Source organism: Lactuca virosa, chromosome 3 (assembly GCF_052849685.1).
Source record: "Lactuca virosa cultivar CGN04683 chromosome 3, Lactuca_virosa_CGN04683_v6, whole genome shotgun sequence".
Taxonomy (NCBI): domain Eukaryota; kingdom Viridiplantae; phylum Streptophyta; class Magnoliopsida; order Asterales; family Asteraceae; genus Lactuca; species Lactuca virosa.
Genome location: NC_136428.1, coordinates 231,272,887 through 231,344,975, shown reverse-complemented (window position 1 = coordinate 231,344,975; position 72,089 = coordinate 231,272,887). Strand labels below are relative to the sequence as shown.

Genomic DNA, 72,089 nt, shown 5'->3' with positions numbered 1-72,089 from the left:
GTATGATGAATATTATAAAGTAACTAAATGCTTTTATTAAATTCCCAATCTTAGTTACTTTAGGAAAATGTGAATAAGGTGCTAATCCATGAAATTACACTTTACACTTTGTTTAAGTCGTTGGTGGAGCGTGTGTGGTTAACCGGCACACTAACTTGGACTTAACAAGGTAGGTAAAGGGTGACTTAAGGTTTACCATAGCATCGGTGGAGCGTGTGTGGTTTACCGGCACATCGATTGAGTGATAAACCTTGAGGGTACCAAGTGATTTACATGGTTACTTCACACCTTGTTTTGTGATCCTCGGTATCCCAGTCACAAAACTTGGAGGGCACACTCGAGATTGAAACATGCCTTTGAAAAGTTCATTGAATCTCAAAAGAATCTAGGAATTTCTAAGAACCAATTAAAAACCTAATATTTATATTTCGTTTTTCATGGTGGAAATTGGTGAATCGTCATCCACCTACCTTTCAAATATGTTATAGCTTGGATTACGGCATACCTCTTCTAAGTTATAATATATTGTGATTGGATCCTAGCCTTAATATTACATTTGGGTGTTTTATTAAGGACTCTCTTAATATCTAAACTAATATTGTTCTCTTGTTGGATATGGTTCGTTCCATGATGAGTCGAGCTTCGCTACCAATCTCATTTTGGGGGTATGCCTTAGAGACTGCCGCCCATATCCTTAATCTAGTTCCCACAAAGAAAGTTGCCAAAACTCCTCATGAGATGTGGACTGGTAAAGTACCCAAACTAGACCACATTAAGATTTGGGGTTGCGAGGCTTTCGTGAGACGCGAGACTCATGATAAGCTCGAACCTCAAAGTGAGAGGTGTATTTTCATCGGCTACCCACAGAAATCCTTTGGTTACCTCTTCTACAGACCTAGTGAGAATGTGGTCTTTGTAGCTAGGAGGGCTTTCTTTCGAGAGAGAGAGTTCATAAGCCAAGGAGACAGTGGGAGGCAAGTTGACCTTGAAGAAATTCAAGAGTCAAGTGGTGAAGGAACTTCAAACCCTAGCACTCAACTTGAGGAGGAAACTCCTGTTGAGCCAATTGACAAGTCTGTACCTCTGAGGCGTTCCACAAGGGTTAGGAATGCACCTGAGCATTACTATGGATTCCATATTACTGCGGAAGGTGATACACTTATCAGTGATGAGACACTGATAGGTCTGGATGAACCTAACAGTTACGCGGAAGCCATGGCAGGCCCTGAGTCAGCCAAGTGGAAAGAGGCAATGGACAGCGAGATACAGTCCATGTATGACAATCAAGTTTGGAACTTGGTTGAGAATGTACCAGGTCGTAAGACTATAGGGTGCAAATGGATCTTCAAGAAGAAGACCGACATGAATGGTAATGTACACACTTATAAGGCACGACTGGTTGCAAAGGGTTTCTCACAAACTCCGGGAGTTGATTATGATGAGACCTTTTCTCCAGTGGCCAAGATTAAGTCTATTAGGGTTCTGTTAGCCATAGCTGCATTTCATGACTATGAAATATGGCAAATGGATGTCAAAACCGCTTTCCTTAATGGAAAGTTGGTTGAGGATGTTTACATGAGTCAGCCAGAGGGTTTTGTCAATACAGAGTACCCTAATAAAGTGTGTAAGCTTGAGAAATCCATTTATGGGTTAAAGCAAGCACCTCGCAGATGGAATCTTTGCTTTGATGAGAAAGTCAAAGAATTTGGCTTTTCTAGGAGTGAAGATGAATCTTGTGTATATGTCAAGGCTAGTGGGAGTATAGTTAGCTTTTTGGTATTGTATGTGGATGACATACCACTCATAGGAAATGACATCCCAACTCTACAGGAAGTTAAGTCCTGGCTTGGGAAGTGTTTCTCTATGAAGGACCTAGGAGAAGCTGCCTATATTCTAGGGATAAGGATCTTGAGAGACCAGAGTAAAAGACTAATTGGACTTAGTCAGAGTACTTACTTGGATGAGGTGTTGAAGAGATTCGGCATGCAGGACTCCAAGAAAGGAGAGTTACCCATCCAGAGTAACGCCAGATTGAGTAAGACACAAAGCCCTAGTACTGAGGCTGAGATAGCATAAATGAGTTGAATACCTTATGCTTCGGTTGTAGGATCGATCATGTATGCTATGACGTGTACTCGACCTGATGTAGCCTTTTCTTTGAGCATGGTTAGCAGGTATCAGGGGAACCCTGGCAAGGCACACTGGACTGCGGTAAAGAATATCCTCAAGTACCTACGGAGGACTAAGGACTGGGTCCTTACCCTCGGTGGGAGTGAAGACTTGAGAGTTGTAGGGTATAGTGATGCTAGCTTTCAGACTGATAGGGATAATTTCCGCTCTCAGTCAGGCTGGGTCTTTACCTTAAATGGAGAAGCAATTTCTTGGAAGAGTTCCAAGCAAGAGACAGTGGCTGATTCAACTTGCGAATCAGAGTATATAGCAGCTAGCGAGGCAGCAAAGGAGGCGATATGGCTGAAGAACTTCATTGGAGACCTTGGAGTTGTACCAGCTATTAAAGAGCCAATGGAAATTTTCTGTGATAGTGAAAGTGCAGTTGCCTTAGCCAAGGAATCAAGGGATCACGGGAGATCCAGACACATCGACAGAAAATACCATTTCATCAGACATCGAATAGAAGAAGGACTCCTCGTGGCAAAGAGGGTATCATCGGATGAGAATCCAGCAGATCCCCTTACGAAGGGACTGACTCGGGTTAAGCATCTCCAGCATGCTCGGAGCATAGGGCTGAAGGATGATATTAGATTTAGTAGTTAGATAACCTTGAAATTTGTAAAGTGTAATTGACATTAGATGATGAATAAAAGGTGTTTTATTTATGAGTAAAGTGTTGCTATCTCTTGTCGATCGTTTACTATATTTCTTTTGCATGTTTTGACTTCCAGAATAATTATGTTTGGTATATCATATTATTCGAACCTCCACAGTCGGTCATATGTCGGAAGTAGGTATGAATCAAGACTGTCATGATTGGTTGCAGAGGTCTAAGTTGTTGGACATGGCTACAACACTCATGAGTGCTCATAAGTTCTGAGCATTGGACTCAACCCACGCTCATTGGAATCACTTCATGGAATTTATCTCGAGTGATCGTGAGACGGTAATATCATATAAGTCTTCAAACCTAGAGATATGATTTGTTACTTATGAGTTGGTTATGCATTGATTGTACGTTAACGCATTGGTAACTCGATGTTATAAAACGTGCTTTTGTGTATAATTCAATGAGTGGTAGAACAAACATATGAGTCGAAGTTTATCTGTTCCTTCTTGGATTAGAAGCTGATATCTGGGCCCCTCGATGATTTTTTTTGACCTATGTACCGGGCCCGGTCAGAACTAAGTTGATGTGTTCAATTAACTTCTTTGTCAAACAAATCGGAAATCGGGAAACAAACTGTTGGACAATAAGTAAGACATTGTTCCATGTATTTGTCCGGCTGATATCTAGAACAGAGGATTATATGATCACTTATCTTAAATGGCGTATCATCATCTTCTCAGTTCCGAGAGACCTTGAAAGAGCTACGATTGCCGATTGGTTCCTGAAGTATTGCAGTTATAGTTATTAGACTTATCCAAGTGGGAGACTGTTGGATAAGGTGTCTAAGTCCATAACTATTTCTGGTATGTACTTGACTCGACCCGGCATGGTCCATTTGGGTTGCATGGCACCATGCAATTGGATAAACTAAAATGAGAGAAATAACACTTATGGTTTATTAATATATTATAAGTTCTAATATATTAATAATATTATTTAATTAGTTTGATCAAGAATTAATTTAGAATTAATTAAGTGATCAAAAGATAACTAATTAAATATATGGGTAGATTATGTAAATCTTCCATATCTTATATAGTGGGCTAAGAGGCTCCATGGATTATCAAGTTGGGTTCCACCCATAGGATGCTCCATGGGAGTTACAAACCCATGGGTTATGGAAATGAAGAGTCATGACACATTAGGGTTTACATGGTGTAACCCTAGATGTGTCAACACTATATAAGAAACCCATTCTCCACCAAAATTGGCTACACTAAGAAACAAGAGGGCTAGAGCCGATTTTGCAAGTGTAAGATTCTCTCAAAGTTTACTCTTTTGCATTTGGTGTTGTGTGAAGCATTTGAGGCATCACACTTGGGGTGCTAGGCTCACAATGTTTCAAGGATCATAATCAACAACAAGGTAAGTTATTCCATCTTTCATTCAAGTTAAAAATGTTCCCCATGTATGCTAGATAGGAATATAACCTTGGAATTCAACTTTGCATGATTATTAGACAAACATAGATCCAAGGTTATTAGGGTTGCATGTACACTTAGGAAGTGTTAGAATGCTCAAAACCCATCACTAAGTTCATATGTTTCTATCGCCTTGACCGTCAAATTCACGAAACCTTCATCATTCTTAACAACAGTCCGACCCAGACTTCAAAATCGTCTACCTCGTATTCTAAACCCTGAAGTACTCGTGTGAAGAGTACTTTGCCCTCCGAAACCTTGCCGTCGTATGCTCAGCAGACCTTCCCTAAATACCACTCGTTCAGCAGATCAAGTTCAAGCACAGAGGCTAAGGACGAATACAACCCACCTATCACTAATAAGTGTATACGCGAGGGTGGTATATAATTATGATTATGCAGATTTAGTATGTGTGTTTCCGCCCTATCTCCTCTTCCTTGTTTGGTTGTGGACCTGGGGCAGAGTCGCACATCCGACCGTCTTACTAATCTTAATTATATACGACTTGTATACACGAAGTAATGATAGATGGACCAGGTATGAATCCTATCATGGACATTAGGCCAAAGTTGCCCAGGTCTACGAGTGGGTATTCTGCCAATCAGAGGAGCATAACCCCAGTAGTACTGCTAAGAAAGCTAATTTCGGGACGAAATTCCATCTAACGGGGGGATGATGTGACAACCCGAAAATTTTTGCCTTGTAATGTCCGGCCATTCAATTCAACCGTGTGTCAGACTTGTTTCTGCTATCATTTAGCCTTGTCTAGAGTCTATTTAAGGGTTCAAAGCTCAGTACATTCAAGCATTGGGTATAGGATTGAGTTGCATAATTTCTTCGCGTTGAAGTCGAGTCGAACACTCCATCAGAGGGAGTGTACGGCTGTACACATGAGTGTACGGTCGTACACATGTGTGTATGGTCGTACACCCATGTTGGCCGTACACCCCCTCCATAAGTGTGATATCCTTTCAATTCTATGCATTTCTCACATTCCCAAGGCTAGAAAATCGATTTCTCTCTCAAATATCATCGAGTTCTTCATCCCCGATCTTCAAAAACGTAAGTGATTCTTCCATCTAGTTGTTGTTATTCTTCTTAATCATGTATCACCCTTTGATTTCATCCATGAAAATCATCTTTTGGGTAGATATTCAAGATCTTCATCTTTCACCAAGAACACCAAGAACACACACTTGTTCTTGGTGGCTGTGAACACCCTTTTGAGCCTCCAAAGTGTAAGTATCCTTTCCCTATGCTTAGTACATGTTAGATACTCATGTTAAACATCCTAGAATCGACATTTAACTGGAAACAAAGGAGTGTACGGCCGTACACCCATGTGTGGTCGTACACCCCTCAAAACACCCCAAAAGGGCCTCCAAAGTGAGAATCTAGTTCCTATCCTTGTTGAGCAATAGTCCCACAAGCTTCCCTATCATTCAAAGACCCTTTTGTGAACATTTTACCATGAGTGTACGGCCGTACACTCCATGGCCGTACACCCATGGCGGTACACTCCTCATTGTGGCTGTACACACCCCTTAGATGAATCACATGTGATTTTAACACTTGGTCCAAGTGTTCCCTAGTCCCTAAGGGTGTTTCCTTGCATGTTAGTTGCTTTTAAACACTAAATCCTTCCAATATATGCCATATATGCCATTTAGGACTCGTTTGTGTCTCGGCACTTCATTCGTGGAACTTCTCATCCTTACGCGCACATTCGATTGAATCACCCACATAAGGTGAGTTCATACCCCTATAATCAATCTTTTAACTGTTTTAAATGCTTTTAAGGGGGGGGGGGGGGGGGAATACAAGTTGAACACAATGATAATTGTGTAAATGTTTTGCTATAAACATCATTTTAAAGGATTTCTTATGTATTTATAAGTGATCAAAACATTTCAAAAACTCTTTTAAAGTTATGTTACTTTATAGTTCACAAAACTCCGTTTTTAAAGTACAATCATAACTTAGTAGATAAAATGAGTCTTTTCTTCAAGTCAGTAATAGTTCAAGTAAACATACTAGTAAACTATAATAGGTATAGTTTAGAGGTTCAGTTCACACTAGACACTAGAACAGCGAGAACATACTATAAAGAGAAACAGGGAGGTAGATACAATACACGATAACATAAGAGAACATACTATAAAGAGAAACAGGGAGGAAGATACAATACATGATAACAGAAAGAACATACTATATACTATAACAGAAGAACAAATCATGATTTACAAAATATACCAATGATCACTAACTCATTGTTCTAAACAAAAGGTGATAATAAATTGGGTATACAAGACTACTATAACTTTAATTTGAGATTACTTCACGGCTTAGCAATTTGTTTGTTGAAGACGCGTTTTGTAACCAGAATCTCTTGCAGGGAGAGCGTATAGTATGGGTACAACCACATCACATTCTGACCTTAATAAAACATACTTGTTTTAAGGTAACCAGTACTTCAGAATGTCAATTTAAAGGACAACTGTGTACTTACATTTTCCCATTACTTTCATATTGTGACAGTTCCACTTGAAAGTGAATGAAAACTATTTTCGAGTTAAGATAGTTATAAACTAAGGAAAACTTACAACTTTTCAAGCGACAAACAGAACGGTCGAGTCTAGTACATTCAGTAGAAAGGGGCCTATAATGCTAACTTTATGATTCCTTAGTTTATACATCAGGAATATATATTAATCGGATCCGACAGGTAGTAGGATGTGTGCTTTCCGCTTCATTTCCTGTTCCTTGTTTGGTTGTGGGCTTAGAGAAGATTCACCCAGCCTACTATCTATTCGATCTTAGCTATATATATGTTCCGTATACACAAGTAATCATAAGGGGTACCAGGTATGGGTCAGGTCATAGGACACTAATTCAATGCACCATTTTCTAGTACAAAACATACTTTTCAAATAGAACAATTGGTATACAAAACTAGAAACTTACCAGTAAAGGGTTTAATCCATTTTATTAAACCAGTAAAGGGTTTAATCCATTTTATTAAACCAGTATAACTTAAAGGACCTTAGGTGGTTAATTCTAGAATACCTTAGTTTATATATCAGGGTTATATATAATTAATACCCGATAGGTAGTTGGATGTGTGCTTTCCGCCTCATTTCCTGTTCCTTGTTTGGTTGTGGGCTTAGGGCAGATTCACACAATTAACTATCTGTTCGATATTAGATTATATATAGCTAGTATAAACTAAGTGATTATAGAAGGAACTATTGTGGTTACCATTTTTACTAAAAGAAATAAGGGTTTTCTTAAAGAATCTTTTCATCAAATATAAAGGAACTATTACAGTTAACTCCGTGAGTACCAAGTGAAAGGATTGTAGAGTCATTTCCAGGAACTATTTACACCAGGGTTATATACAACGAAGATCTAACAAACAATGGGATGTGTTCTTTCCGCCTCATTTCCTGTTTCTTTTTTGGTTCTGGGCGTAGGGTAGATACACACAACCGATTGTTTGTTTACTCTGGATTTTATATAACTTGTATCCATTTAGTACTCATAGAAAGGATTGTAGAGTCATTTTTACTTATCTATCATCAAAGTAGGAAATATAGGATTTCCTGGAGGAACAGGCGAACTTTTCTAAAAGAACTTACAACTTACTACAACTTTCTTACAACTTACTTACATCACTAAAATCTTATGAACTCGCCAGCTTAAATGTTGATCTACTCTTTCAAAATAACTTGTATTGTCAGGAGACCAGTAGACAGGTACGCGCACTGGGATTCAGAAGATGGAGCAGTATAGCTTCATGTCTTGTTTTGTTATTTACTTTATAGTCTATGTTATGTGAACCACATTGTGACAACCGTCAAAATTGAGTCAAGTCAAAGTCAAACAAAGTCAACAAGTCAAAACCAATCGACTCAATTAACCCTTGTATATTAGGGTTTACACTATGTAATTACTGTACAATGCAATATCTTAATGAGAGAAACATCATTTGGAAAGTTCGTGTGTTGAATTTCCTAAGTAAACATTGAACCAAAACAATAAAACATTATTGCACACTCATCGGGAGTGTGTACGACACTAAAACACGGTTTAACGGGGTTTACGAACCTTGCGTTGTGAAGCCGGACACTCAAATTAATCACAAACGAAACCTCTCTAAATCGTTTTCACTCTATCTCTTTCTATTTGAAATCTCTCCCAAATCTCTCTCAAAAGTTACTTTAACTTTTTGTAATCATTCGGGCCATCCCGACCCTTAACCGGGTCAAAACCCACTTGAAACGGGGTAAAAACGGGTAAAATAACCTTAAGGAACCAAAACCCTCCTATTAGAAGCGAAAACTCTCATGAGAAGCCTCTCAGGACCGAAGCCTCTCAGGACCGAAGCCTCTCATGAGAAGCCTCTCAGGACCGAAGCCTCTCATGAGAAGCCTCTCAGGACCGAAGCCTCTGAGGACCGAAGCCTCTCATGAGAAGCCTCTCAGGACCGAAGCCTCTCATTAGAAGCCTCTCAGGACAGAAGCCTCGCATGAGAAGCCTCCATTATTAAACTCCATTCTACTCAAATCATTGATATCTTACACAAATTCCATCTTATTCGGTGTTAGATTCTCGAATCATCAAGACATCTTCTTAGTGTTCTTGGGTTGAACACTTCCTCTATCTCACTTTCATCTACTGAAATCACATAAGGTGAGTTCATACCCCTACATTTACATGTTTTTCTTAAGTTTTAAGGGGGGAATACAAGTAAAATCATCAAGAACACAATTAAACTTTTTCTATCAGATTACATCAGAAAAGATGAACTTCGATCACAGACTGTTTTGGTCAACTTAAATATTTTAGTTTTCAAAACTGTTCCAGTTGCAAGTAGTTCAAACTCTTAGCTTTAAAATGGCTACTTGCACATCTCCATATGATTTTTCTACAATTTATGGTGATTTTTACAAAACTGCCTGTCATTTCAGAGGCAAACCCGGACCAGTCTGTGATTATGAACATTTTCACCTCTGTTAGAGATCACTAAAAATCATGATAAAATTTACGAACAAACTAGACTCATATTCCAAACTCTCAGAATTTGCGGATTTGGATTTAGAGCTTTGATGATTTTTCTATAAATTTTCTAAGAACAGTAACAGAAACTGTATTCAACGAAAAGTTGTTGTCAATTTCATTTCACCTTGTAACATGTTGAGCAAGGTGTATATCTTTATGTGATTATATGTTATTGCAATATATGACATTTTATCTTAATATTTAGACACACATCAGTTTACAAATGGATTTGGACATATAAAATATAAAGAATAACAAGTGATTATAATCAAAGTACAACCGATACATTCAAACATTTAATAAACTATTTTGAATATAGTTTGCATACATTACTATGTACTACCCTTGGTTGATAAACTATAATAGGTATAGTTTATGATACATTACATAACACATACATTTAAAAAGGGTACATTTATACAAAGGATATTTTCATTAAGCAAGGTACGGCCATACGGTACCAAGTTTTCATAACACGTAATTCCGTTAATGACTTTGTGAGACATTTAGTTCAAATTACCATTAAGTCCTGTATTGTAACCAGAGTCTCCTTGAGGGAGAGCGTGATAGTTGTGTATAGATCTATATTGGGTTTGACAAACCCACACCTAAACTGCATGCAACAGTTAGACCGATAGGTCTGGGGTGACAAATGTCATAACATTTCTGACGCCTGAAGAACGTCGTTTTAGGCAACCTTGGTCATAGTATGGTTATAATAAACTCACATAAAGTATTAATAAACATTGGAATTTACGGGAACTTCATTAAAGTTTAACGAGTTTATGTCGATTTAAACTTGCATTGTTTTACTATAAATATGACAAATTACTTGTACATTTCGGTCTTTGGGTTTTAAGACTACATTTACACATTAAGGAAAATATTGGAGTTTCTAACACAAATACTACTTTTACAAACGAAAGGCTTTTAATAATACCAAACAAAAGCTTATGAACTCACCAACCTTTGTGTTGACACTTTTTCAAACAACTTGTATTCTCAGGAAATCATTAAACATGTAACCAAGTGCTTTTGAGGATGGGGCGCTAAGGCGTCTACTATTTCATATTTTGTCAACATATTGTAATTGATTCGTAAACATGTAATTCATACAATGATGTCACTTTTTCAATTATATATATGTTGGTTGTGTTTGCTTCAATTACTATTACAATTGTTGTTATGATACTATACATGAAGTCCTCCACCCCCGGACGTTTCCGCCATCCTTGGTTTGGGGGTGTGACAGATTGGTATCAGAGCACAGTTTATAGTGAATTAAGTATATCAAACCACATAAGATATACAAACTATAAACACAATTGGGTCTAATAGTCTCTGATTTGTGCATTTTTCAAATAAATATACTCTTAGAAAATAAATGATTTTCTTGATTAAAGTATACATACATACATTACATGCTCGCATGGTATCATAACTAGCGAAAACATAAAGCAAAAGAAGAAGAGTTGAACATTTTGAGTATGCCTTAGTATATGTGGATTAAATCTGGGAAGGATATAGCCTGATCAACTATATCTGTCCGGGAATTGACTTGCATATACCGGGGGATGGTCAGGATGGGCAACAAATCTAACAAACCTAATAACACACTACAAAGGATACTTTAAGAACTCAAAACTAAACATTTACAAATACTATAGGAGTATTTTGTGTTACTATAATAAATTATCTGATAATTAAATAGGTCTTTATTTATAGATCAATAGCTGCTAAGTGGATGCGCGAAGGTCATATGTAACTAAGATACTATAGACTTAGAATTTATGTATCTTTGTTTCACTTCCTGTCCTTGTTTGGTTGTGGTCTTGGAGTTAGGGTCATCTATTCGAAGGACTATTATATCTTAATCACATATGACTGGTATGCACTTTGCAACTAATTAAGTAACCGATAAAGATCATTCTAAAATATAATATATTAATTATGTCCCGACTAAATTAGTATATGTGAAACTTTTACAAACAGTCATATACTTGGAAACAAGGAAACTCAAATAAAATATTTTATACTTTCATTTTACCTCATAACCCAATGTATTGGGTCAATTAAAAGTATAAAATCGTATGTATCGTAAACATACCGGAAAACAACGTAATAATATACTTTATGTATAAAAGATTTCTCTTCCTATAAATATACTTTTACTAAAAGTACATTGGTTTACGACTTATGACAGAACCATGCCGCCAAGGAGAAGACCAAGACCTTCCGGCAACACAGCAACACCTCCTCCGCCGCTGCCTCCACAGTTTGATCCTGCGATGTTCCAGGCTGCAGTAACAGCAGCCGTAGCGGCCGCAATATCGCAGATAGGGACAAACGGAGCTGGTGGTTCTGGATCGGGTGCTACAAACTCTAACCACGGAGACAGTACGTGGCGTACAAGAGAGTGTTCCTACAAAGACTTCACCAATGGCAAACCCGACAACTTCAATGGGAGCGGGGGAGTCATCACTTTAATGCAATGGTTTGAAAAGACTGAAGTAGTCTTTCAAGTGTGCTCTTGCCCCGAAGCGAGCAAAGTTAAGTTCGTAGCCTTCACTTTCACCGGCCGGGCCCTTACTTGGTGGAACTGTCGGATTAATTCACTTACTCTCGAAGTGGCTAGCTCCATATCCTGGGCAGAACTAAAAACCTTGATGGTGAAGGAGTACTGCCCGAGAGGTGAAATTCAAAAGCTGGAACAAGAATTTTGGAACCTCAGGATGACGGGCTCCGACCTTGAAACCTACACCACCCGATTCAATGAATTGGCTCTCCTCTGCCCAACAATGGTTACTCCGGAGGAGAAAAAGGTGGAGCGATACCTTTGGGGACTGTCTCCCCAAGTGCAAAGTAGTGTCCTGGCTTCAAGGCCAACTACTTTTGACAGTGCCAGGGAGCTGGCACAACAACTTGTTGACCACCGAGCCGGTCATAATACTACAACCACCACCACTGATCAATCAAAAGGGGGAAACAACAAAAGGAAGTTCTGGAACCAAAAGAAGAGCCAACCAGCACAGGACCCCGCTAAGAAGCAACAAAATGTTGTTGTCCATGCTGCCACTAATGCTGCCACTACTGCACCACCGAAGCCATATGCTGGAACCCTACCCAAGTGCAACAAGTGCAACTTTCACCACAATGGTGCTTGTAGGGAGATGCACTGTAACAACTGCGACAGGAAGGGGCACACTGCTCGTTTCTGTAAAGCGCCGGCTCGACCAATCAACCAAGTCGCCAGTACGGGGGCAACCCGAACCTGCTACAACTGTGGAGACGCAGGTCACTTCAAAAGAAACTGCCCCAAAGCATAAGCCCCTAATGCTGGTGGAGTAGGAAGAATCCTGGCAATATGACATGGGGAAGCAGTTGAGGATCCCGCGGTGGTTACCGGTACGTTTCTCCTCAATAACTCTTATGCATGCGTACTATTCGATAGTGGAGCGGAAAGGAGTTTCGTGAGCCACCAATATAAACAATTACTTGAACAAAATCCCCAATCACTAAAGGATACTTATGTAGTAGAAATGGCAAATGGGAAAGTAGAACGCACTAGCGATATATACTCAGAGTGTATTCTTACTCTAGACAACCATACATTTAAAATTGACATGATGCCGGTCACCATAAAAAGCTTCGACGTAATCATCGGGATGGATTGGTTAGTTCCTCACCGTGCCGACATTCTATGTTACGAAAGGGCCGTTCGCCTCAATCTACCAAATAACGAAACCCTTCTCATCTATGGTGACAAACCTAGTGCGAATTTACAAATCATCTCATGCATCAAAGCCCAAAAGTATCTCCGGAAGGAGTACCACGCCTTCTTGGCCCACGTAGTAGACAAGAAACAAGACGTGAAAGACATCAAAGACATCCCCGAAGTGTGTAACTTCCCGGATGTGTTCCCAGAAGATCTTCCTGGTGTACCACTCGCACGACAAGTCGATTTCAGAATTGACTTAATACCCGGAGCTACCCCCGTAGCCAGAGCTCCATACCGCCTCGCACCAACAGAAATGCAAGAGTTGTCCAGTCAGTTGAACGAGATTTTGAGCAAAGGGTTCATCAGACCAAGCTTCTCACCTTGGGGAGCACCAGTCCTTTTTGTAAAGAAGAAGGACGGATCCTTTCGCATGTGCATCGACTATCGGGAACTAAACAAACTCACCATCAAGAACCGATATCCTCTACCCCGAATCGACGACCTTTTCGACCAACTCCAAGGAGAAAATTTCTTCTCAAAGATCGACCTAAGGTCAGGTTACCATCAGCTACGAGTTCAAGAAGAAGATATTCCCAAAACTGCATTCAGAACTCGCTATGGGCACTACGAGTTTGTGGTGATGTCCTTCGGTTTAACAAACGCACCTGCGGTATTCATGGACCTAATGAATAGAGTGTGTCGACCCTACCTAGACAAGTTTGTAATCGTATTCATCGACGATATCTTGATCTACTCGCGAAGCGAAGAAGAGCATCGCATACATCTACGCCAAGTGCTAGAGACACTAAGAGCGGAGAAGCTTTATGCTAAGTTCTCTAAGTGTGAATTCTGGATTAGAGAAGTGGATTTCCTTGGCCATGTGGTAAGTGAGAAAGGCATACATGTGGATCCCTCCAAGATCAAGGCAATCGAGAATTGGTCAGCACCCAAGACGCCAACCGAAATTCGACAATTCCTTGGGCTTGCTGGCTACTACCGAAGATTTATACAAAACTTCTCCAAGATTGCAAAACCACTCACCACCTTGACGCAGAAAGGTGTGATATTCAAGTGGGAAAATAAACAAGAAACTGCTTTCCAAACGTTAAAACAAGCCCTATGCAGCGCACCAATCTTGTCTCTCCCAGAGGGAACCGAGGACTTCGTAGTGTACTGTGATGCTTTGAATCAAGGCCTCGGATGTGTGCTCATGCAGAGAGGGAAGGTTATCGCGTATGCATCAAGACAGCTTAAGACGCACGAGGTTAATTATACTACGCACGACCTGGAATTAGGAGCAGTGGTATTCGCTTTGAAGATCTGGAGACACTACCTCTACGGCACGAAATGCACTATCTTCACTGATCATAAAAGTCTTCAGCATATCCTCAATCAGAAAGAGCTCAACATGCGACAGAGGAGATGGGTAGAGTTGCTGAATGACTACGAGTGCGAAATTCGTTATCATCCGGGCAAGCCCAATGTAGTGGCTGATGCTCTAAGCAGGAAGGAGTACTCGGGCCGCCGAGTAAAATCCTTAACAATGACGATCCATTCCCACACGACCATACAAATCAAGGAAGCTCAACTAGAAGCTTTGAAACCAGAAAAGGTGGCAGGAGAGACATTAAGAGGAATGGATAAAAACTTAGAAGTCAAGGATGATGGAGTACGTTATCTCATGAATCGAATCTGGACACCGAAGTTCGGTGGACTCCGAGACGTCATCATGAATGAAGCACACAAGACTCGATATTCCATCCATCCCGGGTCAGATAAGATGTATCTGGACCTCAAGAAATTATACTGGTGGCCGAACATGAAAGCTGAGATTGCTACCTATGTGAGCAAGTGTCTGACTTGCGCCAAGGTCAAAATTGAATACCAGAAACCATCCGGGCTATTACAACAGCCGGATATACCTGAGTGGAAGTGGGAACGAATAACCATGGACTTCATAACCAAGCTGCCTAAGACATCGGGCGGGCTTGACACCATATGGGTAATCGTAGACAGATTGACCAAATCAGCACACTTCCTACCGATAAAAGAAACCGACAAGATGGAGAAGCTGACTAGAACGTACATCAGAGAGATTGTACGACTCCATGGTGTGCCGATATCCATTATCTCTGATAGAGATAGTAGATTTACCTCACGGTTTTGGCAGTCTCTACAAAAATCATTGGGAACTAGGCTTGACATGAGTACGGCCTACCACCCACAAACCGACGGACAGAGCGAACGAACCATTCAAACGTTGGAAGACATGTTAAGAGCTTGTGTGATAGACTTCGGTAAAGCATGGGATACCCATCTACCGCTTATCGAATTCTCCTACAATAACAGCTATCATACTAGCATCAAAGTCGCTCCATTCGAAGCTCTTTACGGTCGCAAATGCAGATCACCCCTGTGTTGGGCTGAGGTGGGGGATACACAGCTAGCTAGAGGGCAAGTCTCTAATAGCACCCTCACTGGCCCTGAAATCATAAGGGAAACCACAGAAAATATCGTTCAAATTCGAGAAAGACTGAAAGCGTCTCGTGATCGGCAAAAGAGTTACGCAGACAAACGACGCAAACCCTTGGAATTCCAGGTGGGTGATCGTGTACTACTAAAAGTTTCCCCTTGGAAAGGAATGATACGATTCGGCAAACGCGGGAAACTAAATCCAAGGTACATCGGGCCATTCGAAATCCTTGCTAGGATTGGGCCAGTAGCATACAAACTTCGATTACCTCAGGAACTCGACAAAGTACATCCCACATTTCACGTGTCGAACCTAAAGAAGTGTTTGTCTGATGAGACACTCGTAATACCACTCGACGAAATCGAAGTTAACGAAAATCTCCACTTCGTGGAGGAACTAGTCGAAATCATGGATCGGGAAGTCAAACGAACGAAACAAAGTCGTATTCCCATCGTGAAGGTCTGTTGGAACGCTAAACGAGGGCCTGAGTTCACCTGGGAACGCGAAGATCAAATGAAACAAAAATACCCACATCTTTTCCCAAACTCTTGATGTCCCAGTCAAATGCAAATTTCGGGACGAAATTCCTTCTAACGGGGGGATGATGTGACAACCGTCAAAATTGAGTCAAGTCAAAGTCAAACAAAGTCAACAAGTCAAAACCAATCGACTCAATTAACCCTTGTATATTAGGGTTTACACTATGTAATTACTGTACAATGCAATATCTTAATGAGAGAAACATCATTTGGAAAGTTCGTGTGTTGAATTTCCTAAGTAAACATTGAACCAAAACAATAAAACATTATTGCACACTCATCGGGAGTGTGTACGACACTAAAACACGGTTTAACGGGGTTTACGAACCTTGCGTTGTGAAGCCGGACACTCAAATTAATCACAAACGAAACCTCTCTAAATCGTTTTCACTCTATCTCTTTCTATTTGAAATCTCTCCCAAATCTCTCTCAAAAGTTACTTTAACTTTTTGTAATCATCCGGGCCATCCCGACCCTTAACCGGGTCAAAACCCACTTGAAACGGGGTAAAAACGGGTAAAATAACCTTAAGGAACCAAAACCCTCCTATTAGAAGCGAAAACTCTCATGAGAAGCCTCTCAGGACCGAAGCCTCTCAGGACCGAAGCCTCTCATGAGAAGCCTCTCAGGACCGAAGCCTCTCATGAGAAGCCTCTTAGGACCGAAGCCTCTCATGAGAAGCCTCTCAGGACCGAAGCCTCTCATTAGAAGCCTCTCAGGACAGAAGCCTCGCATGAGAAGCCTCTCAGACAGCCCATGCGAGAGGTCTCGCAGACGGCCCCATTTTACCGGTTTTTCGACTACGACTTCGTTTTAACTCCGTTTTTCATTATTTTAACGTGGGATTTTCACCCAAAACTTTATTTTATAAACTAAGGCCCCAAAATATATAAATCTCCAGGGTTTTTATAAAAATATATTAAAAGAATTAGTGGTTGAACTAATTATTGAGGGAATATTTGCTTTTCCTTAATTTATGGCAAAAGCAAACCACCACCACCTCACTCTATGATTAGCCACTCTTTCCACTACTCCTTGTCACCTTAGTGGACCTTTACACCCAATCTCCAGCTCTTCCCACGTTCTAAGAGCTGGAGGATTGATCCTCTCTCCTCATTCTCCATAAAGTTCTTTCATTCTACACTTAGCAACCAAAGGACACTCTCCAAAATTCTCTCATATTTTCTCTCAACTTCAAGAACTTCAAGGCTTTCTTCAGGGATTTCTTTCTTCAATTAGTAAGTATCTTCATCATTCATATAATTATTAAACTCCATTCTACTCAAATCATTGATATCTTACACAAATTCCATCTTATTCGGTGTTAGATTCTCGAATCATCAAGACATCTTCTTAGTGTTCTTGGGTTGAACACTTCCTCTATCTCACTTTCATCTACTGAAATCACATAAGGTGAGTTCATACCCCTACATTTACATGTTTTTCTTAAGTTTTAAGGGGGGAATACAAGTAAAATCATCAAGAACACAATTAAACTTTTTCTATCAGATTACATCAGAAAAGATGAACTTCGATCACAGACTGTTTTGGTCAACTTAAATATTTTAGTTTTCAAAACTGTTCCAGTTGCAAGTAGTTCAAACTCTTAGCTTTAAAATGGCTACTTGCACATCTCCATATGATTTTTCTACAATTTATGATGATTTTTACAAAACTGCCTGTCATTTCAGAGGCAAACCCGGACCAGTCTGTGATTATGAACATTTTCACCTCTGTTAGAGATCACTAAAAATCATGATAAAATTTACGAACAAACTAGACTCATATTCCAAACTCTCAGAATTTGCGGATTTGGATTTAGAGCTTTGATGATTTTTCTATAAATTTTCTAAGAATAGTAACAGAAACTGTATTCAACGAAAAGTTACTGTCAATTTCATTTCACCTTGTAACATGTTGAGCAAGGTGTATATCTTTATGTGATTATATGTTATTGCAATATATGACATTTTATCTTAATATTTAGACACACATCAGTTTACAAATGGATTTGGACATATAAAATATAAAGAATAACAAGTGATTATAATCAAAGTACAACCGATACATTCAAACATTTAATAAACTATTTTGAATATAGTTTGCATACATTACTACGTACTACCCTTGGTTGATAAACTATAATAGGTATAGTTTATGATACATTACATAACACATACATTTAAAAAGGGTACATTTATACAAAGGATATTTTCATTAAGCAAGGTACGGCCATACGGTACCAAGTTTTCATAACACGTAATTCCGTTAATGACTTTGTGAGACATTTACTTCAAATTACCATTAAGTCCTGTATTGTAACCAGAGTCTCCTTGAGGGAGAGCGTGATAGTTGTGTATAGATCTATATTGGGTTTGACAAACCCACACCTAAACTGCATGCAACAGTTAGACCGATAGGTCTGGGGTGACAAATGTCATAACATTTCCGACGCCTGAAGAACGTCGTTTTAGGCAACCTTGGTCATAGTATGGTTATAATAAACTCACATAAAGTATTAATAAACATTGGAATTTACGGGAACTTCATTAAAATTTAACGAGTTTATGTCGATTTAAACTTGCATTGTTTTACTATAAATATGACAAATTACTTGTACATTTCGGTCTTTGGGTTTTAAGACTACATTTACACATTAAGGAAAATATTGGATTTTCTAACACAAATACTACTTTTACAAACGAAAGGCTTTTAATAATACCAAACAAAAGCTTATGAACTCACCAACCTTTGTGTTGACACTTTTTCAAACAACTTGTATTCTCAGGAAATCATTAAACAGGTAACCAAGTGCTTTTGAGGATGGGGCGCTAAGGCGTCTACTATTTCATATTTTGTCAACATATTGTAATTGATTCGTAAACATGTAATTCATACAATGATGTCACTTTTTCAATTATATATATGTTGGTTGTGTTTGCTTCAATTACTATTACAATTATTGTTATGATACTATACATGAAGTCCTCCACCCCCGGACGTTTCCGCCATCCTTGGTTTGGGGGTCTGACACACATACTTTGTAAACACTTTCTTTCTAATGAAATGGTTGTTTGTTACTTTGATTACTATGATGCATGTCTTGTGATACTAAACATGTCGTCCTCCACCCCCGAACGTTTCCGCCGTTCCGGTTTTGAGGTGTGACACCAAACCCTAATTATTTAGGGTTTGAACACTATATATTCATCTTCATGGCTCAAGAACCCTTACCCTCCTCAGCCTCCATCTAGAAAATCGCTCCTTAGCCAACCCTAATCATCTCAAGTGCATTTTTGAGCTTTTGTGTATATTTTGGTGTCCTTGAAGGAATAAGTTATTAGAGAAGATCATCCTTGAAGAGTGGAATGCCTTGGATCCAGGATCCTACCATTTTTTGACACCCTTCGGAGGTATGAAGCTCCGAACTTGATGTTGATTTCATTTAGATCTTGTTAGCCTTAGATTTGTGGTTATTTGGTCCCATGAGCTTGGTATTAAGAGTATGAAGTACTATAATCCTTTTGAGCTGTCCTTTCAGACATTTGGGAGTATCTTGAAGCATAAAAATGTGATCTTGGATGTAATATTTGTTGGATTAATGTCGAAGTCCATAACTATATTTGGTATGTACTTGACCCGACCCGGCATGGTCCATTTGGGTTGCACTTCACCGGCACAATTTATATGGATAGTCTTTTGAGAATAGTATATTTATGATTTATATTAATATATTATAAGTTCTAATATATTAATATGGACTCATATTATTTAATTAGTATTGATCAAGAATTAATTTAGAATTAATTAAGTGATCAAAAAGAACTAATTAAATATGGACTCTTATATATATGGAATGGGCCAAGTTCATTTAGGTTGGGCTAAGCTTTCATGGATGGTCCATGGAGCTTTTAACCCATGGATCCTATGTAAATGAAAGGTCATGGGTATTAGGGTTTACATGGATGTAACCCTAATCCTCCATAATATATAAAGGGGTCCTTGGCTCACAAAATTGGCACAAGTGTGTGAAAATAAGAGTGGGCCGATTTTAGTGTGCATACATATTCTCTCAAGTTCTTCCAAGGTGTTTTGGTGATTTGTGATTCCGTTTGAGGATTCCACACTATTGGGGCTAAGCTCTTAAAGCTTGAAGACATCAAGCTACATCAAAAGGTATGTCATCTAACTAGAACTTTGTAGTATAGGTGCTTCATAATATGCTAGTTAGGATGAAACCTTGGAATAGTTAATATTTGCATGTATAATAGAGAAAACATAGATCCAAGGTTTATAGGGTTGCATGTACACCATAGGAGTGTTAGAATGCTCAAAACCCAACAGTGGTATCAGAGCCAGGTTGTTTTCTGTTATATTGATGCAAATGTTTTATTTTCAAGTTGGAAAAAAAAGAAAAAAAAAACATGACGTTTGTCAAATTTTAAGATAATTACTTGTTTTGTGAAAAACGAATTATTTGTAAAATTTGAATCATTTGTTATATGAGTTGAATTAGGTCAAATTTAGTAAAAGATAAAATGATATGATTATTTTATTAGTTTTAAAAGTTTGATCTAAATGTTTTAAGGAGTTACAAATTTTGTCATAAAATTTTGGAGCTCAAAAGTTTTTTTAAAGTTGTGATCTTAAGGGTTTTTGAAACTTCCATAAGTTATGGATATGAAAGTTTTTTTAAAAAAAAAAATTTTGATTCAAAGTTTTTATGGAGTTACAAAATTTGGTGTTAATGTTTTAAAGAATTCCATAACTTGTTCTTAAGTTATGGAACATGGAAAATTTCATCATAAAACACCATTAATTCCATAAGTTATGGAATCCAAAGGTTTTCAAGAATTACAAAACTTGCCCTCAAGTTTTGGAATTTGAGAAAAGTTTTTTATGAAAAAAAGAATTGAATTCTAAAACTCTTGGGTTCATAACTTAAACAATTTATTAAATGGTTTTAATTTTGAGTTTAATAATTGGAATTATGATGTTTTGTTGAATAGTTCAAATTAACTCTTATGGACTTTATTAATAGTTAATTAAAGCGTTTAATTAAAAGAGTATTATTAAATCCATAAATATATGGTTTGAGTTTAATTAAATTAAAAGTCTAGTTTAATTAATAGATTAAACCATCAAGTATTTTAAATGTCTAAAATACACCCTTATACTATTATAATATTAAAAGTTTAATATATTATATGTATAAGAGCAAGTCGTCTTACCATTAGTAGGCCTCATTCACGAAGCCGGTCTATAAGGGGGGTATAAGGTTGTTGCCTATAAAATGGCAGCTTAATGGGTGTCCACTTTCACCCACCGCTTCCTTCACTGGTGGAGGGTCGTTAGCCGAACAGGTAGGACAAGGACTATAATTCTCCCTTCATTAAAAGTATTAATGATAAATACTAAGTAACTAAACCTTTTATTAATTCCCAATCTTAGTTACTTAGGAAAATGTGAATAAGGTGCTAATCCATGAAATTACACTTTGAACTTTGTTTAAACCGTTAGTGGAGCGTGTGTGGTTAACCGACACACTAACCTGGATTTAACAAAGTAGGCAAAGGGTAACTTAATATTTATCATAGTATCGGTGGAGCTCGTGTGGTTAACCGACACATCGATTGAGGGGTAAATATTAAGGGTACCAAGTATATTTGCATGGTTACTTCACACCTTGTTTTGTGATCCTCGGCATCCCAGTCACAAAACCTGAAAGGCACACTCGAGATTGAACATGCCATTGAAAAGTTCAATGAATCTCAAAAGATCTAGGAGTTTCAAATCCAAGTAAAAAACCTAATTAAATTATTTCATTTTTCATGGTGGAAATTGGTAAATCGTCATTTACCTACCTTCAACTATTTTATAACTCGGATTACGGCATCCCTCTTCCAGTTATAAATAGGTTGTTGGATCCCAGCCTTAATATTTCATATTGGGTGTTATATTAAGGACTTTAGATCAACTATCTTGAATATCTCCCAAAAGATGTCGAGTTCAGACATCTATGATCTTCCCAAATCTCTTGGAACTTTACTTCCTCCACCTCCTCCAATTATTCTCCCTAACCCACAAGTTCAAGGTCACTCAAGCCCTAATGGCAAGCAAGGTCTATGTGTGATCACATCTTAGAGATGAAGTCACATATTGACAAGCCGGGAGAGTTGGGTTTCAAAGTCTTGAGAAAGTTGGATGTTCAATCACTTTCTAAGTCACATAGTGAGTTCCTTTGGGACTACTATGATACAGACTATGACATGAACCTTAATGATCATATCTATTTGCTTGGTGCTGCTGAATCAGCAATGATTTGGAACGATAGTGAAGAAAATTTGATTAGAATATCAACTTCCCAAAAACTTTATGGACAGTGACAATGGTGACACTGGAAATCCAGAAAAAGCATTCTATTCCCAATGGAAAGGGATTGGCCATAGTCAACCCGGTTGACCAAATGGTAAAGAGAAAGGCTAAGTCTGAGATAGTCCCATTACCAAAGGGTCCATATGTTTATTTTGCCAAAGGAAGGGGCGTTGATTGCAAAGCTGCCAAATTTACCTAAGGATGTTAAAGTCAATAAGTTTGACTCTACATCAGGTAGAGCCCATTATCTAACTCTGTTAAGTTCTATTCTGAGATCCTCATTACATGATGTGACTGGGTCACATGTTGATGTTTTAAGAATCAAAGAATAGAGAGAAATCTTAAAGGAAGTATATGTTGATTCTGATCGCGAATAAAAATATGGAAAAATAAAAATATTGTAGCAAAAGACTGGTCTAGAATCATGTCTTTATGTGAGACATCATGAATCGTGTACCATTTGCTTTGGGTACAGGATCGATTGCATGTGCTATAATATTTGTCATTTCTAAATTTTTCCAAATGCCCAGAGGCATTAAGAAGGGAAAAGGTCTAGAATTAGATATGACTAAAATGATTAAGCAATTGTCGAGGACAATCTGAGGTTTACCAAAGATTGGTTGCTCAGGGACAGTTGGAAGTATAGTGCTAATTTTGGAAGGACCATATTGACATATTCTGAAAAGAGGCATCTCTTATTCAGAAGTGATAGTCAAAATGAGAATATGGAGTTGTCTCCATAGGTGGAAGTTATCTGTGTAAGATTAGAAAACTTAATGCAAGAAGCATGTCCAAAGCAATGTACTTTGAATATGAGACTTAGTTTCCATGGAGTTGATCTCCATTGGAATACCTTATAATGATTGTTAACAAGTCTTTGTGACTTTGTACATATTCATTACAGGAGGGTCAGTGCATATAAGTTTAAAATCTAAGCAGATTTCGATAAATGATAGGAATTTGAAATTCTCACATTTTTCGATAAGGATTTGGGAGTGTGAAATTAGAATCATTGAAATTATGTTCAATTGGTTTATTTCACAAAGTAAGGATCATAGAGTGCATACTTGGTGTATGGCAAAGCTATTGTTTAAGAAAAACATAGTGTACATGCTTGGAGCATGGGACAACTTGTGTTTTTAATTCAAGTATAAAGTTGATAAAACCGAAACAATGAATAATGAGTAATCAGTATGGTGATAAATAAAAGTGTTTATTTATATTCATAGGGTTTGATACCATATTTGATTCATTTATTCTTGTGTTTCACTTTTCATGTTTTGACTTCCAGAATAACTAAGTCGCTCTTCCTGAATGATGAAGTTATTCAAACCATCCACAGTCGGTCATATGTTGGAAGTAGATATGAATCAAGACTGTCATGGGTTGGTTTGTAGAGGTCCAAGTTGGTGGACAAAGTGGTGCTACAACACTCATGAGTGCTCATAAGTTCTGAGTATTGGATTCAACCCGCGCTCATTTGAATCACTTCATGGATTTTATCACGAGTGATCATGAGATGATAATATCTTATATTCTTCAAACCTAGAGATATTAGTTGTTACTATGAGTTGGTTATACATTGATTGCACGAAAACGCATTTGGTAACTCGATGTTATAAAACGTGCCTTTGTGTATGATTCAACAAGTAGTAGAACAAGCCATATGAGTCGAAGTTTATCCATTCCTTTTACCTTCGGGATAAAAGCGATATATGTGGGCCCCTCAATGATTTAGCGATGACACATGTGAGTGCTTGGCCAAGCCAGGACTGATTTGATTTGTTCAATCAGTCAGTCATCATAAATCAAAAATCGGGAAACAACAAATGGACAGAGTGAATGATTATAATCCATGTCTCAGTCCATATGATATCTAGAATGGTGGAATATATGATCCCTTATCTAATGGACAAGTCATTGACAAGGTCAGAGTTCGACAGCGGCTTTAAGAGCTACGATTGCCAGTTAGGTTTTGAAGTCATACTCAATAATAGTTTTAGACTTATCCAAGTGGGAGACTGTTGGATTAATGTCTAAGTCCATAACTATATTTGGTATGTACTTGACCCGACCCGGCATGGTCCATTTGGGTTGCACTTCACCGGCACAATTTATATGGATAGTCTTTTGAGAATAGTATATTTATGATTTATATTAATATATTATAAGTTCTAATATATTAATATGGAATCATATTATTTAATTAGTATTGATCAAGAATTAATTTAGAATTAATTAAGTGATCAAAAAGAACTAATTAAATATGGACTCTTATATATATGGAATGGGCCAAGTTCATTTAGGTTGGGCTAAGCTTTCATGGATGGTCCATGGAGCTTTTAACCCATGGATCCTATGTAAATGAAAGGTCATGGGTATTAGGGTTTACATGGATGTAACCCTAATCCTCCATAATATATAAAGGGGTCCTTGGCTCACAAAATTGGTACAAGTATGTGAAAATAAGAGTTGGCCGATTTTAGTGTGCATACATATTCTCTCAAGTTCTTCCAAGGTGTTTTGGTGATTTGTGATTCCATTTGAGGCTTCCACACTATTGGGGCTAAGCTCTTAAAGCTTGAAGACATCAAGCTACATCAAAAGGTATGTCATCTAACTAGAACTTTGTAGTATAGGTGCTTCATAATATGCTAGTTAGGATGAAACCTTGGAATAGTTAATATTTGCATGTATAATAGAGAAAACATAGATCCAAGGTTTATAGGGTTGCATGTACACCATAGGAGTGTTAGAATGCTCAAAACCCAACAATATTTAGCCCATGCATGTGTTAGAGGGTCTTATTGGGTTAAGAACATACGGTTTTGGACATTAAGCATTTTATAGCCAAGCAAAGTCATAAAGTTGGAAACTTTATGACTTAGGACATCATTTTGGGCTTGGATCTGAGTTTTGGGCAGGAGGGATTAAAGGAATAAGCTCTTAATGGACTTTTGGGACTAGACAGTGTACGATGGGTGTACCTGGAGGTACATTGCGCGTACGCGGTCAGCGCCCTGATTCTTGCTCAACATCAGAGTACGCTGGGGAGGAATGTTGACTTTTGGACCTTGATCGTTAACTTTGACTTAGACTTTGACCATGGTTGACCAAGGTTGAGTTAAGGGTATTTTGGGCATTTTGAGCTACATAGTTAAGCCTTGGTCTCTATCTGTTAAATAGGTAACCTGGAGAGCTGGTATTCGGAGTAGTGTATTGTTCAGCTATTCGTCAGACTGCGAGGTGAGTTTTCTATTGGATTAGGTGTCTAAGCCCATAACTATAATTGGTATGTACTTGACCCGATAGTAGCATGGTCCTTTTGGGTTGGCTTCACCAAAGCAACTTGATTGGATGAATTATGGAGAAAAAAGTTAATTATGATTTATTAATATATTATATCAATAATATATTAAAAGAGAAATCATATTATTTAATTGATATTGGTCAAGAATTAAGTTAAAGTTAATTTTGTGGTCAAAAGAGATTAATTAAATTTAGGGGACTGATATTGTAATTATGTGATAATTGCAAAATAGGCTGAGGATCCCTATGGATAGGGGTGGACGAAATCTTATGGATAGCCCATAAGGATTTTGTCCATGATAAGGATTCTGGAAGGATCTTATTGGCTGCTTAGAGCCTAAGCAACCAGATTAGGTCTTTGACTGAAACCCTAATTCTTCAGCTATATAAGGAACCCCTTGGCATCATATTTTCGGCTACCAGAAACCCTAGAAGGATCTTAGAGCCGATTTTGAGCCTCCTCCTCTCTCTCTCTCTCATATTCTCCAACTTTCTCTTGGTGTTTGTGATCGATTAGAGGTATTACACTTGTGATACTAAAGATCTGAAAGGTTAAAGATCAAGCTACAATTGAAAGGTAACATCCTAACTTAGTTTTAGTTATGATTTTCGATTTTGTGTATGCTAGATCAGGGTTTACAAGCTTTGGATGATTATTGCATGTACAATTAGAAAAACTAGATCCAAATCTTTAGGGTTTGCATGTGCACCATAGGATTGTTGTAATGCTTAAAACCCATCAGTGGTATCAGAGCCTAGGTCGTTTTTCTATTGTGTTTGATGTTATGCTTAATTGTTCAAAGCAAAAGTTTTTCGATTTTGTATCTGCCTGATGACCACAACGTGGCATATCTTGCCACGACGTGGTGGCAAGTCAGAAAGCATATTTTCGGGATTTTGACAAAGATTGGATTTGGAGGATTACCATAAATTGTTTCTCTAATTAAAATTCATTTTTATCTGTTATGGTAGTGCATATCTTAATCCAATTAGAAGATAATTGTCAATCCATAAGATAATTATTAGTTTATATGATAAAGATAATTATTTGTATTATTTGATGTGAATTATCTTGCCATTAATTGAATTAGGTCAAATTTAGATAATGACAAATTATTTGATTAATTAAATTATTTTAATTTGATCTAGAAGGTTTTGAAAAGTTTCAAAACTTGCCCTCAAGTTTTGGAATTTAAATTTTAATTAAAAAAGTTTTAATTTTGAAATATTTAAATTCTAAACCCTAGAGTTTTAAAAGTTTAAAATTCAACCCTTATACTATTATAATATTAAAAGATTAATAATTATATATATGTATAAGACGAGTCACTCTTACCGTTAGTAGGCATCATTCACGAAGCCGGTCTATAAGGGGGATATAAGGTTACTGCCTATAAAATGGTGGTTTAATGGGTGTCCACTCTCACCCACCGCTTTCTTGATTGGTGGAGGGTCGTTAGCCGAAAGGGCAGGATATGACAACTAATTCCTCATTAATAAGTATAATGATTATATAAAGTAACTAAATGTTTTTATAAATTCCCAATCTTAGTTACTTTAGGAAAAATGTGAAAATGTATTTTATTCCATGAAATTGCACTTTGCACTTTGCGAAGTTGTTAGTGGAGTGTGTGTGGATAAGCAACACACTAATTTGGGACTAGAAAAGGTGACAAAGGGTGGCTCGATGTTTATCATAGATTAATGGAGTGTGTGTGGCTAACCGTCACATTGATTAGGTGATAAATGACATCGAGAGTACCGAGCACATTTGCATGGTTATTCACACCTTGTTTGTGATCCTCGGTATCCCAGTCACAAACTTGAAGGGCATAATCGAGATTTAAACATGTCATTGAAAAGTTCAATGAATCTCAAAATAATCTAGGAATTTCAATTCATTTAAAACTTAAAATCCTTTTTCGTTTTTCAAGGTGGAAATTGGTAAATCGTCATTTACCTACCTTCAAATTATTTGCAATTAGATTACGACATTCCTCTTCTGAATTGTAAATAATTGTATTGGGTCCTAGCCCTAATTTCTCATTTGGGTGTTTATTTGGGGATTCTTATCTAATCTAAACTTTGTTCCTTTTCTTTTTAAGATGTCTACCTCAAACAACAATGCTTCTGGCTCGAACCCGTCTGGCTCTTTCTCCCTCATGAACTTATGTGGGAGGGTGATCTTTGATGGATCCAATTTTAATGATTGGATTCGCAACATTCGAATGATCACCCGCTACGAGGACAAAGAGTATGTTCTCGACGAAAAACTGAAGGAGATTGATCAAAACACTGCTACTCCCGAGCAAATCGTTCAATATGATACTCATGAGAGGGACGCGACAAAGGTGTCGTGTATCATGCTCGCAACCATGACTGCCGAACTCCAGAAAGTCCTACGAGGACTACTATCCTTATGAGATGCACCAAGATTTGGTGGAAAAGGTACCATCAAATTGCAAGGCAAGAAAGGTACGAGATCATCACCTCAATGATCACCACCAAGATGAAGTATGGAGAGTCCATCACCGCCCATATACAAAAGATGCAAAGGTATGTGGACAGCTTGCTGAAGTTAAATGTAAACTTCGATGAAAAGTTGGCCATAGATATCATTCTACACTCTTTGCCTCCCTGTTATGATCAGTTTCGTATGACCTATCATATGAACAAGGAGGAGGTCACTCTAGCCAAGCTCCAAGGCCTTCTGCGAACTGCTGAGAGTAGTTTGAAAAGCAAATCTGTTACATCTACTCCTACTGCTGCTGCCCCTGTCTTGGCAATTGGACAAGGGAAAGGGAAGAAGAGGAAGGCTCCTTATAAGAGCCACAAGGGAAAGTCTCATGATGGAATCTCTTCTAGTGGAACCAAAGGTGGTCGTGCTGCTCCCTCTTCTAATCCGAAGGATGCAGAGTGCTTCTACTGTCACGACAAAGGGCATTGGAAACAAAGCTGCCTGAAGTATCTGCAAGACATCAAGGATGGAAAGATAAAGCCCACATTTGCAGGTATTTACATTGTTCAATCTAATAACTCATCGCATGCTATGTCTTGGGTCCTCGATATAGGATGTGGTTTTCACATTTGTTTTGATTTGCAGGGTCTAAGAAGAAGTAGGGATGTGGAGCATGGGAAGATGAACTTGATCATGGGGAATAGGAAAGTGTCGCCTGTCACCAAGATTGGAGTTTACTCTTTAGTGCTTAGTAGTGGGTTAGGTTTAGATTTGAATAATTGTTGCTACTCGTCAGAAATGACACGAAACATTATTTCCTTTCATGGTTTGTATAAACAAGGTTTTAGATTTTTGTTTAATAATGAAATTGGTTCTATTAATGCTTTCTTGAATGGTACTTTCTATTTTGAAGCATTGCCTTGTAATGGTATATATGAAACTGTGATGGTTGTAGAAAACTTAGGAAATAATGTGTTGCATATCGATTCGTCCAATGGTTTGGACAAAGCATGCTTGTGGCATTGTCGTCTTGGACATGTCAACAAGAAGTGCATAGCCCAACTCCAAAAGGATGGAGTGTTGGAGTCATTCGACCTTAGGGACGAGGACACGTGCGAGTCTTGTTTACTTGGAAAGATGACCAAATCACCGTTCACTGGTACTTGTGAAAGAGGTGAGGGTTTATTGGATCTCATACATACCGATGTATGTGGACCCTTTAGATCCACCACAAGGGATGCAAACCGCTTCTATGTGACTTTTACCAACGGTTATAGCAGATATGGCTATATCTGTTTAATCAAGCACAAGTCAGAAACCTTTGAAAAGTTCAAAGAGTTTAAGAAAGAAGTGGAGAATCAGTTGGGCAGGAAAATTAAGATGCTTCGATCTGATCGAGGCGACTACCTCAAGGAATGCGGAATTGTTTCACAATTGACGCCACCTAGGACACCACAGTTGAATGGTGTAGCTGAGAGGCGCAATCGAACCTTGTTGGACATGGTTCGTTCCTTGATGATTCGAGCTTCGTTACATATCTCATTCTGGGGGTATGCCTTAGAGACTGCCGCCCATATCCTTAATCTAGTCTCAACTAAGAAGGTTGTCGAAACACCTCACGAGATGTGGACAGGGAAGGTTCCCTCGTTAGCACATATCAAGGTTTGGGGTTGCGAGGCTTTCGTAAGACGAGAGACTCACGACAAGCTCGAACCTCGTAGTGAGCGGTGTATTTTCATCGGCTATCCACAGAAGTCCTTTGGATATCTCTTCTATAGACCGAGTGACAATGTTGTCTTCGTTGCGAGGAGAGGGGTCTTTCACGAGAGACAACTCATATGCCAAGAGGACAGTGGGAGGCAAGTTGGCCTTGAAGAGCTTTAAGAGTCAAGAATTGAAGGAACCTCTAATACTAGCGCTCAACTCGAGGAGGAAACTCTTGTTGAACCAGTTTACGAGTCCTTACCTCTTATACGTTCCAGTAGAGTTAGTGTTCCACCCGTATTATATGGTTTCCATATAACTGCTGAGGGTGATACGTTTATTAGTGATAGTACACTAATAAATTTGGATTAACCTAACAACTACAAGGAAGCCTTGGCAGGCTCGGAGTCTGCAAAATGGAAAGAGGCTATGGACAGCGAGATTCAGTCCATGTATGACAATCAAGTTTCGAACTTGGTTGACAATGTGTCGGATCGTAAGACGGTCGGGTGCAAATGGATCTTTAAGAAAAAGACCGACATGGATGGGAAAGTACACACGTATAAGGTGCGATTGGTTGCGAAGGGCTTTACTCAAACTCCCGGAGTTGACTATGATGAGACCTTCTCACCAGTAGCGAAGATTAAATCTATAAGGGTTATGCTAGCCATAGCTGCATTTCATGATTATGAAATATGGCAGATGGATGTACAAGCCGCTTTCCTAAATGGGAAGTTGGATGAGGATGTTTACTTGAGTCAGCCAGATGGTTTTGTCGATGTAGAGCACCCTAATAGAGTGTGTAAGCTTGAGAAATCCATCTATGGATTAAAACAAGCATCTCGCAGATGGAATCTTTGTTTCGATGAGAAAGTCAAAGAGTTTGGTTTTTCGAGAAGCGAGGATGAGTCCTGTGTATATGTCAAGGCCAGTGGGAGTATAGTTAGTTTTCTCGTTTTGTATGTAGATGACATACTACTCATAGGAAATGACATCCCAACCTTACAAGAGGTTAAGTCCTGGCTTGGGAAGTGCTTCGCTATGAAGGACCTCGGAGAAGCTCCTTATATTCTAGGGATAAGGATATTGAGAAATAGGAGTAGGAGACTAATAGGACTTATTCAAAGTACTTACTTGGATAAAGTGTTAAAACGTTTTAGCATGGAGAATTCCAAGAAAGGGAGTTACCAATTCAAAGCAATACCAAGTTGAGTAAGACTCAAAGCCCGAGTACCAAAATTGAGATAGCAAAAATGAGTTGAGTACCTTATGCTTTCGCTGTTGGCTCGATCATGTATGCTATGACGTGTACTCGCCCTGATGTGACCTTCACTTTGAGCATGGTCAACAGATATCAAGGGAATCCTGGTAGAGCTCATTGGATTGCGGTAAAGAAAATTCTTAAGTACATGCGGAGGACTAAGGACTGGGTTCTTGTCCTCAGTGGGAGTGATGACTTGAGAGTACGAGGGTATAGTGACGCCAGTTTTCAGACTGGCCGAGATAATTTCCGCTCTCAGTCGAGCTGGGTCTTTACCCTGAATGGAGGAGCAGTAACATGGAAAAGTTCCAAGCAGGAGACCGTAGCTGATTCAACGTGCGAATTAGAGTACATAGCAGCGAGCGAAGCGTCGAAGGAGGAAATATGGCTAAAGAACTTCATCGAAGACCTTAGAGTTGTACCTGCCATAAAAGAGCCTATGGAGATTTTATGTGATAACGAAGGTGCGGTTGCCTTAACCAAGGAACCGAGGGATCATGGCAGATCCAGGCATATCAACAGAAAATATCACTTTATTAGACATCGTGTAGAAGAGGGACTCCTCGTAGTAAAGAGTGTATCGTCAGAGGAGAACCTAGCAGATCTCCTTACGGAGGGACTGAGTAGGGTTAAGCACTTGCAGCACGCTAGGAGCATTGGGCTGAAGGACGATATTAGTTTTAGTGATTAGATAGTCTTTTAGAAACTTGTAATAGATAAATTGTAATTAACATTTGATGATTAAATAAAGGAGTATTATTTATAAGTAATGTTACTGTCTTGTGTTAATTATTTACTATTGTTTCACTTTGCATGTTTTGACTTCCTAAATAATAAAATTATTTAAACTATCCACATTCGATCATACGTTGGAAGTAAGTATGAAAGAAGACTGTCGTGAATTGGCTTGTAGACTGTCTAAAGCGTTTAGACATAGCAAAGGTTTGCTACAACGTTCATGAGTGCTCCTGAAATAAGATTTGAGTATTGGATTAAACCCACGCTCACATGAATCACTTCATGGAATTAATCATGAGTGATTGTGAGACGATAATATCATATAGTCTTTAAACCGAGATATATGATTTGTTGTTTACGAGTTGTTTGTGCATTGATAATGCGTAAACGCATCAGTAACTTGATGTTATAAAACGTATTGTTGTGTACGATTTAATGAGTGAATGGTACAAGCATATAAGTCGAAGTTTATCTGTTCCTTTTATCCTACGAGGTTAAAAATGATATCTTGGGCCCCTCGATGATTTGGTTTGACTTATGTGTCGGGCCCGGTCAGGACTAAGTTGATGTGTTCAATTAAGTTCTATGTCAGACAAATCTGAAATCGGCAAACAATTTGTTGGACAATAAGTATGACTATGTTCCATGTAATTGTCCACATGATATCTTGAGAACGGAGGACTACATGATCCCTTATCTATAGGACGTGTCAGAGTTTGACAGGGGCTTTTGAGAGCTACAATTGCTAATCGGATTTTGAAGTCGTACTTGCATTTATAGTTATTAGACTTATCTAAGTGGGAGACTGTTGGATTAGGTGTCTAAGACCATAACTATAATTGGTATGTACTTGACCCGATAGTAGCATGGTCCTTTTGGGTTGCCTTCACCAAAGTAACTTGACTGGATAAATTATGGAGAAATAGATTAATTATGATTTATTAATATATTATGTGAATAATATATTAAAGAGAAATCATTTTATTTAATTGATATTGGTCAAGAACTAATTTAGAATTAATTTTGTAGTCAAAAGAGATTAATTAAATTTAGGGGACTGATATTATAATTATGTGATAATTGCAAAATGGGTTGAGGATCCCTATGAATAGGGGTGGACGAAATCTTATGGATAGCCCATTAGGATTTCGTCCATGATAAGGATTCTGGAAGGATCTTATGGGCTGCTTAGAGCCTAAGCAACCGGATTAGGTCTCTGACTGAAACCCTAATTCTTCAGCTATATAAGGAACCCCTTGGCATCATATTTTCGGCTACCAGAAACCCTAGAAGGATCTTAGAGATGATTTTGAGCCTCCTCCTCTCTCTCTCTCTCATATTCTCCAACTTTATCTTGGTGTTTGTGATCGATTAGAGGTATTACACTTGTGATACTAAAGCTCTCAAAGGTTAAAGATCAAGCTACAATTGAAAGGTAACATCCTAACTTAGTTTTAGCTATGATTTTCGATTTTATGTATGCTAGATTAGGGTTTACAAGCTTTGGATGATTATTGCATGTACAATTAGAAAAATTAGATCCAAAGCTTTAGGGTTTGCATGTGCACCATAGGATTGTTGTAATGCTCAAAACCCATCATTTTCCTCACTAGGGATGTTATTCGGGTTGGAACCAGACCGAACCGACCCGGACCCGAATAACCCGAAAACCGAATAAGGGTAATTGCATGAACCGAACACCGAACTGATTAACCAATACGGGTTCGGTTTGGTTCGGGTATTAATCGGTTCGGTTCGGTTATTACCCAAATAACCCGAATAACATGTACAAGATGATTAGGGACCTAATATAGCCAAAACAACCGAATAAACTGTATTAGGATTCTTTAACCCGAATAATAGAATAACAATGTACTTTTATACATCAACATAAAACATTTAAAGACTAACACAACACAATTACACATTGAAAGAATAGCATTTACATAGTAGATTAAAATATTGAGAATTAATTGCTTACTTGATTTTCTTAAGTTGGAGCTCAATTTTCCATGACTAGAAAAAGTAGGAATTTATGAATCCTTAGAGGCAATAGGAAGGGTCGATTTTTGAAAGTCTGAAACAAGAGGAAGGATCGACAGAAGTGATTTCGAGTTTGGAAATACTTTAGAAGATTGGCCGATTTTGAAACGATGAGGACGAGCGTAGTGTTTTTTATCTGTTATGAACGACGAGAACAGAAGTGTGAATCGTGATTTTGATTTTCGTCGATCAAAGAAAGGGGACGAGGAATGCTTATTCGGGTCAGGTGTTTAGAACTGAATAAGCTCTTATTCGGGTAACTCGAACCGAATAACCTGACAACCGAATAAGCATAATATAGATACTCGAAACCCGAATCAAATTGCTTATTCGAGCCTAATTCGGTTCGGTTCGGTTCGGCTTTCGATTCGGTTTGGGTTTTTGGGCCAAATTCTCATCCATATTCCTCACTGTACTTAAGGGTCGAAGGCACCAAGACCGGCCCATTGGATTGATATCCTGGTTTTACCGTATGTGGTTATGTTGTAGTGATCTGTTAGATCTGTATCCTGGTATATAGGATGTAGCTATGTTGTAGTGATCTGTTAAATCTGTATCATGGTATATAGGATGTTGCTATACTGTTGTGATCTGTCAGATCCATATGATTATCTGTATTTTCCAGCTTTGTGTTCATGTTTGTTTGTTGCATATGTCGACATGTTGGTTTGGGTTGTGGCGGTCCTGCTTTATGATGTATGCCAAGACACCCGGGGACGAACGGATAGGCTGTAGGCCCTAAGAGGCAGTCCAGTCAGGCCGACGGCCCGTAGAGCGGTACGGATAGGCTATAGGCCTTGCAAGGCGGTCCAGTCAGGCCGACTGCTCGTGGAGCAGAGCAGTCCAGATAGGCTGTAGGCCCTGCGAGGCGGTCCAGTCAGGCTGGCTGCTCATGTTTGCATGCTTGCTTGTCATGTGGTATGTTGGTACTTTGGGGGGAACTCACTAAGCTTTGGCTTATAGTTTTAGTTTGTGGTTTCAGGTACTTCCGAGGATCGTGGGAAGGCGAAGGCGTGATCGTACACAACTTTCAGTTTTTATGTCTTCGGTCTTGGGAAAAACTCTGATTTGAAATAATGCTTTTGAAATAATGACTCTTTTTGTAAAGAATATTGATTCATGGTTGGTTTTAAAAATTTTATATTTATTGTGATTTTTGGAGTGTTAAAGAAGATCTCAGACATTAGCTATTTTTTCTCATTGTAACCTCTAACATGAAGCTAATGTATGAGATCATCCATCAATACCATGTCTAAGAGATATAATTTCATGTTGGAGATTACAAAGGTAAAACTCTAGCTAATGTTTGATGTGCTTAAAGGTAAAAAAAATATCAACTTACTTGCAAAACTCACAGTACATTGTTAAAATAAGCATATCATCAAACCTTGTGAAAATAACCTTGGAGTAACATTTGAAAACATACTCAATCTTGTGAAAACAACCACATGTAGATGTGCACATTTCAAATCGGTTTTTTTAATCGAAGGAAAAAACCAAACCGGTTAGGTTAAAACCGAATTGCCGGTTAAGAATAGGTTTTAATAAACATTTGAAATCAGATTTTGAACAATTTTCTACTATAACACAACCGAACTGGCTTTTTAACCGAAAAACACCAAACTTTTTTTTAACACAATTTCATCCTTGAGAGCAATGTAACAATAAACATTTTCCAAATTTTGAAGTCCCTTCTTTTCATTCTTAGTATTGATAATATCTGCAAGCTAGTGTTCCAAACTTCTTATGATCCCCAATTTTAGGCTTACTCGATCCTTGAGAGTAGGATTACCGACTGTCTCATGGGTCCAGAGAGCCAAACTCAAGATTTGATCTTTAAAGGAAGACAAGGTACAATGATTGATGGAGAAAGGGTGCAAAACGAGAATGTACGAGGGCGAGAATAATCCCCCTAAAGATAAAAGAAAAAAATCAAAGTCATGTAACAAATCAAGGCCTCATGAAAATACTTTTGATGAAGTGATAGAGCCTCGCATCTCCAAAGTCAAGCTCGTAGTTGATAAACTTAAGGCTCATTTTGGAGACATGGAAAAGACAATCAAAATACTCACCTAAGAAATGCCAAGATCGCCACAGCCGCCAAGGCCATGATAAAAAAAACTTCAAGAAAAGTTTAAGGATGGTTAGCAAGTGGCAAGTGATAATTTAAAGATGAAAGAATATTTTTAGAGAAAAAAAGTCCAAGGAATGCATGAAGAATTGGATATTATGAGTCGAGAATGAAAGATCTTCAAGCTATCAACAAGTCTAGGAAATAACAACAACTATGGTAAGACCTTTCCAGGTTTGAAAGTCCATAAACTTGATATGTAATGAAACTAAGGTGGAAAACTTTTCTCTTTGGTCTTGGACAATACTTTGAAGAAATAAACATCATGGATGACAACACTAAAATCAACAATGCCCAACATTCTTATGAAAATTAGCCCAACTATGGCGAAGAAGGAAGCATACTGAACGAGTGAAGGGATCATGCATTATCAACATGTAGGAAAAAATCAAATTAGAAATGCAGAGGCATTTTGTCATATACAGTGCAGGATTATAAGCAAGAGGAAAACTTTGTCGACTTTTCCAAAAAGGTAGCATCCCCAACTACATTAAAGAGTCGATGATTTTTCAGATGAAGATGCTATCTTCTTCTTCTTATGGGTTGGAAGATTGAGTAAAGTTAGAATTAAATCGAAACAAAGTACACAACCTTGATGATGCTTTAATCATGGATGAATATATCACAAATTACACATCAACATTAAAAGAGACCATCCACGATACAACTGAGGGAGAAGATGAATAACCTAAGGAAGAAAGAGACGAATGACCTTCTTCCCCAAGATGAGAGAAGTATAATTCAAGACCATCAAAGCCACCAAGATCATGCTTTGTATGTGGGAAAAATTATTGGACCCAAAATTGATCAAACAAATTTAAATCAAAGCGGTCAAATCCTTGTTTGATATGTGATGAATGGAACTGGATACAACATTGCTCATAAAATAAGGCCATGAATGCATTGGTAGAAAAATCTTAATGATAAACAAGAATAAGAGAAATTACAAATAGGAACACTACAATACCTCAGAGCGTTGGCCCAAGCACTCCCAAAGAAAGAAAAATAAGACTAACGGGTGTTATTTTCCAATATCACAATCAATAACAAGACTACTCCAACATTGATTGACATGGGGGCCTTCTACAACTTCATGGACACCAAAGAAGCTAAGAGACTCGATATCAATTGCATATTGAGTCAAGGAAATATAAAGCATACTGAGTCGAGGAAATAGAAAGTGTAACGCCGTGATTTTTCACTTTATTTTTTTTATTTAAAAACATCATTTAACAGATTATAAAATTGAAGTCTTGATTTATTCATTAGAAAACATCACCAACATTAGTTAATTTAAATCTTTCAAAATTATGGAAAATAATGAATTGAGGAAGACACTCTCCAAGATACCACTAAGCACCCTAAAATTTTGCATAAAAGCCAAATTAAAAACAAGCAATCAAAACAGAAAACAAAGTCTAAGTTTCATAATTTGAAGTTTCACAGCCCGATCTCTGTTTGTGAGGGCGAGGCTCGTTGGGTGAGACCCGTTATGTATTGGGCGAGGCCCGTATGGTTATGTGATATTTTAGGAAACTCACTAAGCTTTGTGCTTATGGTTTGTGGTTTAAACATTTTCCAGGTACTTTTGGTTCTAAAGGAAAGGGCCCGACGTGAGTACACAACATCCCCCAAAGTTTTCCGCATTGGTTATTTGAGATTTTTACTCTGATGTTATAATGATATATTCACTTGGATTGGTTCTGGAACAACTCGTTTGTATGGTCATTTCATTTAAAATGAAAATTTTACTATGAATTTTTGGGACGTTATAGAAGCATAGGTTGTTAGAAGACTGCTTGATGATATCATCAGTGACTTAATCATAAGCATGCCAAATATAATCATATAAGATCATCCTCCTAAAGCATGAGGAATGCATTATGATCAGGAACATGATCAAGGTGAGGCATATTTGATGGAAGACGACTTTGTTGACAACCCAATATATGATGAAGCAACCTAGCATCGTAGATTTCAAAAAAAAAAAAAAAAAAAAAAAAAAAAAAAAAAAAAAAAAAAAAACCAACATTCTTCTATATAATGACAACTGTTACAACCAATGAAATATATTTTCAATAAAAATGGAATGCTACATGCAAACAAGGTCTTTCATCATTATAGATATGTACCAGAGTTATGCGGATGTTGGCTTATAGGACATCAACAGATGCATAGGATGAATATGTGAAAACGAGTGAAACTATAACAAGGGGTGTTGTTATAAAGTTCGTAGAAAGTGTTATTTCATGCTTCAGTGAAAAGTGCCTCCAAAGGCCTAATGAAGTTTTTTTGGCAAGACTTTGTCAAGTCAATAACTTTTCCATAACTTCAAAAGAATGTGTGTTTCCGATGTTGGGGAAGAACATGTATTTTTAGGTATGATAGTCAACATTGACTATGTGCACTAGGAATGAAAAAATGTCTCACCGCTTGGGCTACATAATATGCAGGTATAGGCGGTAAACCAAAAATAATTGTGGAAGTCTTTGTCTCTCATGACTTATAAATATGACACGTAATCTTCGAAACACCATGTTCATGCAATGACATTAACGCTCTCCATGATCGCCTATTTTTAGTGATGTCATGGTAGGTCGAACACAAATGTAAGTTACGTTTGGTTGGGAAAATAATATGGCATATTATCTCACTGATGTCATATATCCATCATGGGTAACTTCTCCACAACTTTAGAAACATAAGTTGTTCGCTGAAAATCAAGATGCTACTAAAAAAACGTTGAATGAGCATTTGAAGTGTTAAATTATGAGTGTGCTTATCCTCATTCATAAAAATGAACTACAAACATACATTCACTATTATGATCTATCTCACATATTTAAAAATAATGTATTTTTATTGATTGATTTATTATAATAATATACTACTTTTTCTATTACAACATTAAAATTTTAAAATATCTAACGTATTATACCAATATAATTAAAATCTAAAATATTTTTTAGAGCTATAACGAATAGGAATGGCAACGGGGCGGGTTCGGGGCGGGGCATGGTTTCCCAAACCCGTCCCGATATCTTTCAGGTATCTTATCGGGGCGTCCCGTTGGGTTCGGGTTTTCCCGTCGGGTTTCGGGTATCTTATCGGGTTTACAACAATTCATAACAAAATCTTTATTCCGTTTTAGGTTAACCCGATGTCTTATAAAAAAATATGTGTTCTAGCCTCCCTTTTAAATTAAAAATATGATGTATCACTTTAATAAAATTAACTCGACGTTATATTAAAAATTATTTGATTTAATTTTAGTGTAATACATCAAAACATAAAAAATGATCATTCACACCAGATTGTTAATAACTAAAAATATTGTCTACAATAAGTTTTTTATATTTGAATGCGTGCAATTAACATCAAAAGGATTCGAACATATATATATATATATATATATATATATATATATATATATATATATATATATATATATATATATATATATATATATATATATATAGCTTAGGTTTTCTATTCAAACTAATTATTGTACATCCATCGTATGCTATGAGAATTACTAAGAGAATAAGTTGTTTAGCAATGTGAATATGTTCAACCTTACAAGAATATCGTCAATTTCATGCATTCTCGTTAATTTTTTTTTTTTTTGTTCTCATACATCGTTTTTCACTAATTTTCATTCTGACAGAATACGACCCAATAAAACATTCTGACAGAAATGAGAATAATAATAATAAGTATATAATAACCTTATAAACGATTTAATTAGTGAGAATGTGTGTTAATGACAATAGTTATGTAAGATTGAACGTATTTATATTATCAAACAACATATTTTCTTTATCATTCTCATAGCATACGATAGATGTACAATAATTAGTTAGAATACTTGAACATATATATATATATATATATATATATATATATATATATATATATATAATCGGGACGAGTCGGGTCGGGGCGAGGATAACCCACTCTCTGCCCCGAACCCGATAAAAAACCCGATAAAGACCCGTTACCCGATCCGAAATAATCGGGTTTCGGGTTTTTTTGTCATCCCTAATAACGAATACGATTTTCTTTTTTAAATATCATGTCATAATAACAAAAAAAAAATACAACGAAAGCTTAAATTGAAATTTTTTAAATAAAATAATTTCGACATTTTGAGATGGGACATTCGGCTATATTGACGTCGTTAAATGCAGCCTTTTTAAGAGGGCGGTTCTTACGAACTTCCGCAGCGAACCAGTCTCCTCCTCCTCCACCACCCTCTCAATTTCCGCCATTATTGATTCACTTTTTCCTAAACTCTACCTTTATATCCATTGATGCAGTAAACAATCCATCTACAGAAAATGGGAATATGTTTCTCAAGAAAATCAACAAGATCAACGAGAATCTACTCAAAACGCATATCAAATCAATCATCCACTACATCAATCAACAAAAATTCTCTTAATCGATGGTCTCGCGTTCGATCTTCTTCAGTTAAGAAGGAAAAGTTTGACGACGCTCTTCTTCACGAACAAGCCATTGCTGCCGCTCTCCTCTTCCAGCAACACCAGCAGCAAAACGGAGCTTTTGATCGATCAATTTCTCTCCGGCATCCTTCCGGTGGCGCAAATTCCAAATGCCATCAGGGTATTCCTCGTAGTTCTAGTACTAGGCGTCGCTCGCTTGCTGATCCTATGCTTCCACTTCAACAGCTCATTAATCAGGTTTGTTATCTGTTTATCGATTGAATAATTTGGTTAGTTATGTTTGATTGATGAATTTGGAGTTCAATCTTATACATTTTGTGATAATTCGATCGTTGTATCGAGAATTGGGGAAAACTAATGCATCCATCAGTTTCAAATTACTGGTGCGATTATATAATTGGTTATCTGAATCGATTAGAGTTCTTTATATTTCTTCATTCATTCCTCAATTGTAAAGTGTGATTTGGATAACAGGAGGTAAACCATGAAGAACTGGAGACAAGCCATATTGTTCTTGTTCATGGAGGTGGTTTTGGAGCCTGGTGTTGGTATAAAACTATGGCACTTTTACAAGAATGCAAATTCAAAGTGACTACAATCGATTCAAGTGGTTGTGGGATTGATTTGTTTGATGCAAATGATATCAAAAGTCTCTCACAATATGTGAAGCCACTAACGGATTTTCTTGAAAAGCTTGAAGATGGAGAAAAGGTTAGTTTTGGATCTTCAACATAGTTTATTTTTTCTTCTTTGAAGTTGTGTACTATATAGAGAGGAAAAATAAAAAATGGGTTTAAAAGATAGATCTCAAAGATCGATAATTCGATATACAAGTTTGTATCTTTATTTTCTTACTTAAAATCACATACCCTTTTCGAATTTGTAGGTGATTTTGGCTGGACATGACTTTGGTGGTGCATGTATATCATATGCAATGGAGTTATTTCCAAATAAAGTTGCAAAAGCTATCTTCATTGCTGCCTCAATGTTGAAAACTGGACAAAGCACTCTTGATATGTTCTCTCACAAGGTTTGTCCAATAAAATTATGTATTTTTTATTCTGAGTTTAAATCTCACATGATGCAAGTGAAATGGTACTGTGTGGGTCAGGTTAAGGGTTGGTGGAAGAATAACTTTTTTACAGCAATGTTAGTCTGGTTCCTCAAATGAGCATTTATATATATATATATATATATATATATATATATATATATATATATATATATATATATATAAAGGTGAATGGGGTTCGGTTTAATTCAGATAACAATATTTCAGGAAAATACAAACGATCTAATGAGGCAAGCTCAAAAATTTCTATATGCAAATGGGAACAATCAACCTCCAACTGCTATAGATCTTGACAAATCGCTTTTGAAGGACCTTTTATTCAACCAAAGTACCACAAAGGTATGACTCGTATCAAAGTACATGACATGACATAACAAGTTGTACAATATTTATCTTTTATGGTTTTGGATTTAAATCGAAACAATTTTCAACATATCAAAGTACATGACATAATAAGTTGTACAATATTTATCTTTTATGGTTTTGGATTTAAATCGAAACAATTTTCAACATATCAAAGTACATGACATAATAAGTTGTACAATATTTATCTTTTATGGTTTTGGATTTAAATCGAAACAATTTTCAAGAGGACAAAGACTAGTTAGTTTTTTTGTCCGATTCAAAACGGTTATGTTTTTCTAAACTAAAATGATAAATCTTTTTTAGGCCCGGCCCAATCGAGTTTTTTTTAGGACGATAGTTACGGTTGAGGTCGGTAATGGAGTTTTTCTTTTGTTAAAAAAATTTAAACTTTTGATTTTTTTTATAATCATTTACTAATATATGACAATTAATTAAAAAATAACATCCAACAAACCATTTTATTATAACCTTATGACAAACTACAACATAACTTAGCATTTTAACACACCCAAACGAAGAAAAATTGTTTGTAGTTTGTAATTATAAGCCATATACAAAATTAATAATGTTTGCACATCTTTATTAGTTGTTTCTAAACATATTATTTATTGATATGTGTAGGACGTAGCATTAGCATCGGTCTCAATGAGGCCAATTCCATTTGCACCCGTTCTTGAGAAGCTTTCTCTTTCGGACTCAAATTATGGATCCGTGAGACGATTTTATATACAAACTCTTGAAGATAACGCGATACCAATTAGTCTCCAACAAATAATGATAAATGAAAGTCCACCCGAAAAAGTTTTTCGTTTAAAAGGTTCTGATCATTGCCCATTTTTCTCCAAGCCTCAAGCCTTACATAAGTTGTTGGTTGAAATCGCAAAAATCAAATAAAAATTTATAAAAACTTGATATTATTTGGACAACCCGACAAGTTTTAGTTAAATTTTGTTTGAGAGAGAGGTAGCATGATGTTGAGGAGTTGTATACTTTATACATGTTGGTATTAATCTTTTTTAGTGTGACAAAAAATTACATATTTTTTTTTCCTATTAAGTGCAATGCGTATTGAATACACTACATGATTGGCGTCGTCTTCAGTCCCCTACGCAATTCGCTATGCAATCTCCAATCCCTTACATATGTACTGCATTCGTAGAGGGGCGTTTGGACCCAAATTGGAAGTGGGTCCCACCATATTTCTAGATAACATATTTATTTTCTATAAAAAAATTATAGTTATTCTTGGCACCATAATTGATCGAAAAAAAAAACCCACATAAAGGTAGGTTTATTTTTTTAGAACCACATAATTTTATTAAACATAAAAAAAAAAAAAACTTGCAATGTGCTAAGCTAAAAGTGTACAACTAGTTTATGACATTTAGAGGGTTTTGAAACCAACAAACTTAATTAATGTTAAAGCTTATTACTGCACAATAAGTAAAAAATGTGTGTAAAATATTGTTGAGTAAATGTTCAAATATGTTGTAAGTAATGTTGATAGGAATAGAAAATTGTAAATAAGTCGTTTGAAGAATAGTTCGGGCATAGTGTCTAAAAACTAAAAAGGTATTTACGTCAATCTGGTCAGGGGCACGACTATCTTGGAGAAGTCCTGAATGAATCTCCGATAGTAGCCTGCCAATCCCAGGAAGCTCCGAATCTCAGATGGAGACCTCGGAACCTCCCACCTCATCACGGCCTCAACCTTGGCCGGATCAACCGATATCCCGTCCTGGTTGACAAGGTGCCCAAGAAACTGCACCTCGCGCAACCAGAACTCAAACTTGGAGAACTTAGCATACAAGTCCTCCCTCCTCAAAGTACCCAAAACCTCCCGCAAGTGCTCCTCATGCTGCTCTCGCGTCTTGGAATAAACCAAGATGTCATCGATGAAAACTATCACGGACCGATCCAACATCGGTCTGCACACGCGGTTCATGAGGTCCATGAACGCGGCAGGAGCATTGGTGAGCCCGAAAGGCATCACCACGAACTCATAGTGGCCATAGCGCGTCCGAAACGCAGTCTTCTGCACATCCTCCTTTCTGACCCTCATCTGATGATACCCTGAACGCAAATCCATCTTGGAGAACCAAGATGCTCCCTATAGCTGATCAAAGAGGTCATCAATCCTCGGGAGTGGGTAACGGTTCTTCACCGTTACCTTATTCAGCTCCCTATAGTCTATACACATCCGATGCGATCCGTCCTTCTTTTTCACGAACAGAATCGGGGCTCCCCAGGGTGAACTGCTCGGTCAAATGAATCCCTTGTCTAACAGCTCCTGCAGCCGTGTAGACAACTCCTGCATCTCAGGAGGAGACAACCGATACGGTGCCTTGGCTATCGGAGCGGCTCCAGGGACTAGGTCGATCCTGAACTCTACTTGTCTCTCCGGAGGTATCCCAGGCAACTCCTCCGGGAATACATCCGCAAACTCTCGTACCACGGGCACAACGCCCACCGTCGCCTTACCCGCCTCCCGGGTGTCCATAACATAGGCGACAAATCCTGCGCAACCCTGCTGAAGGTAACGCCTAGCTCTCGCTGTTGAACATAAGGCTGGTCCTTGCTGTGGCCTCTCGCCCTGAATCACCAGCTCTCCCCCACTTGGGGTCCTGATCCTCACCAACTGTTGCGCACAGTCGATCACTGCCCCATTGGGGCTTAGCCAATCCATACCAATAATAACCTTATTCCCCCGCAAAGGTATGGGAACCATATCTACTAGGTAACACTCCTCGAACAGCCTCAAAACACAATCTCGGTAGACCTATGATGCTCGCACTGACCGGTCGTCCGCAATCTCAACCTCTAGAGGGCAATCCAACATGCCCGGAGACTCAGAAAACTTCTTGCTAAGCGCAAGAGAGACAAACGATCGGGTAGCACCCGAATCAAACAATACCTGAACTGGGATACCGTTCACATGGAACGATCCTAAACAAAGCACATACATAACATATCAAAATCGCAGCGTCATAACATAAAAGCATAAGAAAGAAATCGTACCCGTCACCACATCGGGTGCAGCGCGTGCCTCCTCGGCTGTCAACTGAAATGCTCGGCTCCGCACCACTGGAGCCTCTGCCTTGGCCTTCCGGTCATCTGTAACCCACGCTGTCGCTGGAGTCGGCGCCACAGCTGTCGCTGCTGTTGTCGCTGTTGTCAATCTAGGGCAGTTGGCCTTCTTATGGCCCCTCTGATTGCAATGGAAGCAAATCAAGTCTGACATCTGCACTGTGGGGGCGGGGGCAATACAATCCCTGCCAAAGTGCCCCGTCTAGCCGCACTTGTAGCAGCCTGACGATCCCGCTCTACAAGCTCCCTCATGCGGCCTGCCGCATTTATTGCAGCGGCTCTGGCCCGGCTGGCCCTTCGACCTAACGTCGGATCCCTTGGGTTTCTTCCCCGAAACCCCTGTCACCTGCTCAGACTCTGCTTTCCTCTTCCTGACGTGCTCCAAATCGAGCTCCCTCTCCTGCGCCCTGGAAATCATGGACTCCAGGGTCGGGCAGGCTGAATAGCTGACATGCTCCCGAATATCAGCCCTCAACGTATCATGGTAGCGGGTCTTCCGCATCTCCTCATCCCCCGCGTACTGGGGTACCAACATGGCCCTCTCCCTGAACTTGGCGGTGATCTCCGCCACTGTCTCAGTCATCTGCCTCATATCCAAGAACTCCCTGGCCAGCTGCTGAAGCTCCACAGTCGGCGCAAACTCAGCCCTGAATCTGGTCACGAAATTTGACCAAGTCATAGCCTCGACGACTGGGGCTCCCAACGAGTCACCAACCGACTCCCACCAGTCTCTAGCTCTATCCCTCAAACATCCCGCAGTAAAGCGGACCTTCGACCCTTCTGGGCAGAAGCTCGTCAACTGTGCAGACTCAATGTCTGCGATCCATCTCCTGGAAGCAATGGGGTCCTTCACCCCGTGAAATTCCGACGCACCACTCCCTCGGAAGTCCTTAAAGGACAGTGTGCGCGTACCCGACTGGCTGGTCGCCAAGTCACTCCTGAATGCTCCGAGGCAATCCTCCATCAGCTCAACAATCCCTTCCTTGATCGACCCGAAAATAACCGGGGTCGACTCAAGGATGCCTCTTGTGATCTCAAACGTGATGAACTCGCGTAGCCCGTCATCAACCTGCTCGGATCCTGCACCCGAGCCTGATCCTGAACCTCCCGCTCCATGTCGTGTGGTCACCATACTGAGAATAAACACATAAACGTCAGGATCATACATGCCCTCGAGAGGTCTCACACACTCTCCAAGTTTCCTGGTTCCATCTCGGCCCTCCTTGACTCGAGTACGGATCCTCTGCTTCCAGTAGTACGGGCCCATACTACCTTCCACATCTATATGTACTTTCCTCAAGGTTTGCCTCAACTTCACCAAGTCCCTTAACCAATATCCCCTTCCAACTAATCTCATCCTAGGCTTTCCTAGGGCACTCTCCGATCTACTCTCCGTCATCAACTGCACTAGGAGTCCCTACCACCCTTCTCTAACTAGCTTGCGGATACTGTTACATATCCGCTCACTAGTTAGTTAAAGTTAGTCAGGACCCCTATAGCACAAAGCAAGCAGCATTCGTGCATTGAGTAACCACATCAAGCATAACCTAATCAGGCTATCCTACTGCTGACTAGGAAGTCCTAGCATACAGCTCATACAACAGGCATATAAGGCATCTTTCCTAGATCCTCAGCCCTAATCTAGCATGCAGTTCTCAGAATCATATATCAGGCATAAAAGGCATCCTCCTAGATCCTTAGCCCTAATCTAGCATGCAGTTCTCAGAATCATATATCATATAACATAACATGTATGGGTATCTTGGGGAAAACTTACTTGAGCTCGGCCGGTCGCACGTATCACACACCTTGTTCTTTCTCAAAACTCTTTAACTTCAATTTTAGAAAACCATTTTCCTTGTAAAAATATTTTAGTCCCTTGGTTTGAGTCCAGACACCCCCGAGGGTGTGTCCGAATCCCTCAAACCAAGGCTCTGATACCAACTTGTAACATCCCAAAATTCGAGGCCAAAAATTTCATTTTAATTAAGTGACTTATAAAATAGTTTATCAAATCATTGCCAAAATCATGTCAATACATAGAACCATAATATCAAGTCTCAACCCAAAACATCTGAAGTATCAAATATCAGAGTACAATCCCATAAAACTCTAAGCGGAAATCATAGGTGTGTGTGTAACATCCCAATTTTCAGGTCCAAAAATTTCTTTTTAATTAACCAACACATAAAAACATTCATAAGAAAATATTGTGAAAACACATTATCTCATAAAACAATGTGTCATGTCTGAAAACCCAAGCCATAGAATAATAACATATCAGAGTACAATCCCAGAAAACTCCATGCGGAAATCATATGTGTGTGTGATGCGATGCTACGCCGCCGGCTCCTTCCCCTTTGATGAAGAGGTACCTGAAACCAAAACCGAAACCGTAAGCACAAAGCTTAGTGAGTTCCCCCATCATACCACATACCATACAATATCATCGGTATCTCTCAACCGGTAATCATCATCGATATCTTTCAACCGGTAACCAACATCGGTATCTTTCAACCGGTAATCGTCATCGGTATCTTTCAACCGGTAACCATCATCAGTATCTTTCAACCGATAACCGTCATCGGTATCTTTCAACCGGTAACCATCATCGGTATCTTTCAACCGGTAACCATCATCGGTATCTTTCAACCGGTAACTGTCATCGGTATCTTTCAGCCGGTAACTGGGGACTATTCCACCCCCTACCACTAGCATACAACAGCAAGGTACAATCATACAGTCAGGCATATCCGGGTACTGACCTACCCAACGGCCCTAAGGGCCGCTGTCAGGGATCCTAATCCCTACTATACACTTAACATATCATGCAGATAATACTCGTGACCAAAGCACATAACCAAACCAAGATAATTATCACAAAGAAAATCATCTTACAAATACTCCTCTTTGGTGGGCCGGCATTGTGGCCTTAGACCCACCCCTACTGGAAGGTAACTCACATCAATGTCGTGTAGTGTTTGAATTATCCTCGGCGCACAAGTCGACTCCCTTCGACTCCTCGATCCCTACACGACGACCTTCAAGTCAACACACAGTCAGTACAACCCTAAACAGGGTCAGTCCAAGTCTAGTCAAAGTCAACTTCAAGTTGACCCGACTCGTCGAGTTGGGCCGTCAACTCGCCGAGTCCCTCACCCTTTACTCGTCCTTATCCATGACCCGACTCGTCGAGTTGGACCGTCAACTCGACGAGTTCCTCCCTCACATGAACATCGCATGAAACTCATCCGACTCGCCGAGTTGATGAACAACTCGTCGAGTTCACCTTCATCTGATGAACAAGTTCTGTCCTCGACTCGCCGAGTTGATGAACAACTCGTCGAGTTCATCTTCATCCTTAAGAAGATTGCCTTGGACTCGCCGAGTCTGTTCTAGCACTCGTCGAGTCCCATGAACTCCAGGTCTAAAATCACGTCCAATACATTAGGTAACTCTTGTTGTCCGATTACAACCCTTCTAACACTCAACTGGGTTCCTTTGACTCTCAACAGATATGGGGCTCAAAGCCTCGGACTCGTCGAGTCCAAGAACGGACTCGCCGAGTCAGTCATGTCCACACTCTAAGTCCCCAACTGCCTTGTGACTCCTTTAATGACGTAATTCCGAAGCTCTAACCCCCAACCATGTTTGCAATCATGGTTGGCCATCAAAAGTGGCTTATAAAAGCCATAAATCTCCCCAAAAAGGGATCTAACAAATGAAAGAGCAAGGTTACAGCTTTTTACCTTCAATGAACTGTAGAAGGTGCACAAACTCGGGTTCCCTTGGTCTTTACTTGCTTCCTCAAGCCTTTCTCCTTCCTTCTTAAGACCACAAGCACCAAAATCCACCAACAAGGCTTAGATTGCTTCAATAACGGCTAGGGTTTCAATGAGAGGTGTTCTGGGAGCATAAGGGACGTTGTGGCCGACATAACATTGTTTAAATAGGGTGCAAACCCTCGGATTAGGGTTTTTGTCCAGTCAGGGTCTACTCATCGAGTCCGGGACCCGACTCGACGAGTTTATCACTTAAATCCCACGCCTCATCCCGCTTCTACTCGGCGAGTTGGTCCTTCAACTCGCCGAGTCCAAGGCCAAAAATGCAAAAATACTTAAATAAAAATACATACCAAGAACCAGGTGCTACAGTGTGTGTGACGTGCTGCTACACCGCCGACTCTTTCCCCTTAGACGAAGAGGTACCTGAAACCAAAACTGAAACTGTAAGCACAAAGCTTAGTGAGTTCCCCCATCATACCACATACCATACAACCACATAACATACATAATACCGGGCAATTCTGGGGCGCCCGTCCTACCCATGTCAAGCCATTCTGGGGTGCTGACCTACCCATGTCGAGCCATTCTGGGGTGCTGACCTACCCATGTCAAGCCATTCTAGGGTGCTGACCTACCCATGTCAAGCCATTCTGGGGTGCTGACCTACCCTCTGGTCTATCTCAACCGAACACGGGGACTATTTCACCCCCTACTGCTAACACATAATATCATATCACAATCATGCTGTCAGACATATCTGGGGTGTCCGACCTACCCATTGGTCCTAACGACCGAATCGGGGACTAGTCCCCTCCTACTGATACTATCTCACATAACAAAGCAACTAGCATACTTCCATACTAAGCAATCTAGCATACTCACATATCCATCCATAACAGACCAGACAATTATCACAAAAATAATCATCCCAACTAAACAATCACTAGTGGGCCGGCCTTGGTGCCTTAGACCCACTCCTACTGGAAGGTAACTCACCTCGATGTCGTGTAGTGTCTGAACTGTCCTCGTCGTGAAGGTCGGCTCTCCTCGACTCCTCAATCCCTACACGACAACCCTCAAGTCATCAAACAGAACAAACAACCCTAACCAGGGTCAATACCAAAACCAAGCAAGGTCAACATTGGTCAAAGTCCACACCCAGTTGACCTGACTCGCCGAGTTGGTCTACCAACTCGTCGAGTCCATACTCCACTAACCCGATCCAACCCCGACTCCACTCGTCGAGTCTAGCAAGAACTCGACGGGTTCTCCTTCATTCAAAACATCGGGACCATCTTCATCCGACTCGTCGAGTTCCTCCTTGAACTCGACGAGTTCATCTCCCTCATAAGAATGTGTCTGGTCTACGACTCGCCGAGTTGTATGAACAACTCGTCGATTTCATCTTCAAAGATTGGGAGATTGCCTTGGACTCGCCGAGTCTGTTCATATCCTCGTCGAGTCCCATGATTCCCAGGTCCCTTTTCGTGTCTAAACATCCACGGGACTTCCTCCCTAACAACTGGTCCATCCACAGAAAGGATTTGGTGGTCAATACACTACGACTCGCCGAGTCCCAAGAACAACTCGTCGAGTCCATCCTTGAGCAATACTATACAGTCGATTTCAATGGGTCTTAACACCTCAAAACCATAGATCTGGCCCCCTAATGTCCATTTCATACGTAAAGTTCCAAACTTGGTACACATGCAAGGGGTCTTTGGCCCAAAAAGCCATAAAAGATGGCCTCCATGGTGCATGGGGTGTTCATGGCAACAAAATAAGCACCTTTGTGCTATAAAACCCCCCAATACCTGGATCTAAAGCATACACTGGCTTCCAACACTAAATCCCAAATACCACCTCTCTAGGGCTTAGAAAGATGAAGGGAAAGGCCCAAAAATCAAGATCTATAGACAAAGGTTCAGCTTCATACCTCCAATAAGCTGAAAATGAGCTCCAAACTCTGGATCTTCTTGTTTCCCCTTGGTCTCACAAGCTCCTTTCCTCTTCTCAAGCTTCACAACCCACCAAAAAGCACCAAAATGGCCTCAGAACACACAAAACGGCTAGGGTTTCGATATAATGTCTTCTGGGAGTATAAGGGACGATGGAGGCTGAGATAAGGTGTTTAAATAGGGTGAAAACCCTCAATTTAGGGTTTACCCAAACAACTGCTACTCGCCGAGTAGGTCACTTAACTCCCGTGTCCACGCTCGATCCTACTCGACGAGTTGGTCCTTCAACTCGTCGAGTCCCTTTGCTAAAACGATAAATCTTCATTTTAAGAATGCTTATCAGGAATTGGGTGTTACAGAACACCACCACCAGAAGCCTGTAACCGTAACACCTCCAGAAATCTGCAATTGTAAAGTCTTGGGAAACCTGCACCTCCGTTGTTCTTCACCGCCTTCGCAGGTTCCCATCTAACTGCAACTCCGTTGGAAAAATAATCTTTTACTGTTTTCATCATTTGGAAAAATGGTGAAATCCCATTGTGTTTAATTTGATGACATCATCGATTTGAGGTTAGGTTTTACGTTTTATGTTTTGATTTCAGGATTTGACTTTGGATAGGTTTTAATTTTGGGATTTGATCTTGGTCTGGTTTTGATTTATGGGATTTGATTTTGGCTTTGCTTTGATTTTGATTTTGGTCCCGGTGGTGATTGATTGTGCTTGCAGGAGGTAAATAATGGTTGTTGTAGGAGGTGAACGAACATAAAGGTTGCTGGAGGTAAATGAGGTGTAACTTGATGAAATTGATGATGTGGGCGACCTGAATAGGCGGGTGGTGTTGTCGGAATAGGTGAATGGTGGTGGTGTAAGAATAAGTGGGTGGTGATGGTGATGACTGTTTCCTGGTTGTAATGATAGGAATGGGTTTATATGTCTATAAATGTTGTCAGTAAAGGGGAATGGTTGTTATCGGAGGTGTGAGTAAGGAGTGGGCAAGTGGTGGCTAGCGGTCACCGGTGGTAGTTTCCGGTGGCTGGTGGGTTTCTGATGGTAGTAGTTGGTGGTTCACATCAACAGGTGGTGGTAACGGTGGAACCTATTATATTAATACACCTTTAAATTAATAAATAATAACTAAAAAAATAAGAAAATGAAAAAGAAAACATAAAGGGAATTATAGTCTTTTTATGTTTATGCGGGACTAACAACGCAACAAAATCAAACAGTAAGGACGGTCCGAGTGCAAAACAAAAGTTAGGGACCAAACATGTAATTTTAACTAAACCATAGGGACGATTTCAATAATTTGTTCTAAAAACAATGATTCATTTTATAATTTTTATTTGGATTTTTAAAGGATTAATGTAATTTACATCACTATATAGAGTAGCAGGGTAAAATTGTTATTTTTCATTAGTCAACACATTCAGTCAGATGTACAATCAAACAACATGGTTTCTTACTTAGTCAAGATTTCTTACCCAAACAGACTTTCTCAGTCAGCAACTATCAAACGGGACCTAATATTGGTGAATGGCTTTAGCACTCCGACACAACAATCGCAATTCCATAGCGTATGGAAATCCAAACTATAAAAAGAAAACGGGTCAACGAAATAATGAGACTCCATAACTCTAACTAGCTGAAAAAAGTAATTAGACCGCTATCAAACTTTTATCGTTTAAATTTGTCACATTTCATAAATTCAAGACAATATTACAACCAAGGTTGTAAAAATCGTTCGGCGGTAGCTCGGCGGTTGACTGGGGATAAACGATTAATCGGACTAGGGGGGATTAATCCGAGATTAATCGGGGACCCTAAATTATTAATAAAAGTATTTAAAAAACTGATATTTCCTAAAAAATTAAGTATTTGAAAATTTTAAATTTTAAAATTTTGTAATTTTGAAAATTTTAGTATAATATTTTAAATTTTGAAAACTTAAAAATTTGAAAATTTAAAATTTTGGTCTAATATTTAAAAAATAAAAATTTGAATTTTTTAAATATTTCCCGCCGAGACCGCTAAGGACTGCCAATGACCGTCAAGCTCGAGTTTGACCGATTTCCGCCAAGCACCCTAATCGTAATCGGTTCAAGGCCGCCAAACGATTAATCGGCCGCCAATGCCGATTTTTGCAACACTGATTACAACATGTCTTTTCTACATTGGCTACAAGTTAGGCTAAAGAATCAACTAAACTTGATAAGTATTGGTTGAATTACAAATCCTCAAACATGGGACATTGGGGCTGTTTGAACTTTTTATTTTTTATTTACCATATTCCGACCCCTATAAAATTTTCGTATGAACTCAGAATGATCTGATTTTTTTTTCTTGCACATATTTTGCTGTCTTGGATACAATCTAGGCTCAAGAATCAACTTAATTGCATATATATTGGTTGAATTACAGAGCCTCAAACATGGGATGTTAGGGTTGTTTCAAAATTTTAAAGTGTTTTTTACCATATTCTGACCCTCATAACTTTTTCGTACAAGCTTGGAATCCGAACTGGTCTTTTTCCTACATATTCTTTGTTGTCTTTTTCCTACATATTCTTTGTTGTCTTTCCTGCAAGTTGGACTTAAGAATCAACTTACTTGGATAAGTATTGGTTGAGTTATAGAGCCTCAAACCTTATGATGTTGGGCTATTTCAGCTTTTGTAATTGTCTTTTTACCATATTCCGACCCTCATAACTTTTTTGTACAAGCTCAGAATGAGTTGTTTTGTTCCTGCATATTTTTGTTGTCTTGGCTACAAATTATGATCAAGAATGAACTCAATGGGATAAGTATTGGTTGAGTTACAAAGCATCAAACATGGCTAGTCGGGGTTGTTTAAAATTTTAGGACTGAAGGGTACTAATACCCAAGTACAATACCAAACCAATATCGATACATCCTATTTGGTTTGGGATTCGGTACCTTCATATCGACCATTACGTTTCTCGGTAATTTTAGTTCGGTTTCGAGCTCACCCCTACCCAACACACTTCTTATAACTATATCATGTATCCTATCTAGCAAAGTTCTCTAACAAATTCACCTAAACATCAATTGCTTTCCTTTTCCACCCGAGGTTAGGCAAATTTATTTATTTTATTTTCATTAAGAATACAATATAAATATGGGAAATTAAGTAATCTAACAACAATTTAATATATATTTGAAAAAAATAACAAAAATATAAAATTGTTTTTGACAAAAATAACCACTTGGTCTGGATTGGGTATTCCGGACTAAAAAAACATTTTTTCTAACAAAAAAAAGTACATTTCAAACTGACATTCCAAAATTCCGGACCTACATTCTGGATTTCGAACAACATTCCGAATTCCAGACTAACATTCTGGATTTCGGACTAAATTTTCGAGTTCGAAAAAAAAAACTCTTGAATTTGAAAAACAAATCCGAAATCCGATGAACTAGTCAGGAATTTCGAGAAAAAAAAAACCTTTTTTACTTAAATCTTACAAAAATTTAAACATACATAGTAAATATAAACTATAATTGATATTAGGGCATAAAAATTAGAATTTGATTGAAATACATTTCAAAATGATAATTTCAGACATAAATAAAAAAATTTCTTTGGAAAAAAATTGAAAAAAAAATCCAAAATATAAAGAATAAGCATTTTCAAAAAAATAAAATAAAATATTATTCAAAAAAAAAAACTCACTTTACTTAATTTCCCCTGTAAATATATGTAAATGAAAAAATGGTTAGTATAATACCCGCACCCGTTTAATAGACCGGGCACGGACTATCCACATTTTTTATCTACCGTATTTACCAGTAATCGTCTAGGGTTTTTGCTTAGCTTGCCCGATAGTTATCTGCGTGCCGGAGAAGACATCGAGCGAGTTCCCCGTCGCAGAGAGTTTCTTCCAGTTCCACCACCAATCGCGACAATGACGACGGTCGTGCCTACATCCGAGGAGGATCCCATCCTCTCCGTTGTTCGATTCACCGCCGAGATGTCCTGGGCTGAAGCCGGTCCCGAGGTATCCCTAACATCTTCCTTACCATCTGCACTTACCAAAATAATCTCTCTTTTTAACATATTTTTTCAATAGATTGGCGTTTCATACGCATGGAGTTTCTAATTTCTAATTGACATGAAACAGTACTGAAATTTGTAGCAATTTTGTGAAATTTGGCGCAGGTAGCTGAACCACAAGTTGCTAGTTTATGCTTGGAGGCTCAAGACTGCATGATTGCTGGCAGATGGTTCGATTTGGCTTCACTGATGCTTACTTCGGCTGATTTGGTATTTCCTAAAGCTTCGGATAAAGGTTAAACTCACTCTGGTGATTCACTTTCATGATTCTTTATTTCTTACATGTCGTTGTGGTTGTAAATTGTAATTATAACACACCGTTGTTCCTGATCATGCTAGGTTAAACTCTGAATCACATTTGAGTTGTTTTCATTCGATTTTTATCACATTACATAACATAAATCTGCAATACCTATTAAGATCATCAACATCGTCTCTGTTTTAATCTGGCTTTTGTTTGTCCTTTAAGATCTTGAGTGCATCTTCACCATCATCTGCAATCTTGTCAAGAAGCCTGAAAGCCTTGATGAAATGTTAGAGATGGCAAAGCTTTTATCCACAAAAGTTGCACAACAACCAAATGATAAGCCTGCAATCCGATTGAAGATGTAAGCTCCACTCATAATCATAAACAACTTAACAAGTAGTATCTGATTATCTGTAACATTTTGTAACATTTTCTCATGTCTATTGTCTACCTTTCTCCTATATTCAGTTTGTTCAATCTCTACAACCTGTTAGAGAACCCTTACAGTCGATTCTACGTATACATGAATGCCCTTAAATTGGCAATGAATGGAAAGGTCATAGAACATATCATACCATCTTTTAAAAAGATAGACAGTTTCTTAAAAGAATGGAATCTCGGAGTTCATGATCAAAGAGAGCTTTTCTTGACAATCTCTAATATCTTAAAGGAACACAAAAGGTACTCCACGTAGTTTCTACATTCATTCCTTTGATTTCTCTTTAATATTCCAATTTGTTTACTAAATTCAGCTCCCCAAAAGAAACCTTCAAGTTCTTAACAAAGTATCTTGCAACATTTTCTGATGAGGATGCACATACTATGGAGGAAGCAAAGGAAGAAGCTGCTTACACTATCATTGAATTTGTCAAATCACCTGACATGTTTCAGGTATTATATAATAATTATATAATATTATAAAAAAAAGTTAAAAAAGGGATATTTTTAAAATATGACAATCTTCTTGTTTAATAACATGGCAGCATGATTTGCTTGATATGCCTGCTGTAGCACAATTGGAGAAAGACACCAAATATGCATTAATATATCAACTTCTCAAGATCTTTTTGACTCAAAGGCTAGATGCTTACATGGATTTCCACACTGCAAATTCTGCATTACTAAATAGTCATGGTAATTACAAATTACAATCATCCCATTTTAATTTCTAGGGGTAAATTTGTCTTTTTGCCACCGTTTGTTACCGAAGATGGAACAGAACAAATCTCAATGGGACAAAAATTACAAATTTTATTTCCCACCCATAAAAGGTTGAACAAGCTGGGACATGGGCTTGATCTCAATCACTTTTTTGTGCAAAAGACGTAAATGCCCTTCTCTTGTGTAGGTATTGTACATGAAGATTGTATAGCAAAGATGAGGTTGATGTCAATTGTGGATCTTGCCTCAAAAGAATCTGGCCAAATTCCTTATCATATGATAAAGGACACTCTACAGGTAAACCTACCTACCTACCCCCCCCCCCCCCCCCCCACCCCAATGTATCTGTTATTAAAATGGGGTTACTTGCAGATTGAGGATGATGAGGTGGAGCCATGGGTAGTAAAGGCAATCACTGCTAAACTGATTGATTGTAAAATTGATCAAATGAATCAAGTCATTAGAGTAACGTAAGTAAAAACCTTTTATCGTTTTATTATTATTATTATCTATGGTAAACAGGTCATCACGCTTTCAAAATGTACACTATTGGCCCAGATTTTAATTTTTATTACAAATTTGATCTGAAGTTAACACTTTTGGCCCAGGTTTCAAAAATTTGTTACAAATTCATCCTAAATTTAGTTATTTTACATATTTTTTTTTTCAAAATTTTGTTTCGAATATTCTATTTTTTCTTTGTGAAATCATATTTTGCGAAAACAACTTAGATATTATGTTATTGTTACCAAAAAGGTCACCAAATAAAGCAAAAATATGTTTTTTTTGGTATAAATATGATTTTATAAAGCAAAAATAACATATTTCAAACAAAATTTTGAAATCTAGGCCAAAAGTGTAAAATTTTGACCAAGTTTGTAATAAAATTTAAAATCTTGGCTAAAAGTGTAAATTTGAAAATGTGGGATGACCTATTGACCGGGTAAAAGGGTCAAAATGAATACAATTACTGGTATTCGAAACTAAAAAAAAATACAGGGACTTAATTGAATATGAGGTCAAAATACAGGGACTTTATCGTAGATATCTCATCTTTTATAACTAATATATATTATTTTACATATTTTTGTAGTCGATACACAGAGCGTGTTTTTGGGCAGCAGCAGTGGCTATCTCTTAGGGACAAGCTGGCAACATGGAGGGTAAATAAATATTTTTATTGTGACTTTTCTAAATAAATATTTTCTTTTTGTTTTATTTTTTATATATTTACAAACTTTATGCTTTCAGGGTAACATATCAAATGTGATAACAACAATTCAAGCAAACAAGGTAACCGAAGATGCAACACAAGCAATCCAAGGTTTGGCAATTCGTTGAAATTTTGCTTCATTTTATCAAAACTCCCAAGACATTTCAATTCAAGATTCAAGAACAAAGGTGCGCACACAAAAAACTCGTGTTCTTATTGCTTTCAATTGACATTTTAAAAAGTTTTGTTTGTAGTAGCTAATTCATTTTAACTTGTAGTTTGTATTTTTTTTTGTACTGTGTGATGAGGAATTTTGCATCAAGGAAAGATATTTTGCTACTTTTAGTTATGGCTTCTAGCTCCATATGCTTATTGATCTTGAATTTGAGTTTGAGTTTTATAATTACATTAACATGGAATATATTTTTAAGTAGAGAATACACAAAAAATATCCTTATTTGCTTTAGTTGCTGGTTGAGTCGGATATGATTGAATCAGACACAACTTCTTTCTAGACCGAGTAAAAGCTTATTATATCAGGGACTATCTCACCGAATCGGGCTTCTAATTGTGGTATTAAACAGTTTAAATCAGACCGAGTAAACTCAACCTCTTACCGATAAGAGGCATATCAAACAATCTATTTGCCCTAAAAGCTTATTAGATACTATCACACCAAATCAAAGACTTCTAATTGTGGTATCAAACGGTTTAAATCAGACAGAGTGGACTCAACCTCTTACTAGTAAGAGGGAGGCATATCAAACAATCTGTTAGCCCTAAAAGCTTATTGGAACTTATCAAGACTATCAGACCGAATCAAAGACTTGTAATTGTGACATTTAAATAAGACCGAGTAGACTCAACCTCTTACTAGTAAGAGGCATATCAAACAATCTGTTAGCCCTAAAAGCTTATTAGAGACTATCAGACCGAATCGAAACGATTTAAATCTGAAGCAAACTCAACTTCTTATTGGTAAGAGACATATCAAAGAGTCTGTTAGCCCTAAAACAAATACTCAATACTCCTAGGGTTCCATATGGTTTCTAAAATGAATAGACAGACTAAATAACACATTTACCATTGAATTGCAACATAAATTTCAAAATATTAGATATTAATTTTGAGGCACTAGTTATCATCTGTATGGGGCATGATGATTTTCTATACGCAAGAGTTTTTCTGATCCAAGTATGTTTAATGATGAATCCAACCATTATAGTCTTAATAAGTTAAAATTGTGATATCATAATTAAAAGAAAAAGATGTTAATAATGTCGTTTGTATTTATCCCAGTGAACATGAGATCAAGAACATTTAGGGGACATGTGAGGAGGGTCCAGTTTAATAAAATTATTAAGATATTTTCATTGTAAATACAAAATAACTTTTGTTATTCTAAAAAAAATGAATGGTTTATAGGAAACTAACTAAACAAGTTTTTAAAGAAAAATAACAATTTTTTAAAATTTTTTGAAAAATAACCATTTTATCCTGAATGTTTTGTTCTTGATATTTTTTTTAATTTTTTTTCACAATTTTTTTCCAAAAAAAATCCATCTGTTTATGTCCGAAATGTCTATTTTATAGTGTTGTTTTTCAATCAAAAGTCTTATTTTAAGCTATTATATCGTAAATATTTCATATTTATTATGTTAGTTTAACATTTTGTTAGATTTTTTTTTGAAATCCAAGATTTTGGTATGGAATTCAGACTGTAAGTCCGAAATTTATTTTTTTGTTAAGAAAAAGTCTGTCGGTTAGGAATGCTAATTTCCGGACTTCATGGTTTTTTTGCAAAAAAAAAAAGAAAAAAAAAAGAAAGAAAGAAAAAAAAATAGTTTTTTGGTTATTTCCTTTAAATTATGGTTAGTTTAGTTACTTAACCATGATTTACTCTTTTATTTTTAACGTTTAAAATTGAAATTAACCAAACCAGATATATCCTATTTCATTTCAATTTTTTTAATAGATTAAAAATAACTATACCATCTTATCAAATAAGAAAAATACCGTGTTTGGATTGATCATAATTTAACAAAATATTGAAATCAAACACATAGATAACTTGAATGAAACCATTTAAAAAACAAAAACTTGTCGACTACAATACAACAAAGTATTTTGGTTCATAATATGATAGTACGATAACATTTTATAAAAAGAAAAGGAATGAGACAAACAGTTGCCTTTTCTATGGGGAAAATAATTCAAAGGAGCTTGAATCAGAATCACACATTAAATTCTAAATCATTATCTTGAATAGAGTAATAAACAGTGAAGACTAAAAACACAACCCATTTGAATTCCTTCATATACATTAAGAAAACCAACACAATTTCTTACTCAAAATCATGGTTTCAAGAAGCACCAACTTCGTCTTCTTCACTTGTCTCATCTTTCTACCATCAATCATCAACCTCTGTGAAGGATTTGCCATTAGTCACTGCAATGGCACCATGGAAGAATGCTCAACATTAATGGAGGAGGATGAAGAGTTCTTAATGGACACTGAAGAACATAGGCGAATTCTGACTGGAAATACGAATATTATTTATAAAAGTCTACAAAAACCTCCCGTTTGCGACCCAAAACACTGTGAAGGATTGTATAATGTAAGGAAAGATAGAGGGTGTGTTAATTATTGCAATAAAGGAGGTTAATGAGTGGTTCATATAATCATATGTATGCATCCTTGCTATTATGGAAAGTATTTGAAGTTTGTGGTGTTAGATTGTGTTTCTTGTTGATCAATAATAGCTTTCTTATAATAATCTGTTTATGTATTCATTAGATTTACTAATTGATGTGAAAAAATAGAAATAACTGATATGCTTATGTAAAACTGTTTATTCATTTGCTTCTATTTCTTTGTGAATGTACCTTTGCTTGTGCTTTTTGCAAGAACTCAGAATCTTGCTACTTTTCTATGGTTTTTGTGTGCGGAAGAGATTTGCTAATTCTCGTTTGTTCCCAAAGTAGATGGCTTATGAATATTGGTGTGAGAGAGATTAAGGTGGTGTTTGTTTTTTTTTTTTTTTTTTTTTTTTTTTTTTTTTTTTGTTTTTTTGTAAAAGCTCTGCTAAACTTCTTATGTCTGTTACGCACCGCGGACAACGTGCAGACGTTTGGTCCTGCAAACTGTTTGTTTTTTTAGAAGACCGCATACCTAAAAAGGTCTGCACGTCTTCTTCTTAACACAAATATGAACCAATGTCTTCTAGTGTCTTAACCATTCTATTAATTATAAAGGAAAAAAATCTCATGCTTTGACCATTGCCATCTGTGGGAAAAAAGAAAATAAAAATAAAAGAACTATCAAACCACTATTGGTTGTAATTTTCTTTTTTAGTTCTTTTGCCATTTTGTAATACCTTTAATTAAGAATAATTCACATTTTTTTAAAATTTTTGTAAGACCCAAAAAGCTACGATGTATCAATCAGATTCACTTGATGGTGCGGAATCCCAATCAAGTGAATGATGCAAGATATAATATGGAATAAGAACATAATGGTTAATCTTCAATGCACACTATTATTGAATAGTCGGGTACATAAGATTCTTGAATACACTTGATTCTCTCTTGTTTCTCTCCAAATCACGTTCTAAGCTTATGGCAGCCCCCAAAAACGTCCCACACCCATTACAAGGCCTAAATAACACTATTTATACCTAGACCTAATAACAAAGCCCAAGCCCAAAACTCAAACAAAACAATATTAAGCCTAACCAAAATCACATGTGATTTTGGTCCAAACAACACCAAAACATGGTGTTTTCGGTCGTAGACCGAGAACTCTAATATCTTATGAAAAACAAAGTATAAACCACAATTTATGACCTAATAATCTCCCCCTTGGTTTATAGCTTTCTTTTCTTATGTCCTAACAATCTCCCCCTGGGTTTGTAACTTTCTTTTCTTTTCAATCTTCAATTTGTGCTTGGCTTCAGCTTTTATCTTCGATTTCTTCACAACTTCAAGATGAACATATGAATTTCTACATGGATAACTTCACCTTTAGTAATTGGACTTCCTTCTAATAATTTGACTTTGAACGCACATTGGGAGTAGAGGCTTCTTCAAAATCAGCACTTGCAGCTTTGAGAAACTTCAGAGAAAATAACAGAGAGAATAATTCTTCTGGATCACTTCAACAAGTTCACAGATAACAACAAATTGATTGAAAAGGCTTCAATGCAATCTGTCACAGAACTTCAAGTGCAGCTTCACCCTGCTTCTGGGGTTGAAAGAATGAATGTTGAAAAATAATCTTCACTTCTTGTTCCTTCGAATGAGTATTCTTTAACGATCACCGTTGCGCCTTGAAAAGTAATCATGACTAAAAAGTCCCTGTGGATCACAAAATCATAAAGACCTTTCTCACCACAGTTGTTCAAGAACCCAACCTTGGCTCAGATGGAGACTACTCGCAGTATCTGTGTGAACACGAAGGAACGCAGTGCGATTTGTTGAGTATCGGAGAACTACTCATGGCCTTTTTGATGTTAGCCCTTGTATATCCTAGATCAAAGATCTCAATACAGTTTTTCAAGATAAACAAGTTAATTTGGCCCTTGGCGAGACGTTCAACATAATCGTGCCTTGCGAGGTGCATCTCCCTGGTGCCATGACATCTGTACAGTTTCAGACTTTTAATTCCTTAAATACGACAGTTCTTAGAAAGATACTGCCTAACTGACAATTTGTACAGTTTCAATCCTTCAATTCCTTGTGAAAATGGAGTGAAGTGTAATAACCATCAACTCCTTTCCAAGTTTCTTCTCCTTGCTCAGAAAATTCCGATACAGTCTCCTTGAGTCTCTTCTTCTTTTTGAATTCGCTTTATAAGACAAACAAAACTTTGAGATAAAAAATAAAAGTAAAAATAAACTTAGCACACAATAGAAATAACTAAGAAATAAAAATAAAATTAAAAACACAGTAAAAATAAAATATTTTTGGATTTTTGATTTTTCAAAAAAAATAAAAATAGAAATAAACACACACACACACACACACACACACATATATATATATATATATATATATATATATATATATATATATATATATATATATATATATATATATATATATATATATATATATATATTTTAATTTTCTGCTTTTTGTTGTTTTTTTTATTTTCCCCCTAAATTTGTGCATAGAAGAAAAATATGAACAAATTTAACAAAAACAAAAATAATAACTAAATTTAAAACTTTTTGGGATCAAAGTTGTCAAACAATTCAATATCGTTTATCAGCACACACACCTGCATGTTTAGCTTTGGTCAACCACCAATATTGTGGCCCACTTAAACACAAATGATATTGACAAGTTGGACAAATTATAAATGACAAGACATTGCAACTATATTCCTAAATGGACCATTTTGTTGACGACGACCAAGGATATTGTTATCCACTTAAATTCAGCAGCGAGACCTACAGTCTGCCTTTGATTAATTCAATTTTAAGTGCACTAGAATGTGTTCCCCATTTCACGACATACCCTAGCAATCAAGGAATTCCAAAGAGCTCTTTACTTTAGGTGAGTGCTCAATTATTCGAGAGAGAAGATGGATATAGAGATGTATATGTTGTGCCCCAGGTCGGATCTCTTCTAGTCACGCAAAGGGGACAACATATGACTAACACAGATAGAGGGATAGAGAGATAGAAAGTTGCATATGCTGTATCCCAGGTCGGATCTTCCGATCACACAAAGGGGACATCATATGACTGACAAAGATAGATAGAAAGAAGCATAGATAGAGATGTATAGAAATAGAGGTGCATATGTTGCGTCCAAGGTCGGATCTTCCGATCACGCAAAAAGGGAAACATATGACTGACAGAGAGGATAAGAAAGAAAAACAATTTCACACCGACCTACTTTATCAGAACCCCCGAGTCACCCTATCAGTGCCAGAATGAAGAACATAAGTCCGTACATCGAAGAAATGTTGAGCCATAGTTCTAGATGATAAGTAACTTTAATGTATCTTGTAGGCTCCATTGTTTATCTCACTGCTCAATCTATCCAAGCGTCGTATGGTCAGTCCAAATGAAACTATCTAAGTCCAGATGAGTTAACATTGTCTAGTCCTTTCATTGTCAGCTGTGTCTAGTCCTTTAATTTTGAATCCTTCGTGCCTACCAGCACATTGAACACAGAGTCTAAACAATTTAGCTTTAGTGCATTACACACCTCTCATATTGCCTTTTAACACTAAACTTCATATCACTTCCCAAGAATACTTACGAAAGAAAACATATTTTTGTATTTTTGATTTTTAAAATTTTGATTTCTCCCCCTTAATTTGTGCATGGGGAAGAAAGAAAATAAAATAAATGCGCAAATTAAATTTTTTTTTTCAAAACGAATCATTTTAAGAAAAACTTAGAAGTATCGATAAGAAAACTCAAACCGTAATTCAACAATTGAAGTTGCATCTAGATGATCTGAGAACAGCACGCAGATGCAGGAACATGTTTAGACTCAACTGTGTTTCAACTCCGGAACGAAGTTAAGATATTCAATATTCATCATGCCATTAAATGAGATCCCCATTTGTGATCCTTTTCTTTCTTCCTTTCCCGCAAAGGACACATACTCTCAATGAAGATTCTGAATGTCGTACAGATGAGAGCTGTCTCCTATCATGTGCCTAGAACAACCACTATCAACAAACCAAAGTCTGGTGATATTCCTCCATAGTTGCTCCGATACAGAGTGCGGGTTTAGTTGACTTTTGGAACCCAGTCCATTTTGAAACTGGGTTGACTATTATCATCTACACAAGGTACTCTCTTCCACAACATATCATGTTTATCAGACACAGAAGATGAAGAAATGTTAGAATCATTAGATGATTTGGGAGTATGAACCTTTGGTACCCATCTGTAGTTGGATTTAACCCATTTCTTGTTTGATCGGATGGATGCCTCAGCACTCGTTTTAGAACTTGAAACCGACCGCCGAGATGACTTCGACCTAACTGATCTTTGTCTAACGGAACCATCTCTTGAATTTGGCTTCTTTTCAGACATTCCCTTCTTGTCCTTGGGAGTTTTATTCTTTTCCTTTTTTGCGTTCCAATCACCATTGCGTGAATGTGACCTCGAAGGATTTCTTTTGGAGAATCTCCTTCTTGGCATGTTGTGCCAACCATGTTGGTAGTAAGGAACATATAAACGATGTGGGTAATTTTTGGCAATGTGACCGGGAGTCCCACAGTTAAAGCAAGTCTCTCTTTTCATATAAATCAGATTGTGACTTGGTCCTTGTCCAACAGAAGTTCATTTCGAAGAACTTCCACAAGCACAAGCACAAGCACAAGCACAAGCACAAGCACAAGAACATTTGTTAGACTGCTTGACAGATTTTTGTGGCTGAGATTTTTCAACAGTGGGAGTGTCATCATCACAAGCTTTTGAAACACTTTCAGCAGACTCAAAATTGATTTTGATCTGCTCACTCCCATCTTGCACTGCTTCTTTATCTGTACATGAAGTAGAAGCATTAGAATCGTTCACCTCATCACGAGTTTTTGAATCATTATCAGCAGAACAAGAATTATTTATGTTCTACTCATGCCCATCTTGCATTGTGACCTACTCTGCACTTGAGGTAGAAGTGTCAGAATCGTTCACCTCAACACTTCTAGTGGGGTCATATTGTTCACCCTCAACTGAAATTGATACAAAGGGTTGGCCATATTGAGCAGGTGTCTCTATCTCATTTGTTTCAAGGGGCGGGGTATGGTTATCATTGAAGGGAGGTGGAACACTGAGATACCCTAGACCCTTATTCTGATTATCTTTAAATTTTAACTGTTTTTCTATCATTGTCTCAACATTCTTACTTGATACATTAAATTTTTTGAAATTAAAGTCTGCATTTTCAAACTTTTTTTCAACGTGTTAAGCTCGACAGTTAGACTGGCAATCTTTACTTGAGCATAATCATAATGTTCACATTTATCGCTATATTCTGCTTGAAGTTTTCTAAAGTCCTTAGTTTCGGCCTCTAATTGTTCTTTTAAGGGGTTTTGGGCCTTTCTGATAGTATATCTTTCATACTTAAGGTCCTCAATTTGCCTAATTAATAGTTCACGTTGATCACGATAAAGTTTAATTTTAGCTTCACAGAACTGAGAACATGAAGCTTCATTGACCTTGGTGATTGAAGAACTCATTATTCACCAAAAAGGATAATTTACCAAAAAACTAGAACTGATTGTGAAACCAAGAAAAATGCCCTTTGACTTGAAACCTCGAAAGTCAAACTTGAAAACTTGAAAGTCAAAAATCAAATTTGAAAGTCAAAAGTCAAATTTGAAAGTCAAAAGTCAAACTTGAAAGTCAAAAGTCAAATTTGAAAGTCAAACATGAAAATCAAACTTTTTGTTCAAAAAAAAAACCTTAACCGAAAACAAAAATTTCTAGACCGAAAACGAAGCTTTAAGACTAAGAACCGAGGGTATTTGACCGAATACGTGCCTTTTTGACCAAATATGAAGCCTTAGGACCGAAAACGAAGTTATTTGATTGAAAACGCGGCTTTTGGACTAAAAACAGCCAAAATCTTGAAAATCCGAAATTATAGCCGAGGATGCGAGGGGCTAAATATGTGATCCGAGAACAGGCCAAAATCTGGGACCGAAATCAAGAAAAAACCGAGAAGTGAGCCTGAATGAAATCTCGCACCGAAATCTCTGAACCGAAAACGTGCGAGCCGAAAACCTGCAAGACCGAGAACCCTCGCTGCTGACCGAGAACTGTAGCACCCGCTTCCTGGTATGTATTTTATTTTAGTAATCTTGCATTTTTGGCCTGGGACTCGGCGAGTTGAAGGCCCAACTCGCCGAGTAGAAGTGGGATGAGACGCGAGATTTAAGTGATGGACTCGTCGAGTCGAGTCCCGGACTCGACGAGTAGACTCTGTCTGGATAAAACCCTAAACTGAGGGTTTGCACCCTATTTAAACAACCTTATATAGCCTCCATCGTCCCTTATGCTCCCAGAAACCCTCTATAGAAAACCCTAGCCGTTGTTGAAGCAATCTAAGTCATTTTGGTGGATCTTGGTGTTGGTGGTCTTAAGAAGGAAGGAGAAGAGCTTGAGGAAACAAGAGGAGACCAGAGGGGTTCGAGTTTGTGCTTCATTTTCAGTCCTCAGAAGGTATAAAGTTGCTAACTTGCTTGTTCATTTGCTAGATCCCATTTTGTGGAGATTTAGGGCTTTTATAAGCCATTTTAGGTAGCCAACCATGAATGCAAGCATGGTTGGGGACAAGGCTTCGGATCTAGGTCCTTTGAGGGGTCACAAGGCAGAAAGTGGGTGCTTTTCCACCCAAGGAAGACTCCATGCAACCCAAGAGCTTGTTTTAGGACCTTTTGGACTTAAAGTCCCATGCATGCACGTAAAGTTTGTAACTTTACGTGCTAGGACGATTGTAGGAGCCTAGATCTATCTTTTGGTCATGAGTTGTACATCAGAAATCGAGGATTTAGGGTGTGGACGTGACCAACTCGGCGAGTCCGTTCTTGGGACTCGACGAGTCCAAGGCTTTGAGTCCCATATCTGTTGAGGGTCAAAAGAACTCAGTTGGGTGTTAGTAGGGTTGTAGCAGGACAGAAAGAGTGACCCAACACATTGGACTTCATTTTAGACCTGGAGTTCATGGGACTCGACGAGTGCTAGAACAGACTCGGCGAGTCCAAGGCAATCTCCCAACCCTTGAAGATGAACTCGACGAGTTGTTCATACAACTCGGCGAGTCGAGGACAGGACGTGTTCTTAGGATGAAGACGAGCTCGACGAGTGTTCATACCGCTCGGCGAGTCGGATGAAGGTTCATCTGAGGTTGTGTTAGAAGGAGAACTCGTCGAGTCATCGCTAAACTCGACGAGTAGGGACGTGGAAGAGGACAGTTGAAGGGGTAGGGACTCGACGAGTTGACGACCCAACTCGGCGAGTCGGGTCAATTGGAAGTTGACTTTGACTTTGACTTTGACTTTGACTTGGACTTGGTCTGGGGTAAAATAGTCATTTTACCCTAAAGGGTAGATACCAGATTCTGATTAAGTGTTTTGTGGGGAATATAGCCGGAGGATTTCCGGAGCAGCAGCAGTCAGAGATTCCCCCACAGATTATCAGCAGCTACTCGTTTGAGGTGAGTTTCCTTCCAGTAGGAACGGGTCTAAGGCACCAAGGCCGGCCCGTATAGACGATATGTTAGTATCGGAGTGTGGGCAGAGGCCGTATCTCATTGTTGAGCTTGACTATGATATATGCTTGTACGATAGAATTGTTTATACTCGTTGTCTGTGTGATACTTGTATGTTATGGTTTAGTAGCTGAGTGTGGGCGAGGCCCGTATCTCAGAGATAGTGGAGTGTGGGCGGGGCCCGTATCTCCCAGATAGTGGAGTGTGGGCGAGGCCCGTATCTCCCAGCTAGCGGCGTGTGGGCGGGGCCCGTATCTCCATGAGTATGGGCGGGGCCCGTATCTCCTAGCTGTTCCTTATATGTGTATGGTATGTGGTATTATGGGGGAGCTCACTAAGCTTTGTGCTTACGGTTTTCAGTTTTGTTTCAGGTACCTCTTCTTCGAAGGGGAAGGAGCCGGCGCGGTAGCTGCACATCATACACACACCCCAGATTCCGCACTATGAGTTTCCTTGGGATTGTGCTCTGACATTATCACTATTTACGATTTGGATTTTCATACATTATACATAGTTTTATGAGATGTTATGATTTGACAATGTTTTTTCCTCCGAATGTTTTAATTAAAGTAATTTATAAAAATGAAATTTTTGGGCGTGAAAATTGGGCTGTTACAAGTTGGTATCAGAGCCCTGGTTTGAGGGATTCAGACGCACCTTCGGGAGTGTCTGGACTCAAATCGAGGGACTAAAAGATTTTTACAAAAGAAAATGTTTTTTTTCTAAAAGTTAAGATAAAGAGTTTTGAAAAAGAACAAAGTGTGTGATGTGCGCGACCGGCCGAGCTCAAGTAAGTATTCCCCAAAGTACCTATACAAGTTTATGTTATGATTATCAGTTTCAGTTTCAGTAGAACATCATGCTAGATTAGGACTAAAGATCTAGGAAGGATGCCTGATGTGCCTATTGTATGAGTATCAGCTTTATGAGAACTACATGCTAGTTTAGGGCTAAGGATGTAGGAAGGATGCTTTATGTGCCTGTTATATGCGTACCAGCTTATCGAGAACTGCATGCTAGTACATATTAGTCAGTATGATAGCCAGAGTAGTATATACTTGATTATGTGTACTCAATGCTCGAATGCTGCTTGCTTTGTTCTTTTAGGAGTTCTAGTTGTCTTTCACTGACTAGTAAACGAATATGTTAAGTTACATATTGCAAGGACTAAATAATTTCAGAAGGTTGGGTCTAGCTCTGTTTCGCAGCTCTTGTTTGAGTCCAACCGTGGTAGGGTAGGATCTCTCATTCGAAGAATTATATAGTCTGAGTAATATGTAATAGTATTCGCGAGCTAGTTAGGGGAAGAAAGCAGGGACTTCTTATGCAGCTGATGGCGGAGAGTGGGTTGGCGATTACCTAGGGTAAGCCTAGGACGAGATTAGCATGAGATCAACAGTAGTAGTAGAAGGGACTTGGTGGAGTCGAGGCGGTTCTTGAGGAAAGTACTGATAGATGTGGAAGGTAGTATGGGCCCGTACTACTGAAAGCAGAGGATCCGTACTTGAATCGAGGAAGGCTGAGGCAAGACCAGGGAACTTGTGACGGGTGAGATCCCTCTAGATGTATCAGTACCACTGACGGTTGTCGTTATGTATTGCAGAATGGTGGTACTACGTTCTAGGCCAGCAGTTGGCAGTTCAGGAGAGGGATCGGGTTCGGGCTCAGGTTCCGAACCAGTGGATGAGAGGCTACGCGAGTTTATCGCGTTCGAGATCACTAGAGGCATCCTTGATGCGACCCCGGTCATCTTTGGGTCGATCAAGGAAGGGATTGTCGAGCTAATGGAGGATCGCCTCCGGGCATTCAGGAGCGACATGGCGACCAACCAGTCGGGATCACACACACTGTACTTTAAGGACTTCAGGGGCAGTGGTGCGCCGGATTTCCATGGGGCGAAGGACCCCATTGTGGCCAGACGGTGGATTGCAGACATTGAGTCTGCACAGTTGACCAGCTTCTGCCCTGAGGGGTCGAAGGTGAGATATGCAGCAAGATGTTTGAGAGACAGAGCCAGAGATTGGTGGGAGTCGGTCGGTGACTCCCTGGGAGCCTCAGCTCCGGGCTGAGTTTGCACCCGCTGTGGAGCTCCAGCGACTAGCCCGGGAGTTTCTCGATACGAGGCAGGCGACTGAGTCCGTGGCGGAGATCACCGCCAAGTTTCGAGAGAGGGCTTTATTGGTGCCTCAGTATATGGGAGATGAGGATATGAGGAGGACCCGCTACCACGACATGCTGCGGGCCGACATTCGTGAGCATGTCAGCTTCTCCGCTTGTCCCACCCTGGATTCTATGATTGCTAGGGCGAGGGAGAGAGAGATCGACCTAGAGCACATTGTTAAGAGGAAAGCTGAGGAGGGATTGGTGACTGGGGCTTCGGGGAAGAAGCCCAAGGGGCTAGATGAGAGGCTGAAAGGCCAGCCGGGACAGGGCCGCTGCAAGAAATGCGGCAGGTCTCATGAGGGAGCGTGCAGGATGGGATCGTCTGGCTGCTACAAGTGCGGCAAGACGGGGCATCTCAGCAGGGATTGTACCGCCCCTACACCCACTATTCAGACATCTGAGTTGCTGTGTTTCCACTGCAACCAGAGGGGCCACAAGAAGGCCAGTTGCCCCCAGTTGACAGCAGCAGCAGCGCCAGTGAAGGCGCCAGCTCCAGCGACCCTGCGGATTATGGATGGCCGGCAGGGCAAGGCAGAGGCTCCAGTGGTGAGGAGCCGGGCTTTCCAGTTGACGACAGAGGAGGCACGCGCTGCACCCGACGTGGTGACGGGATCGTTCCATGTGAACGGTATCCCAGTTCAGGTATTGTTTGATTCGGGTGCTACCCGATCGTTTGTTTCTCTTGCGCTCAGCAAGAGGTTTCCCGAGTCTTCAGGCATGTTGGATTGCCCTCTAGAGGTAGAGATTGCCGATGATCGATCGGTGCGAGCATCAGCGGTATTCCGAGATTGTGTGCTGAGATTATTCGAGGAGCGCTACCTGGTAGACCTGGTTCCCATACCTTTACGGGGGAACAAGGTTATTATCGGCATGGATTGGCTAAGCCCCAATGGGGCGGTGATCGACTGCGCGCAGTAGTTGGTGCGGATCAGGACCCCAAGTGGGGGAGAACTGGTGATTCAGGGCGAGAGGCCACAGCGAGGACCAACTTTGTGTTCGGCAGCAAGGGCTAGGCGTTACCTTCAGCAGGGTTGCGCAGGATATGTCGCCTATGTCATGGATACCCGGGAGGTGGGTAGGGCGACGGTGAGTGACGTCCCGGTGGTGCGAGACTACGCAAAGGTATTCCCAGAGGAGCTTCCTGGGATACCCCCAGAGCGACAGGTGGAGTTCAGGATCGACCTAGTCCCTGGTGCGGCTCCGATAGCCAAGGCACCGTATCGGTTGGCACCTCCTGAGATGCAGGAGTTGTCGACACAGCTGCAGGAGCTGTTAGACAAGGGATTCATTAGACCGAGCAGTTCGCCCTGGGGAGCCCCGATTCTGTTTGTGAAGAAGAAGGACGGGTCGCATCGGATGTGTATAGATTATAGGGAGCTGAATAAGGTAACGGTGAAGAACCGTTACCCACTCCCGAGGATTGACGACCTCTTTGACCAGCTTCAGGGAGCATCTTGGTTTTCCAAGATTGATTTGCGCTCGGGTTACCATCAGATGAGGGTCAGAGAGGAGGATGTACAGAAGACTGCGTTTTAGACTCGATATGGCCATTATGAGTTCGTGGTGATGCCCTTCGGGCTCACCAATGCTCCTGCCGCGTTCATGGGTCTCATGAATCGCGTAGGTAGGCCGATGCTGGATCGGTCCGTGATAGTATTTATCGACGACATCTTGGTCTAGTCCAAGACGCAGGAGCAGCATGAGGAGCATCTGCGAGAGGTTTTGGATACTCTGAGGAGGGAGAGCTTGTACGCCAAGTTCTCCAAGTGTGAGTTCTGGTTGCGCGAGGTGCAGTTTCTTGGGCACCTTGTCAATCAGAACGGGATTCTGGTCGACCCGGCCAAGGTGGAGGCCGTAATGAGATGGGAGGTTCCGAAATCTCCATCTGAGATTCGGAGTTTCCTGGGATTGGCCGGCTACTATCGGAGATTCATCTAGGATTTCTCCAAGATAGCCGTGCTATTGACTCGGTTAACGAAGAAGGCCGTAGTCTTCCGTTGGGGGCCTGAGCAGCAGGCCGCATTCGAGACCCTGAGGCAGAGATTGTGTGAAGCGCCGATCGTGGCCCTGTCAGAGGGCGTAGAGGATTTTTGTGGTATACTGCAACGCGTCTATTTCGGGTTTAGGTGCGGTTTTGATGCAGAGAGGGCACGTTATTGCCTACGCTTCGAGGCAGCTGAAGCC

The 72,089-nt window shown here is 38.8% G+C and overlaps 2 protein-coding genes across 2 annotated transcripts; both read left to right on the top strand.

Annotated features, from left to right (window-relative positions):
- The first annotated feature begins 40,281 nt into the window (after positions 1-40,281).
- On the top strand, positions 40,282-43,027 carry LOC145167039 (putative methylesterase 11, chloroplastic). Its single transcript, XM_079086125.1, has 5 exons — positions 40,282-40,776; positions 41,014-41,250; positions 41,426-41,569; positions 41,819-41,950; positions 42,599-43,027. The coding sequence occupies exons 1-5, from the start codon at positions 40,414-40,416 to the stop codon at positions 42,869-42,871; spliced, it is 1,149 nt and encodes a 382-aa protein (XP_078942251.1). The 5' UTR covers positions 40,282-40,413; the 3' UTR covers positions 42,872-43,027.
- An 11,591-nt stretch (positions 43,028-54,618) lies between these two features.
- LOC145167038 (uncharacterized) lies at positions 54,619-57,845 on the top strand. Its single transcript, XM_079086124.1, has 10 exons — positions 54,619-54,823; positions 54,985-55,114; positions 55,349-55,487; positions 55,595-55,807; positions 55,879-56,017; positions 56,110-56,260; positions 56,475-56,584; positions 56,660-56,757; positions 57,381-57,450; positions 57,539-57,845. The coding sequence occupies exons 1-10, from the start codon at positions 54,731-54,733 to the stop codon at positions 57,626-57,628; spliced, it is 1,233 nt and encodes a 410-aa protein (XP_078942250.1). The 5' UTR covers positions 54,619-54,730; the 3' UTR covers positions 57,629-57,845.
- The last annotated feature ends 14,244 nt before the right edge of the window (positions 57,846-72,089 follow it).

Coding starts and splice junctions, on each gene's coding strand:
- LOC145167039 (XM_079086125.1), top strand. CDS start 40,414: ATGGGAATATGTTTCTCAAGAAAATCAACAAGATCAACGAGAATCTAC. Junction 40,777..41,013: donor TTCAACAGCTCATTAATCAG/GTTTGTTATCTG, acceptor TTTGGATAACAG/GAGGTAAACCATGAAGAACT. Junction 41,570..41,818: donor TTGATATGTTCTCTCACAAG/GTTTGTCCAATA, acceptor ACAATATTTCAG/GAAAATACAAACGATCTAAT.
- LOC145167038 (XM_079086124.1), top strand. CDS start 54,731: ATGACGACGGTCGTGCCTACATCCGAGGAGGATCCCATCCTCTCCGTT. Junction 54,824..54,984: donor GGGCTGAAGCCGGTCCCGAG/GTATCCCTAACA, acceptor AATTTGGCGCAG/GTAGCTGAACCACAAGTTGC. Junction 56,585..56,659: donor TGATAAAGGACACTCTACAG/GTAAACCTACCT, acceptor GGTTACTTGCAG/ATTGAGGATGATGAGGTGGA.